Here is a 72,089-nt window from a genome sequence, read left to right as displayed (position 1 = left end):
AGATAGATGTGGGGGCAAAATCCTGGCTCTACTGAAATCCCAGACAGAGAAAGACTTCACTGGAGTCTGGGTTTGCCTGTGGAGATCTGCTGTGCTTGTAAGCCTGCAGGAACTTGTTTTGCTCATAGTCTCAGTATGGTGAATGTACGGTACTGCCATGTACTTCAATGCTATCTAGGTCTGTTTACGAGGAAAACTTCTGCTAGCTAGAAAGTAAAAACTTCTAGTTATATCATACACCACATCTCCAAAACCTTTGAAACCTTGGGGGAGTTCTTGGCTCCAGACAGAAAAGCTGAACAAGCACAGCTTCCCCTGTTCCTCTACGTGGTCCTGTGAATCATTTCTTAAGTATCTTGAAACAAAGCTTTTTTCTGCACGAGGACAGGCACCAACCCATTCAAGACCAAGTTTCATGATCCACACTTCTACTGTAATGGAAGTTTCACCTCCCACTCCTACCAGGTCCCAGGCAGAGGCTGTGCAGCAGAAGCAATAGCAGGAACTATTGGCTTGGGGAAGAGCGGTTGGAAAGCTGCCTGGCAGAAAAGGACCTGGGGGTGCTGGTTGACAGCCAGCTGAATATGAGCCAGCAGTGTGCCCAGGTGGCCAAGAAGGCCAATAGCATCCTGGCTTGTATCAGAAATAGTGTGGCCAGCAGGACCAGGGAAGAGATTGTCCCCCTCTACCTGGCACTGGTGAGGCCGCATCTTGAATACTGTGTTCAGTTTTGGGCCCCTCACTACAATAAAGATGTCGAGGTGCTGGAACGTGTCCAGAGAAGGTCAACAAAGCTGGTGAAGGGCCTGGAGCACGTGTCTTATGAGGAGCAGCTGAGGGAACTGGGGCTGTTTAGCCTGAAGAAAAGAAGGCTGAGGAGTGACCTTATCGCTCTCTACAATTACTTGAAAGGGGGTCTTAGCGAGGTGGGGGTCGGTCTCTTCTCCCAGGTAAGAAGTGATAGGACAAGAGGAAATGGCCTCAACTTGTGCCAGGGGAAGTTTAGATTGGATATTAGGAAAAATTTCTTCACCAAAAGGGTTGTCAAGCATTGGAACAATTTGCCCAGGGAAGTGCTTGAGTCACCATCCCTGGAGGTATTTAAAAGATGTGTAGCTGTGGTGCTTAGGGACATGGCATAGTGGTGCACTTGGCAGTACTAGGTTAATGGCTGGACTTGATGATCTTAAAGGTCTTTTCCAACCAAAACAATTCTATGATCCTAACTAGTGCCTGTCTGCAGGGATGTTCCTGGGCTCAGGACATTTTCTGACAGTGGGAGAGCAGAAGCAGCCACAAAGTAAGACAGTCTTTCTTCAGCAAGGAGCCCCACTCAGCTCCAGGCCTTGCCCATTTGGATCTCCAAGTTCGTGACCATTTTTTCTTCCTACTGGGAGAAGAGGAGTAAAGGCATTATTACTCATATCTGCCCCCAGTTTTAGGAACAGATCAGTAATTGTGATCAAAGCTACAAGCAAAAAGCTGGTGACAGATGAGCTGGGTAGGTTTTGTAACTGACAGAGAGAAATCCTGGGGTGTCCCCTCTAAGATTAGCTTTTATCCTTGCAGATTCTCCCACCTGGTGGAAAGCAGTGCAGGAGAGCACAACAGAGGAGCTGTATGTAACTACAGACAAACACATACAGATGTTGCAGCTGCCTGCCACTGTGTCCTCGAGCAGACACAACCTTTGCTAGAGTTTAGTTCACTACTTATTCCCTTCCTCTTTCTTATGCTGTGTCCCCATACTGTAAGGTGATGCATTGCCACATCACCACGTACTCATTAAAGCCTGTGACGACAGTCCCCAGAGCCAGTGAATTCCCACAGCTACTTTAATCACAGGTCAGAGAAGGGGTAGCAGGAAACCGGCAGCTGGAAATCACTGACGGAGAAGGGGGTGTGACAGCTAGGCAGCCTGATGAAAGAGGCAGAGCAGGAATACACATGCAGGGAAGGGAGGATCATGTCACGGGATGACAGCTTTTGACCACTGGACCACAGGGTTAGAATCTCTTGCTGTTATCACGATGTGATGCCTCAAATAAAAAGGAATGAGCCCACATCAGTCATTTGGCTAACGGGGAAGAAGAAAAATCCTCCTGAACAAAGAAGAAAGCTTTGCATGAAGCTTTGCAAAGGAGCAGCTGATGTATGAAGTGGGTTTCCCTTTAATTATCTGGCCAATAAAGAAAGTGATAACTCTCCAGGGGTTAAGACTGAAGTGTGGCAGTGGAGATAGTGAGATCTGAGCCCTCAAGTCTTCACCATAGCATGTGAGCTCCGTAGCTGGGAGAGGGAATGGAGAGAAAAGGGAGAGAGTGGGACAGGTCTGTGGCTCCAGCTTTGTCAGAGTCTGTGGTACAAAGTAGGCAGAAAGCTGATCAAAAATATTGTGCTGAGGCACAGTATAGCAGTGTTTCTTAGCAATCCAGTCTTTATGGAAAAAAAAAAAAAAGAAGACACAGCTCACTTCTTTTCCTTTATAATCAACTAAAAATTAGACTAAAATTTTGTATATGCCTTTATTTTTTCCTCTTTCTGTTTATATAAATTAAATAGCATTTTCTTTCTCCCTCTCCTTTTTGCTGTTGCTTGCAAGCAGGAATGTAGGTGTATGTTTTCTTTCAGTATGCATTTTTACAGTATTTTGTAGAAAACCTTTAATGTCTTACTATGCACCTGTGGCCTTTGGACAACAAGTTCATAAGCACTGACATGAAACCCCCAGCTTTATGTCTCTTGCTTCCCTTGCTATTTAGGAGCAGATAGGGAAGAGCACATCTAAATCTCCGGCCACTATAGCAGTCTCCAAGGGACATACGCCTGTGGCACAGGTAGCACAAACCCTAAACTCCTTTTAATAACATCCTCTTTGGATCCCTTTTAATCTTTCTGCAGGGTGAGGGTTAGCTGGGCAAAATGTTAGCTGATATGACCTTGCCCCGCACACTTTTCTCTGAGACAAATATTAACCTGATTCATCTGAAGATCTGGTCCATTATGATTAATAATTTGTCAAGACACTTATGGCACTGACCACATTTATACATAACTAAGTCATTTTCCTTGTAAGTAATTGCTGCAATTGCACCAAAAGTTACATCTATATAAATGGGACTGTGACAGGAAGATTGTGAAAGGCAAGAATCTCTGTAACTGGCTGTATAGTCAGATACTACATTCACCGTATCACAGTTGCTTTTGACACTCCCTGCTTGGAAAGACACACATATGATGAGAAAGGTCTCCATTCTCATCACAACTTAAACACATAAAAGTTCTGATACTTCAGAGAAAATCTCCCTACTCAAAACACCAGGCTCGCACAAGCCCGCTCACCCAAAGGGCTGCAGTGGCATCGACAGACCCTTTCAACACTGCACATAAATTTTGTTTCTGGAGACAGAATAATTACAGTAGAGTGTGAATGATGTATAATTAGCTGTTTTTCCAAATCAAAGCACATGTAGAGATGAGCTGCAGGTCACTCTGCCTGTTGAAGGATACGCACATGTGAGTTTCCTTGCATTATAGATCCCCCAGAATAGTCGTTTCAGATCATTTCAACAGTCTTGCATAGCAACTGCAGTTTCCACTGCCTTTGCTTTCTTCTCTGCCAACTCTTTTTCTCTTCCATGCATTTTACTGATGAGCGTTGCATGTGGCCCACTGGTTCACATGACAGCACGAGAGGTTTGTGTCCTACTCTGTGGCATCCCTGTCTTCCAGATGGTCTTCAAGGGATCACAGATTACACTCACCATCTGTGCCTGGCATGGGACAGGGAGCACAGGGGAGACAGAGAAAACACAGAGCAAAAGCTGCCTGCTGAGGGGAGCACAAGGTGGGAATTAATTGCATAAGTTTTACCCTTGAGGAGCTCGATCTGGCAAGTCTGTCATATTAGCTTCTATCCACTGTATAAACCAAGAAACCTTCCCATGGCTCTCCTAAAGCCCTGCTTCCCATTTGTACCTGCATGTTGCCTCAGCTGGAGTCACAATAACTCATTTATGTTCATCCTAACCACCCCTGTGCTGTTGCTGTAGTGATCTACAACCATGAGAGCCATGAGAGCAATGGATGGAGCAAATGGAGAACCATGAGAAACCGGAGGGCAGAGGCTTGCAGCAGGGCACCCAAGCCACGTGCATCAGCTGACAAGGAGAAGAAGGAACTGAAGAGGACTTGAGTGACCTTGACAGAAGCAGACTAAAATGGAAGGGGAAAATGAAACAAGGGAGAAAGGGTATCAGAGACACTGACTTTGTGGTTAGGCAGGGAGTAGGGATTTAGTAGAAAATCTGTTCTACTACAGACTTCCTAAGCAACTTTAGGCAAGTCATCCCATCAGCTTCAACATCAGTTTATCTTCTGTAAAAAGTTTCTGTGAGAGGAACTGTCACAAAATGTCATGAGGACCATAAATAGACCATGGCAACCACTTTGTAAGTGATAAAAAACAGGCTGAATGACATCCAGAAAAAAGAAGATTATCACCTGAACAGCCTCAACAAAGTCACAGTTCATGGGGCAAAGCAAACAGAAACAGTGGGAGAGAGTTGGGGCTGTTTCTGTCTGTCTCTGCGATGGGTCTATACACATTATAAGCAGTTACTATACTTTTAGGAAGCTCTTTTGGCTCATTTGTTGACATCAGCATCACAGGGCTGTATCCCCAATTTGCAAATGTGGTGTTATTTCATGTCGCTCAGAACCAGGGAAGGATAAGGGCTTTCTGCTGAAATAGTATTTTCCTTTCCCTGCTGTTATTCTCTCCCCACCAAGTGTTTTCCAGTGAATCATTGTTTTGCACCCTGAGTTGTAGTGGTGTGGCTGAAAGCATAGACTTAAGTTTAGGTAAAGTGGAGACCTCTTGGCTATGGGTGCTGCCAGATTGATTTGTGATTAGGCAAGTATAGCCCTAGAAACCTCTCGGTCACTGAGTGCTGCTATCACAGGAAGCCACGGCACAACATGTCTTTCATTTAAGTCAAATCCTCCTAAAGCATGCTGGCCTCCTTTCCTTGCCTCTCCCATTAGACACTGTTCCCAAACTAATTCCTCTGATGGCTAGAAGCTTTCTTCTAATTTCCAGGCTACATTCCTTTATGGTCAGTTTATACCCACTTGTTCTTGGGATACACTTGTCCTTCAACTTTAATAACTTCCTCTTCTTCCAATTTTTACACTCTGATACATTTATAGAGAGGAAACAGCCTCTCTCGTCCTTCACTTTATTGGCTGTAAAAGTCTCTCTTAGTCTCTCCACATAGGCCAGGAGTGTCCCTGCTCCTGGTATTGTCTGCTCGCTCTCCTCTTCGCCTATTTCCATTGGAATACATATTTCTAGTAAGCAGGTGACAAGAATCCCACTCCATTTTTCAGATGAGATCTCTCCTGAGCCCTGCATACTACTATCCACTCTTCCTTCTCTCTCTGGATACATTGTAGGGTATTATTTGCGTTTTCACAATTGCAACAGTGTTGGGACTCAGTCACTATGTGACAACACTGTAAGGTATTACTAAGTGCAAGCTTTTCTCCTTCTCTGGCATTTCCAGCTGTTTAGCCAGTGCTGCTGTTACAGATGCCGATATATTTCTGCATATTAAAGCTAATGCCTAGCAAGGCCAGTTACTGAATCCCATTCTTCAAACCTGATACCTTCCCTTTCCGTACAACCTACCTTTTCCTCCCCACCAGCCAGCTCTTTATCTGTCTTCTAACTTTTTCATAACTTCAATTTTAGCTATTAATTTCATATATGGCACTGTGTGAAGTACTTCATTGTAGTCTGGACAGGTAAGATCTCTGTCATTTCCTCTATCCAAAATAGTTGTCTTATCAAAGAGAAATACCTAGTTATTCTGGCATGCTCTGCCTTTGACAAACTAGTATTGCATTGTACCTCATTGTTCATTTGCCTCCGTGTTTTTTTATTATTCCCTCCTACAGATTGGCTCTAAAGCTGTATGCACTGTGGCGGTCAGAAGAATGGGTCTGCATTTCCCTAGATTACACCCTTTTCCTTTTCTTAGAGATAACAGAAGTACTGCATCTGTTATTCTGCAGTCAGACAGTGCCACCACCAACTTGATAGATTAATTAAAAATCCGCCCTGGAAGACTTGCCATTTCATATGCCAGCTATCTCAATATTCTGAGATATTCTGGTCCCTGCGACTGGAGCTGATCAAGATGCTTACGTTCTTGTTTCATCTCGAATGCAGTCATTTCCTTTTCTATACACACAGCACTTGCCCTGTGTTCTCCATTGTCAGAACTACTGAAAACATAAGTGTTACTCATTTAATTCATGCTGTCCTTGGGTCATACCTATGACCCCCTCATTACTTTCCCCAAGCATGCACAGGTCCTTTCTACATCATGTCACAAAGGAATGGTTTGTTGTTTCTTTTACTTGCCTTTGCAAGGTCTATCTCAGGTTGGTCTTTGATCATTCTTAATTAATCTTTACATTTTTAGCCCCCTTGCCCCCCAACACACAGCAACCATTGCTGTGACCTGCTGCTTACTTCTGGTGCAATCTGTGCTTTCTGGGCTCACATCACTCTAAATGTACCATCTACAGAATCAGTTTGGAGCCAATATAAAAGCGATGTCACAGGGGCTTGCATGGGTTTAACATCAGTCATGTTCTAAACTTTTAAAAATTAAACCTGTGCAACAAGTGTATGAAGATAAGCCCTAAATCCTTCACTGAGATTTAAATGAAAGCATTTCGTGCCCACGACCCAGTTGCTCTGGGTCAGGGAGAAAGCAGCATTTTCTCTCCTTGCCTGTTCTACACGTTCACTTATTTTGTAGATTGTCTCTTTTGTATTTTTAGAAGTGGATGTTGCTAAGGCAACCAAACTAGCTGAACATTTTGTTTCCCTAAGAACAATACATGTTTAAATATTCAGGCAATTTTCCATTGTTCGGCAGGAATGGTGAGATCAGTCAGATTATCCAGACCAGATGAGGGAAGTTTAGGTTGGCTTTCTATTACATTTAAAAGCCTTCAGTGTGCTGACAGCCATTCAACAGCTCTGTCCAAGGAGGAACAATATACAACAGACACATAGACTACCCTCCATAAATGGGAGAAAAGTTTAGTTTTATTCCCTTCTGTTACACTCCCCCCAATAAACAAAAGCACATATGTATTTCCAGGTAGCCAAGCTACGCTCGCCCCTGTGTTGAGGCTGACACAAGGCCTGCTCATGCTCTGAAAGCACAGCATCAGATAATGATAGTATCATACAGGTCAGAAGGGGCAAATAAAAGATCTACCCAATTTATCACATCCTTCCCTCTTGCCTAGTCTGTGGCTTTCAGGCATGTGTTTCAAGCATCTGGAAAAGATTTAGAATATTCCTGCAGAGCCAGCTGCTTGCTGGTACCCCCAAAACTGGGCTGGTGATGGGATCCTGTGAATGACTCTCACCTACCTGTACAAAGCTCACCAGCCTGGCTTCCCGGACAACTTTGCACTGGAGCAGATTACGAGGGGCTGGCACAGCCCATCCCACTGGCTGATCTGTGATGGCAGGAACTGCCACGTTTTGAGTGGCTTGGAGCAGAGTGTGGTGTCCATACCCTGCAAGAGAGCCAGAACCATGCACTGAGACTGAGATACCTTGAAGTCCGCTTCTGATTTTGACATGAACATCTTCTGGGATGATCACTAAGTGTGCTTAGCTTCACTTTCCCCGCTGGTATTGTGAGATGGCTAAAACTATAAAAAACTGAAGAAAATATGATTATGGCTTAAAAATATTTTTTCAAAAGAGTGCCAAATGCTATTCTAATGCTGAAAAGAGCAGGGAGGAAAAGAGGGGAGGGAAGAAATAAAGGAGATTAGAAGTGTGGAAGTGGTCAGCATGTGAGACTGCAAAATGCATACAGGCACAAAAAGCATGGCACAGTCAAGAAAGGGGCTGTACTCCCAGAGCCAATCTCTAAACCAGAAGCAGGGAGCAGCCTGATACTAAAGGATGGAAGGTGCAGAGGAGAGTCACGATGGGAAGATAAGTGAGGAATACAGGACTGAAGCTACTGTCAGTGACAGCAGAGATGCTGTGCAGTGGAGCAGGCACTCCTCCACCGAGTGACACACAGCACATGCCTGACTGACTAGTGTTACTATGGGATGGAGCTATTTATCCTTTCCAATACATTTAGCTCCAGAAATGTGCAACTCCCTCTTCCTTCCAAATATCTTTTCTGGAGACGTGAGCAATACACTGTTAACACTGGATTGCAAGTTATCAATCTGAAAAAAGAACTTTAGGAACCTAGTTGGTTTTCATCATTTGGTAGTTTCTGTATGTAAATGTGTGTTCTTCTCTGTCCTTCTCTCTTAAAAAGTGAAGCACATCACCTAGAGCATTCAAATACTTTAGCCTAACAGCTGATCAGTGCAAAGAGGGTTGTGCAGCTCAAAAAGCAATAGCAAGTCTCCTTGTTTATCTAGGCCAGATCTAAGCATACCGAACAGTAAGAAAAGTGTCCCAGGATTGCCAAAGATACTGAGTTGAATTGGCAGTGTTGGCAGGGAGAATTAGTTTTCAGGAAACTAGCTGGTTCCTAGGACGATAGACAGCTGGGCAAAGTCTGCATAACTAGAAAAGTCAATGAATCATGGGTTAGCCTGACACAGCCACGTGAGCCATAAAAAACCCATATGAGCCATAAAAGTCCTATCCCCAACACAGGCTAATCTGTTTGGCTCTTTTCCACTCCATCATTTTTCCTGAAAGACAAGAAGAACTGGCAGATTAGATGTGGCCCAAGGATGGGTACTCATCACATCATGGGTAATTAAACTGCTGCCAAAAATACTGTTTGGGATGATTTCCATCACGTGTCTCCTTTACAGTCCTCACTCTCCCTGCAGACTAGACTGCCCACCTGACCTGTCTTCTCAAGCTTGGGGCCTGGCCAAGCTGGAGAACTTGGAGGAAGGTCAAAGTCCAAACCAGGGCTCATGGGTGAGAATGCTCTTTAGTCAGAGACAGGGGTCTAGCAGATGCTTAGACCTAGGGAAATGGCAAGAAGAAATTGGGCAGAAAAGGGTTAGTCAGAGGTCTAGGAATGAGGCAGATCAGTCCATCCCAGGCTCCCAGTTAGAAGAGGTTGGGGAGAGTCCTGATTCATCACACTGCAATACATCTGACTACAAAAAAGGTGATAGTTTTGCCTGTGGTCTACTGAAACCTCTGTGCAACCAGGGCACGGAGCACCTTAGCTTCATGTTCCCATGAGGCAGCCAACTGTAGGGAGTGAAGGAGGGAAGAAAGAAATGGAAATTGAAGACTGGAGTTGATTGGGAGGGAGTACCACAGGGACAAGGGGAAGCAGGGAAATACAAAGTGTGCTTGCTCTGAGTGCAGCCTATTCTTGGAGCATCAGCAAACAAAGCCTTTGTTTCATCCTTACTGACTCTTTAAATGTCAGTGTCTCTGCTCCTGCCAGGTGGTACCTATAAATTATTCAGTCACACAGCTACATCATGTGCCCTAAAAGGGAAGACTGAGCTGAACAGGACCAAAACCCAGAAGGGATTATTTCAATTTAAGAAAGAGCACCTATTGTGTAAAGATTCAGCTACTTTCTCACCATAGACACCCTCAGGAGAAAGAAAGGGGAAGGTCCCCCAGCAGTACTGTTGGATCAGAGCCAACACAGTGGTGCAACTACAGTGTCTGCTGTGCCAGCCATCTGCAGTGAGTCACTCTGGGGCAAGAGCGGGGAGCCCAGGGATGTTGCAGCCCAGTTTATTGCACATTCCACAGAACCAGGCCTAAACCAGGCTTAGTTTCAAGACTAAGCATTGCCAGTGATATTACTCATACCACTTTGAGCAATTCACTTGCTCTCCATCCGTCTCAGTTTCTTCACCTGTGAAACAGAGCCTGATAGTGGCTTTGCAATGCATGACTGCTTTTCTGGCCTTGGCTTCTCCGCCTGCTCTACAGCTGCCGGCACAGCACTCTGCAGGTGGGTCTGCTTTCAAGTCTGCAGCCTTAAGGGAAGCAGCTTTTGCTATGGGAGACCACGACTGTAGGAATACGTGAACAGTGCTGTCAGTGCTACTATGATTATTACAGACAGCAGTAGTGGCTGATAAAACCTCTCAGAAAAGGTGATTACGGCCCAGAGAAGGCAGATGGTGCAGACATGCAAGACTTGCACGCCTACCACTTTCAAATCCTATTTGCATTCATATATGTGAACTCACTGCAAAGCGGTTTACCCCTACCCTTCAGTTAGCCAGGTAAAATCCCCTTTCTGAATATGACACAAAAATATCTGAATAGTCCTCTTGTGACCATTCCCCAGTGTACCTGCCCCATGATGAGGCTCTGTGGCCTCTGCACGCAGCTGTGAATGCTCCATCTCACCTGGGAGAACCACCTCTGTCATGCACAGCAGAAAGGACACTTCCCATAAAGGAGCAACCAGAAACTGCATTGAGAACAGACATTGCTCTGCACCGAGCAGTAAGCCTCCCCAGTGATTTTTATTACCAGATTTCTGAGGACAGCAGCTTTCTATTCAGTTGATACAAGAAACATAGCCATAGTCTTAGGGGCTTGTATGGATGAGATTCCTTCTTTCTCTTTTTTACACACCTGCTCTTCCAATTGCTGTTCTTAATAAGCATTTAGGGAACAGGAGGAAGGGGACTGGGAGAAGAGGGGATGAAACAGCCAAGCTGAAGGCAGATGCTCATGTTAGTCTCATGAAACAGCTAATTGGACCTTCTTTCTACACAGTAACTTGGATTTTGCAATGCAAAAGCAAGAAGTTAAAAATGAAGCTGTGACATTATTGTTCCCAATAGAGCAAGCTATCTATAAATCACATTTTAAAAAAAAGCTGCAAACTCAAACATGAATGAAAAGGTTTTCAAAAGTGAACAAAAGGGAGGTTTGGATTTTACTCCAAATTTCACTAGTTCCTTGCTACGCGGACATACTCCTGCTTTCAGTGCCGTGAGTAAGAGACGTTACATAACAATGCAAAATGCCAGAGATGTGGGGGCAAGAATCCTGTCGGGGCTCAGGTGTTAGACTGGGACTCTGAAAATATTGCCGTAATTTCCATCACAAACCCACTGAGTCACAGAAATGTTACGGATTATTCACACTATGGGAGGAGCCAAGGAACACAGGTCTGGAAGCAGACCTTTCGCACGAGCCAGCTTCTGCTTAAGGCAAGCAGGGAGCACTTTCTGGTCTATTTGCAAATAGTCTAAATGTCCTTTCAACTATTGCACACCATGAACAAATGTTTTTACACACTCATCTCCCTCTATCCTAGGTACCTATGTACAAGGATTCCTTTGGTATCACCCCAAAATATTCAATGAGTCTGGCTCTCCTAGAGCTTTTTTATACTACACTGATGCAAAAAATTGGCAGCAGATTTATCCTTACATTGGCCAACCAGACTGGAACTTCTTGACGGCAGGCCCAGAGCTGAGGACACAGAGAGATGAGAAAAGAAGATCTCTGTATGTGAGGGGATCTCCACACAGGCTTGAACAAGCAGTCCTTTGCTTTGATTTCAGAGTGATAATAATCATCTCTTCAAAATGACAGCTTAGGGCTCAGCTGCTGCAACACTGGTTTTGGAATCAAATTACTAGAAAGGTCAAAATCATTAACATGTGCTTTAGGAAGATGTAAAATACCAGGCAAAACCTGTGAGCTTCCACTGCTGAAAGATGCCCCCTGGACTAGCAGATGCTATTATTTGCTTCATTTCACTGTAGGCAGAAGGTGTCCTCTCACCAAGGGAACAGAGAAGGAGGTCATTCTCCTTGGAGGTGTCTCAAAAGTGTACACAGCAGGAGGAGCCTCTTGTGACTTTGTAGAATTTAAAAGGCACAAAACAGTGTTAGACAGAGTGAATGAATAGTTTATGTCACTCTTACCTGGCACAGCCCTAACCTGTACACCCTCTATAGGGCCCTTTTAGCATTCTGCATTGTTGAGGATGGTTGTCCCAGTGTTAAAAACCCAGAGTTGGTGCTACACCCAAAGGACAAGACCTATGAAGAGAATTTTGCTCATGCCTCGATTACATGGGTTAGGGCATAAGCATAATAATGATTACATTACAGTTCTTCAACAAGAGATGTTAATAATTAAGAGAAAAAAAGAGCAGACAAAGGCTTCCACAATGTTTGAGCTACAGCTTCATCTTTCTTGTTTACCAGACACATCTGTGAGGCCACCTGAAGACACCTAGCACCTCAGCAGTGCTTTAATCATCAAGGTAGCCAGCAGATCAGGGCAATGTATTTCCCTTTTAAGAGCATTCAAATGAAAGGTTAAAACATCTGTCAAGAAATAGCATAGAGTTCCTACAAGGAGCCATATTTTGGGTGCTTCGTGCACCATTTGCCTCTTTATGCTGGGCCTCACTAAGTAAAAGCCAACCCTACATTCTCCAAAATATAGCTAAGACAACAGTGAACACAAGACAGAGACAATTTCTGCCCTAAACTTTTAAAGTTTAACAAGACAAACAGCGTACTTACAGGCTTCTCTCCCACTGAGGCATTTAACCATTTCCTCCCATGTAGGTAAGCTGCCTCTACATTTCATACCCCAGTGGTGCTCTCATATTTGTCAATGTGTACTGCTAGATGGATAATAGGATCCACCTTGATATGACAGCACCAATGTCTCTAAAGTAATCTGGCCCATGAAAAATCATCTTTCTAATCCCTGAGAACGTCATATGTATTAGCTGCAGCCTTTCTGGTATGAATCCTCTAGAGTGGATTCAATTTCACACAAGTCCTGGCAAGACAGACCATCCTAGTCTTGGAATTTGTACCCCCTACAGCCTCTACTCTTCAGAGAGGCAAGCAACCATAGGATCCACCTTTAAACCTATGCATAATTTTTTTTTTCCCCAGAGCAGGGAGGTTCGATCTGGGAATTTGGAGGTCAAATGCTTTGGACTGTCTTGCCTTATATCTCCCTTTTGTATTTGTACACCTCTTTGTGCAGCACTGCATGTTCACACTCAGTGTTCACCTTCACCTGCAGCATTAAGTTAAGCTTTTCCACAGCATTTTTCCTTATCCATTTCCCCTTGACCCACAAAAACCTATCACCTGAGTTTAATGAGCCATTCAACTTGGCTCAGGCTCAGGTTGTTAGCCACGGTGTTCAAAACTGCTAGTCTTCCAGTGCTTTTCCATAGCTTCCCTTGGGCTGCATATTCTTGGTCAGCTACTTACTCACTACTTCTACATCAGAAATGGCCCCTCACTAAGACAGTACATACGAGGTTTAAATCTACCTGCAATGCAGTCTGACAGGCCAGCAATATTTCTAGTATTTCTATGGAGACAACCAGACCAGCTTCCAGCTACCCAGAAGAAAATGTATCCCCAGGGTACTGCAGGGCTGAGGACCTGGGAGGTGATAGCAGAAGTCCTACAGCCTCACCTGAGTGAGCACACCTTTTCAAAGGACATGCTCCAGTACAGCTTGGCACACTTGTATTTGCTTGGCCTAGCTTAATCTGACCCAAGGTCATGCAGCCGCAAAAATGTACCCTTCGTGTGGTGTACCCCTGTGAGCATTCACCTTTGCTGTATGCTTTGCATGCTCCTTGTTGCAGTTGCCACACGATTATTCTCACATTCATCGCAGACCTCTGTGGCATAGTCTGACTTTTTTTTTGGCTTTTATTGCTGCTTTGCATTGCATTGTGTTAGCTACAATACTGTCACTGCAATCAAGTATTTTGGTTCACAGCAGAATAAATGTTTGAAGATGTGAATAATTACCCTAATTTACCCTATTAACCCTGCACACAAAACTTAAAGGCTCTTGCAAGCACCCCCACTGGAGAAAAGATACGTCAGAAACAGAAAATATTAGGGAAGATGTTGCTCTGTGCTCAGGAAAGGCAATTCAGGAAGGTTGTCTAGAGGTCACATTTAGTTTGCCTTTAATGTTTTGGAAGAGGAGAGTGTTTTAAACTTTCAGAAGTGGGTAGCTGCCTCAGGACAGTGCCTCCTTGACTCCACTCTCCCCAGTGGAGACCCCTCACTCTTTAGACCTGGACAGTTGTTCGGGCCAGAGTGAAATAGCTGCGGTCATGACCTTGCTCTCACCTTTCCCTGTTACCACAGATTTCTTTGACAGCTAGTACTTTTGGGGGCCTGAGGGCAGTGGAAGGATTGTGTTCACCTGACAATGAGGTCAGGACTTGTCTCTGTGCAGGAATATAGCAGATGTAATGAAAACACGAGTCCTCTGCTCCTCTTTTCTCTCTGGGGACTCTGGCATCCAGCACCTCCATGCAGAATTTCCTCAAGGGATGGGAAGGGCTCAGAAATGAAAGAACTGGCTTCAGGCCAGCACTCGGTCCTTCGCTTGTTCAGGCAAACTCCTGAGATGCCCTATATGTGAAATGAATTGCAGACCTCTGCCTCCAAGGGAATTAGAGTTAATAGCTTAATGTTCTCACACGGGGGGGGGGAGAAAAAAAAAGCCATGCAGGCATTTTGAGCAGCCTTACTGCTGGGCTGTGTATTTCCTTAATGCAGTTCCAGGAGAGATGGTTGTTAGGGAGAGGGAGTAGGATCCCATTTTGTATGCAGATTTCAGTGCTGAATTGAAGGTCTTACAGTCTCATGATGCCAGGGCAACAGCAGCAGTATCTGACCATTCCTTTTGCAGTGATCATCAGATGACCTTGAGATTTACCCAACTGGGGCAGTACAGTTTCTATAAATATCCCATTTTCCAGGATCGTGTTTTCAGCTGTATTAGAGACAATCCTAGTGAAGAATCAATTCAGTTGGGCATACCCTCCCTTCCCTCTCACCCCATCCCTCCCCCCCCAGCTGTCCCCTACTCTGGGTTGCAAAAAAAAGTCTCGGAGATTTCTCTTTTAGCACTGACCTTCTGAGCTATCTAATGATGAAGATAGGAAGAGGCTGCAACCAGACAGTGAAAAAAGAAAAGCCTTTTGCTAGCAGGGAAATGTGTGAGTAATATACACACTGTTGGACAGTGGCCAAATCACTCTAGTAACGGCTGTTAGTTCCCCTTACCAAGAAAATGATCAAATGAGAAAGAGAAGCTGCAGTCGGGAGTCAGAAATGCTGAGTCGCAATCGGAGAGTGCCGCATCCGATGGAAATTTACCCAGGAGCCAGTGACCTTCACACGCTGGGGATGAGGACCGAGGGCTTGCAGGGATATCCTGCCCTCACTCACATGCTGCTGTACTACCTCCCTGTCACTACCCAGGCAGAGCACACCCCAAAAAAAGGAGGCCAGAAGATGAGCTCAGGAACTGTGCAAGCTTCAAGACAGAGTGGGCGGCCAGGACAGCCTCCACAGCACGAAACAGGGTACTGCTTACACGGCGTGCAAGGATGGCTGGCCCCACAGCACTGCCCAGTCTATGGTGATTACTTGCCTCAGGTGATTACTTGCTGCTCATCTGGCCCTTCCCCTGCTGCTTTGGATACATGGTCTTCAAATGAGACAGTTGGGTCCAGCTGACCCATGCCTGGGGCTACCCCACCAGGAGATGGCAGGTAGCAAAGGTGACTTCGTAGCTCCCTGCTTTCAGGGCTGATGGACTATGCCTTGTGTCCACCTAGAGCTTCCACAGAGGCTGCTTCAACACATGCCCTGTAGCCATTTTCACAATGTTTCAGGCACTTGCTGTAAGCAGAGCACAGGAATACTCCAGCTTCACCCTTGTCAGAGGGTCTGAGGTTTAGGATATCACCAGAACATCTCCCTTCCTCCTCACTCGCAAGTACTGGGACATAGTCGATGGCTTTGCCTGCAAGTTTGCAGCCTCTCCCTGAAAGACGATGGGGGGTGGGGGAGGATATGCAATAATGCCAGAGGACAAAGGATACAAGGCAGTAAATAGGAGTTGTAGCTGAAAATAGAGGACAACTAATTGCATCAAGCTGGAAGATGGAATAAAAAGGGAGAAAGAGGTAGATGGTGATGCAATGATGGGGATGCTGGCTAGATGGTGCTAGCACATACTCCTGTGCTTTTGTCAGGGACTAATACAACATTATTACTGCTTTTCTTTTAGACAGAGGTTTAATTTCCATTGCAAGAGCTGGAGAAACTACTGTCTGTTGACGGTACTGCTAATAGAGAACTGGTAGTCCCCAGTGAAGTTCTTGTCCCTTGCAAAGATGAAGGGCTTCTGGAATATAAGAAAGATAATGCTCTCTTTGCAGCACGGGGGAATGATAAGCAGCCGTCTGTCTCAATCCAGTACTCCTGTGTTGGATAAACATGACACAAAATATGGTATCTGCCTCACGTCATCCTTGAAATCACCCCTTCTCGTGCTGTGCTGCAGGAACTCATTCTTAATCCTCTGGACTATACTGGATTAGGCTCTCCTGGTTGTGCTAATAGAGCCAGCTCCAGTCACCAAGGCAACAGCAGGCTCCTCAGCCCCTGAAAGGAGCGTATCAACGTGGTGAGGTGAAGATCATGGCTCAAGCACACCCAGTTCCATGATCCACACACTTTCCTTTTGTACATTGTCCTTTTAGTTTGGCTGTATCCTGCTTGTGGCCCAGCATCCCCACTGCCCTTCAGAAGATCCAAGTCCAGATATGAGAGATCCTGTGCCTACTGTGATGAGAAACCAATGGGCTTCTGGGACATCTGCTGGTGGACTGGTGCTTGACACACCACGTCGTGTGAAGTTCAGGCCTGCAGAAGGACTCGACCCAAACTCCAGAGCTTGGATTAAATATCTGCTAGCCCTCTTAGTGAATATATGTGATGAACAATACAGATTGAGGATAAATTAGATCTCGAAAGTAGGTTCAGACCTAAAACGAACTCCCTACGTATCTATGGCTTACAGAGAGCCCAGCCACCACTAGAGGGAACAGAAGGCCACAGAGAATGACAAAATTATAAGATTGCTCTCTAAAATGAATGCAGTCAACCAGAAAATACTAGCAGACATTCTCCATTAAAACTGGAAAAACATACCTGAATTATAGACATCTCCTAATCTGGTAAGAGGAGGAAGTGGAGACTGGAAATGGAGAGCAAGTAGGAATTTTGTATCTTTGCCTGTCCTCCAAGCCCCATCATCAATTCTTCCTACAGGCAGAGGAATAAGAGGGGACACCTTACATCCAAGTTTCCCTGAAGCTGTTGATAAGAGGCCAGAGTCACTGGAGAAGTAGGCCAATGAACGCTAATCATTGTCGTGGCGGGGCACAACACTGCAGTGCCAATAGGTTCCCACCAAGGTCTGGCCTCCCAGGAAATTAGGCGAAGCTACAGTCTAGGACAGTGTATATTTGGGGGAGGAGAAAATACCATCTTTGTCATCTGTATCAAAAAGACCCTACAAGCATCCCAAACCCTCTCCTTGCACTGGGCATAACATGCTGCACACGGAAGCAGAACCAGCTGTGTTTGTTGTCCTGGGCTCACTCCTGCATGCTCTGTGAACATGTAGCTCTGCTCTAGGCTGCGCTGTCCAGCCAGTCTTGCCATGTGCAACAGTGGGAAAAGAAAGCACCAATGTGACCAGCTAGAAATTGGAAGTAAAATTTTGCCCAAGAGGTTAGAAATAACCTCAACTTCAGCAGTCAGGTGTCCAGCGCTGAGAGAAACAAGAGCAAACAATGAGACTAAACAGTACAAATCCCTGTGAGTCCTTGCCCATCCTCAGGGTTAGCAAGGAAAGAGCTTCACCAGTCCCTGCTGCTGACTGCTCCTTCAGAGCTAATCACATTGCCACAGGTACCCTTTGACCCATGCTGGGACAAGAGCAGGCTGTCTTGCTGGGTACCCTGATGCCAGGCACTTCACTCCTGCTGACTGATGGTGCAGAGCAGCCAGGAGCCTAAACGGATACAGGGCCAGAGCAGTCTTCACATAGTAATTCTCCATAAAGGTCAAGGTTGGCTGTGGGAAGAAATTGCACTCTTACTGGCTCTAGTGCCTGTCACTTCAGCATATCTTTAAGTCTCCAGGGCTGTCCCTTTCCTGGCTGATGGATTTTTGTGTCTTCATCCTCTGTTTCACTATGTCAGGACAACCACACTGACTTGAGCAGATTCACTCCTGATTCATACTGCTATAATCAAGAGACGAGGCAGGCCTCCATGTTATTCTTCCCAGGAATGAATGCTGAAGGTCTCTTTTGATCTGTGCAACAGCTACAGGGAAATTTGTAGAAGAAACTGTCCCATTACTGGCCTTTGTCCATAGGACTCATCTTGATCCTGTTGTTAACTGGTACTAATGTAATTCCTAAGAAATACACTTTTTTGGCTTTAGGCTGTCAGTTCTAGTTCCACCTCCTTCTTATGCACAAGTTTTCCCCTAATTCCTGTTGGTGCTACCCTGCCTGGCACAGAGTGAACCATTTCCCCTCACTCACACAAGCAAATCCCATGCAGCCCTGCACAGTGGGTGACACCCGCGGGTCATCCTGCAGTGAGAAACTCAGTTCAAAGGCCCCCAGCTGAACAAAGCTATAGCACAGCTCTGAAGCTAGGTAATGTATGTGGTTCTTTTCTGGCCACTCTCCTCTCCTGGAGGAAAAAGAAAACCTTGGGTTAAATATGGCTGTGGTCACCATGGCTGCATGGCAAAGAAGTCAATGGAATGGCATGGTGTCAATCCAGTCCAGTCCCCGTGATGGCACTTTTTAGACCTGAAGTTGCCTTTACCCTTTCCTCCCATGCTCAGGGCCAGTCCAGCTACCCCTGTTGCCTGCCAAGCATGGAAGCAGTTCTGCTTTCAGTTTCTTACCCACAGATTCACTCACACGTGTACACACATGAGTGTATTAACACCTGTGCTCATGGCCTGTCTTTCCTTCTCTCTCTTCATCTTCAAACGTCAGTCTCACAGAGGCACGGAGGCTGACTCACTCCAAGGTTACTTGGTTTGGCCTCCCTGTGACCTGCATGTCTGAGCAATCCTCCTAGGCCAACTTCATCTCAGAGCCTGGCTGTGGGCAGGAATGATGTGTCGGGGAGGAAAGCACAACTCCTTTGTCATTGACGGGGAGGCTTCTCGGTCTCCTTTGACCTAATGCTGCTAGTGAGATGAGCTGATGCCACAAAACACAGTAGTGGGAACAACTCAGAGGTCAGAGAAATGCCAGCCTGCAATTTCAGGTCTTCTATAAGGAGAGAATGACCATTTGCCTCTATTTAGATCCCAGTTCAGGCTTGAAATTTGAACCCTGAAAAACAAGCAGGGTAGCTGAATCCAAGATCTGGAATTGGGTTTCTCCCTAGTGTTTTCAGACTGGTGCTTCAGGATTTTTCCATGAGACCCCATGCTCCTCAAAGAAGAGCGTTATGGCCTTATCCCATATAGTTGTAGACTCTCTTATCAAGTGTGTGGTTATGATCCCCTTCTGACCTGGTCACCATGGGAAGACCGCCTCTAAAGCAAAATGTATTTTCACAGCAAACTAGGCTAAGAAGAAAGATCCTTCTGTATAGCAGCCTATTAGCAGCTTAGAAAAATCTGGCCCATTTAGACTTCAGCCATTTCTAGAAGGTCAAGTTTTGTAATACTTTGGCCCCAGAGATGTCACTGGGAGCTTTGTTTTCTGTGGGGCTGGGGTTTATTTTAAGGGCATTTCATCTCATCAGAAACCAAAAGCACTTCATACACTCTGTGCACATAGGCTTTACCTTCCCATTCAGGGAAATGCTATCTCTGTCGAATGACCATGGGCTGACAAGACATCCACATGCATATAAAATCACCTTGTCAAGGCCCTAATTTTTCTGAAAATTTTTGCCTCCAAGAGCTATGCAAATTAAGCCATTCACCTTCCCTTCCCTCTGGTGGAAAATAGGCTGAATCAAGAGAGGAATTACAAATGGGACTTGACAAAGTGTGTAATTGTTCAGAACAATTTGGGCCACAGCATGGGATAGGAACTGCGCACTTCACCACTCTTCCCTGTGTTCACATCTCAACATCCACTTGAGAAGTTTGCCGCTGCCCTACAAGCAAGAAATGGCTGAAGCACTTGAAGTATGCAAAGGCCAAATGAAGAATGAACTGTCTCACAAGCAGCTCTGCAGCTCTTAAGCTAACCCTCCTTCCCTGGAGCCAGTCTGATGCCAAGATGATATCACCATACCTTTGGCAGGAAGTCACAGCCAAAGAAAGGGAAGAAGTGAAATAGTGAAGCCACACATTATCTCAGCGTAGCCATACTTATGCAGGTAAGCCTTAGGGACATGGGGAGCCCAGGCGTTGTAGTATAGAGAGAAACTTCCCATATGCCCAAGGGCCTCACATCAAAATGGTCCACTTTAGTATATGCACTGCAGATAATCATGACAGTCCCTAATTTTGAAGGGATATATAAATATATATATAGGGAGGGGGATAGATAAATAGGGAGGAATGTATAAATATATATAGTATTATACAAAATAAATAACTTTTTGCACACCTGTTACCTCATGAGCTTATCTTTACCTACAATTGGATAAGAGTTGTGGTGGCTGGCTGTTTGAAAGGTCCAGTAAGAAGTGCTTCTGTTAGACAACTTTCTTCTCACCCTGATGTTACAAAAACAAGGCTGCTGTGGGTTGCATGGTGATAGTCAGTGGACCTCAACAAGCCATGAGATAGCTCAAGCATTGCTGACTGGTGATTAAGCATTAACAGACATCAGTCAAAAGTACAGCAAAAAGGGGATATCAGAGAGCAGCGAAACAAGATCCTGCTGCAAAGCTCCAGCGAGGCACAGAAAATGTCACATCTACATGGCAAGCCCCTTTCCCTTCCTACCCTCAGCAAATCCTGCCACCTCTGAAAAAGAGTTCTCTTTGCAAACAAACAACAGGGGCAAAGTTTGGACAAGGGGAAAAACAAATGGCCTTCTTGAGCGTGAAATGCAGAATGCAAAAGACAACATCAGCCTGAAGAGTCCAGCAATTCATTAACATAAGCTTACATGAGCCACATTTTCCATGTTTCTAAAACACAACCGAAGTAGCTAACATCTCTTACATGGCAGGAATCCAGAGAAAGAGGCAAGCCAAAGCAAGACTGGGCAGTCCTCCAGCAGAGTGGTTTAGCTTCAAAAGATGAAGTGCACTTAAAACTTTAAGGGGGAACAAAAGGCCAACTTTAGATGCTGTTTCACCAACTGTACATGGATTTCCAACCTGCTGAGAAGTTCCTCTCTCCAGATTAACACTCCACCATTAGACTCTCGTTTAATACATATGAATGACGCCATTAAGTAACTGGAACCAGTTTCACCATTCCATCAATTACCATAGCTGACATTGGTCATTTCCAGTATACTCTCTGCTCTGCATATAGGGCAAATTTCCCCCCAACACAGTAACACATCTACTTATTTAGCAGAAGATCAGGGCAGAAAGTAAAGAGGATTGCTTTCGCAAATAAAGAGCGCTTGGGAAATTCTGAGTGAGGCAGAATGTAACTAGCATCTAGTAAGAAGTGGCATAGACATGTATGGATGAGTAATCACGTGTTTAGAATAAGGCTGTGACAGCCTCTACTCTTGTGGAAAATAGCATAGCGGGGAGCTCATTTTTTGTCCCACCTGAAAAGTACCATTTCCACCAGTACCAGAGCATCTAACATGAGGCTGCTGATCCACTTGCTATTGGCTGAATCCCTTGAGAATCTCCCATCCATGTTGTTACTTCAGCCACTGATGCTTTTCTTGGGTAGAACTAATTAGAACACGCTGCAAAGTCAGATCGGCTGGTAGCCAGCTTATCAGCATGGTGCTACTCTTTCTTATGGCTGTTTTGCCTTGCCTAATTCATAATAACTGGTGATGTAAAACAAGCAAGAAGAAAAATAGATCTTTAAAATAAAGAATTTTCCTCTGAGCAAACTCAGACGAAAGACATGGTTTCAGAGATCCTGTGGTGCTTTTAGGAGACAGGGGTTGAAGTCATTTTAGGGAAGATATGTACAGCCAAGTAATCTCAGCCTTAGTGATCTGCTGTGTGCATGTTGCATTGAGCAGGCTAAATGGGAAAGGGGCTATAAGCCTGCTTATATCAACCCAGTGCATAGAGAAGAGCTACCCACAACACAAAAACACTGTCATGAAACATAACTCTGCTCTGCTGACAGCCGTAGTGAAGGGAGCAAGAATTGATTCAGTTTGGAGACTGAACTCCTACCTCTATCTAGGAGCAAATGTGAAGGAGTAGAAGCACTGGAAAAGAGTAGAGGAGTGGAAAGGAAAAAAAATTGTTCTTCTCTTATTGAAATTGGCAGACAGCTTCCCTGGTGTCCTTACATTGGCAAAGAGCCTCCCCTCCTCCTTAGCAGCTGCCCCTTGTTTCAATGTATTAAAAAAGAGAGAACAAATCTATCCAGAAAAGGCATTTACACAGTGCCTAAAATACAAAGAGTGCCCACATCAATAGAAATCAGAATTTTGAATTGGCTATTCTTACTTCACAGAATACATTGCCCAGAGCTTTTTGAAATAACCACGTGCAGAAGTTAAGTTATTTTGGGGGGAGGGTAAAAAAAAAAAAACAAACCAAAAAACCCACTCAAACCCTAAACACTTCCCTTTATCCAGCTGCATCATAGATAAATGATTGTCTTTTTGGGGTGCACTGCAGGGCAAACACTGAAGATTTCATCCAGGAAGCATTTGGGTTTTTTTTCAAGGTGGCAATAACAGAAAGAAAATTTGTATTAGGAATCTCTGTTGAAATACAGGCTGGGAAAAGATGGCCCTGATCCCCACATACTACAGCAGATAGTCATGCGACAGATACCGAGCCCAGAAAGGCCCAGGGAACGCTGTTCTCCAAGTCTACACACACTGCAGGCTCCGCAACATTCCAGAATGACCTATTTATAACGCCAAATACTGATGGCCTACAACACAAAGTTAAATGCCAGCACTACAATGGGCCACAGGAAAAAAGCAGGAGAGATGAGAATTACTGCCGGTGTCCAAGGTCCCTGAAATAGCTGGGAGTTTGCAATGGAAATTCCTAGCTGTTAGCATGTAAAAGAGAAGCATGACTGGCAGCGTGTGAGTGCTGTATGGTACATGCATACATGAAAGGAGTGGTTGGGGATCAGATCCAGATTCACAAACCTAGAAAACAAACCCCACTTTTAGGTCTAAGACCTGCTGAAAGAGAGGATAAGACAGTGGCAAAATGGTAGAAGGAAAAGAAGACAGGAGGGAGATTAGGCACAAAGGAAGGGAATGGCTAAAAACAGGGGAAGAAATGGTGGTAATCTGGTTTTTTTAGTTACCAGTTTTGCTGTAAACTCAGTGCACAACCTTGATGACAGCTAAACCTTATCATGCTTTTCCTCAGTTTCCCACATCTGTAAAATAGATATAACATTTCTGTACCTCATAGATATAAATGTTTCGAGATCCTTAAATGGAAAGTGCTAGAAAGCTATAAAATATTACAGTGTGAAAAAGCATCAGATAGGCATAAAGGAGAAAAGCCAACTCAGAAAATAATCACTGGTATCTGTGGAAAAATGTCATTTTGGGTGCCATAAAGAGCTAAGCCATTTATATTCTTCAAAGGAGGCATAGCTGAGTAAAGCAGTGCTCTATGCTTATTACCACTATGGTTCCCAGCAGAGCTTTCTACTGAAAGAACAGACAGTGTAAACAAATAAATGCTGATGTGATGGTGATAGTGACTGATGAAGGAAGATCAGGATCCCATTGTGTTCAGCACCGTGAACACCTAATGATCCTTACTCGAGAGTCTCATATCTAGACTGTAAGCAAGAGACAACAATGGATAGAGTAAGCTGGTAAGAGATGTACATACTGCAATGAAATTGCTTTTTCTAATTGGGTTTCATCTTGGTGAAATTATAAGTGATCCCATCACCCCAGCCTCATGTTTATGGGAATCTGGATCTGTCTGTTGTGTATGAAGGCAGCCAGCAATTCTCTGCTGCAGAGGGCAGAAACTGTATCAGTCAATTCATAGAGCAATAACTACATGCAAATTATTTTCTCTGCAGTGGATGACAGCGAAGAAGGAATTTTGGGCAACGCCCTCTCCAGGTTTTCTGCAGGGAATCTCTGCCTAAGTGAAGGGCACTTAGGAGGTACATTATTTCCTTATTCCTGCAGCTTGGGCATTATTTTGCCTGCAGCGCTGCAGGGATTTAAGCATGCAGCTTTGGACTTAGCCAGTCAGCTCACTGGAGTACTGAAGCAAAGCAACAAAACCAATGCAGCAAAAATGCTGATTGTACTATAGTCCAGGAGAAGTGCTATTCATATTCAACTCACGGCAAAGCCTGTTACAACATCATAAATCCTCCGTACCAGCAAGAGCGGGACAAGGGAGAGAACCCTGCTGTCTCTGCTTTTCTTGCACAGCCTATTCTCGGCGCTGTGCATCATGCTCTCCTTCATCACCCTCCATCACTTCTGCACTGTTCAGACAGACTCTGAGATCTGGGTTTGCAGGGTTATGAGTTAGCAAAGGCCTTTTCCACCATAACCCAAAGGCCACAAAAGCCAGGGAGTTTCTTGCTGTCAATCCACATGTTTGTGCTCTGAGCAAATTTGACATAAGAAATATGGAGCCCCCATGGTGCCAATATTAACAACAATTTTCAGAGTACAACAGCACTTTAAGTGGGAAAAAAGAGACACGGCTCTTGGAAGAAATAAAAGCAGCTGTAAATGCCAAGTTTATTTAATGTCAGGAAATCATGTATCTAGAGAGACAGGCTCATAGTAGTTGTTATAACTGCTGGGTAAGAAACATTTTTTCATTTTCTGCTGAACAGTTGGAAGCTTTTCCCCCCATCTTCTTCCACAACAGGACAAGACAGAGACTCTTCTGAGTTTTCCTATGAAAAGACAGAGAGCAAGAAGCAAGAAGCAAGAAGCAAATAGTTAATAGCTGGGGAATATGGGCATTTGCTTGTGGTTACAAGACATCAATTGTCAAATCCATAGGAAGAGACAATAACAACTGAGCTTACAGCATCAAGCCAGAAAGACCAAAAATGAGCAGAAGGCCAAACAGGAACATGAAGAGGCAAAGTAATTTGCTAAAGGATACAGAACACTCTAGTGGCAGAGCCAGCTTAAGCTGTGACTAAACCCAGTGTGTCAGGATTTATTAACCCAGGACTCCAGGATTTACTAAACCAGCATCTCCCAATGAACTGCTGGTATTCTGAAGCTTAGGTTTAAATACAGGAAAATATTGTTGGAAGGAAGATACAAAAAGGGTTTCAAGCAATTAGCACAGTTCTTTTATTGGGTGCAAGGTTGCCAGGGCATCTGGAGAGTTGCAGCACTACTGGGCTAGGGACAGTGATAGTTCCCCAGGCAATTGGTCTAACCCATTGCTGACATAAAAGAACATTGATGCACTCTTTTTAGCTGCTGAGTTTTGCATCCCTCATAAAAATAACCAGGTGAGAGCTGGCAAATGTGCCTGATATAGGCTGAGAAACAGACTTTGACTTTCACTGCATGTGTGGTATGCATCTGCATCCATGCTGCTAAATATTCTAAGGTCACAGAGGCGGGACATGCCTCCTAAAGTGAAAAATATACTGTATTCAATATAATACTTTGAAGGGGATAGTGATAAAGACAGCTACAGAGCAGAGGAGTGCACAAGTAGCAGAATAACAGCAGCTTTGATTCTGTTACCAGGTTCCTCTGGCCACAAACATATTACATTGCCATGCACTGTAACTTATACTTTCTGTTTGCGGGTGGAAAAATGAGAGGCTGTACATTCTCCATCCTTGGAGGTTTTCAAGACTGGATAAAGCTGTGAGCAACCTGGTCAGATCTTCAGCCAACCCTGATTTGAATAAGAGGTTGAGCCAGAAACCTCCAGAGGTGCCTTCCAACCTGAACTATGCTGTGCCCATTGCAGCATGAGGAAGGTGATGTGTTGCTGCCTATGGTTAGTAGAACAGTGACTTCTGACCCTTATTTCCTTCAGCTGGTGCTAAGTATTTGATGGCTACTGAAGACAAAACCTTCTATTTTCCATGCTTCACCAGAAAGCATCACTGGGTACAGCTGCAGAGGCAGCTTAACCTAGTAGTGCAAGATTTATCCACACCCATTTCTAGTTCGCTTAAATCATGAGCTCCAGAACCAATGGGTGCTGACACTTTGCATTGCACTGCGTGGACATAAAATTTAGCCAGGCATTGAAGAAACGAGCAGAAATTTCTCTAAATCATGTCATATTCCCTTGAAGGCAGTCACAAAATATGAGCACAAACTATTCCACTAGTGCCTGTCATGCCTGTTTTTCTAATGCCTCACCTTATGAACAACCCAAACATGTAACTTGTTTCCAGAGATTTTTTAGAGTTCTCCTGATTCTTCTTCATTCTTTCCATGTCTATCTTTACACTTAATGGCAACTATTTTCTCTTCATTTATCCATATAAAGCAAATAATAACACCGGGGTTATGCACTCTCAAGGCTACTCTTCCACAGACTCACAATGTTCTCTGATGATGAGCAGTGGCTGTAAATATGCTAAAGGTGAGAAAAGAAACGGGAAGTCTGCTGCCCTAACAAAGCTGTTGGAGCTCTCAATGCAGTAAAATAACCTAGAGCATAGCAAAAAGAAAAGGAAAGGATGCATTATTCTGTGGATGTAGTTGACAAACGATCAGAATTTGATGTGATTAGAAAAGCTAAACGCAGTAATAGCTACATAGGTATTTTCCTGCTTCTTGATGAACACAGTTACTGCTGGGATCTAGCACGGTGTCAGGCACACCAACAAAATAAAGAGTGCTCTTACAAAAATGGCCTGCCATGTGGATGGGCATAAGGCATGATAAGCTGCGTGGTGCAAATGCAAATTTGCATGTTTCAAAGCTGAGAGCAAGCTCAGGAACTTCATGGCTTGAGCATGTAAAGACCAGATACCGAAATCATGTTTCAGCGGCTTTCAGTTACGCTTCTTGTGGTGATGAGGAAGAGCTGATCTGCCTCAGCCCCACAGAGAAGCTGAACTAAGAAATAGGCAACTTGTAGCAATAGTGATAAGCTGCTTGCAACAAGTAGGGGGGTGGGGAAGCACATCGTGGATCAGAACTAATTGTGGCAGTGGGACTACTGCAAAAAAGGGTATGGCTTTATCCTAAAGGACTTAGGGGTACCAGCTTTTATGAACTTGGGAGTAAAAAAACCTGTACGTATACAGGAGAGTGCAGAATACTTCAAGCAAATATATTTTTGGTTTTATGCAAACTCTATCAGAACGGTATCTGAGCCAGGGCAGTGTCAAACCTGCCTGTCACACACACTGATATAGTTCATCACCCAGTTGAACTGCAGGATTATCACGATTTTTGCTACCTGCCTGTGGTCTATTTGTTTGAACAGATACAATGACTAGAGAGACTGGGTGTCAGATATTGTTGCGCTCTCCATATTTCAATTTTTTGTTTGAAACCCCAGATATTTCCCAGGGGAAAGCAACCTTCCTTTGAGCCATCACTGTGCTGTCACCTCTGCACAGCAGGTGAGCAGAAGCTGCTCCTAATTAGGTGAACAGAGTAGCAACAAGGATGACCTCCAGCTGCCCCCTGCTTACAAGATAATGAAGCAAGATTTGTAAATGCCATGTAATGAGGGCCTTGACAACAGCAGTTGACAGTCACACTTGGAGAAAGTCTATAATCCCTTTACAAAGGTGAGGAACTGGTAGCATGAGGATGCAGATCTGACCTAGCTTTCATCCACCTGACTGAGGTATCCACAGCAGCAAACATGGCAAGTCTTAGACAGCAGCATGAATCAACGGCCACATAAATGTCCAGCAAACCAGGTGGGTTTGTACTCTGTGGTGCTCACACAGGCGAAGTCCCAGGCAGAGGGGAAGGAGAAGAAAGACATGCGCAGAGCAGCAGGGTCTTTTCTGAGGCTGGGCAGACAGACCTCATTTGGCACAGCCACGGAAAGCCATGTTTATCATCCACTGACATGGACTCTGGGACTGTCAGCTTGAGCACTCTCATTAGCAGCTTCACTTCTGACAGCCAGCAAAGAGGGGTGGCATGTGAGGAGGAAGGAGGGTGAAGCAGCCCTGGTTGCTGGGAGGACACAAGGAGAACAAAGCAGGGTGAGACAAGGGAGCTGGATTACAGGAGGAGCATGGGATTGTTTCAGTGTGAATGCCAAGGAGCTACTTCTGGAGCAGGACAATGTCCTGCAGTGACAGGGTTAATTTTAAATTGGCAGAGAGCTTCTCAGACTTTTTCACTTCCACCATCAAATCTCTGGGGCTGGCAGTTGCTAATTACAATAATGTGAGGTGACAGTCACATGAGGAGTGGTGGATGGCTGAGTGGGGCTGAAAATGCAGAAGGTCAGATCTCAATGAATTATAGTGACAGGATGCAGAAGCCCCTTCCCCAAATTTTCTCTTCCTCTCTCCCCACTTCATCCCCCCCACCATCTGCAGCACCACAAAAGCAAAAAGGTAAAGAAAAGAGAAATCTTTCTCAGGACTAGAATGCAAATGGACAGAGGGCACCAGGAGCTGGGCCCAGAGCAGGGTTTCAGAGGCTATGCTGTCACTGCAGCTATCCAAATTCACAACCCATATGGCCAAAAGGGACCAACTAAGCATCTCTTTTCATTTCCCACATAACATCGGCTGCCAGATAGCACCCAGCTTTAGTGACTGTTAAAGCAAGATCATTCTGAACTCTTAAGATTTTATTCTGACACAAAGAAGTCTGCACAAAGAAAGTACAAAACTTGCATAAAACACCAGGAGCTCTGAGTGTTCCTACTCAGCATTCACTTTGCACTGGCCTGAATGATCATGCAGAGATAGAGTCCCTTGCATGTAAAACTGAGACACTCCTAAGTCACATTCTCACCCCTTTCCCCCCCTTATCTAGCTCAGAGAAAACTGGTTTTGGCTCATTCCCATTCCCATGACCACCAAGTGAATTACAGCTACTGTCATTCTCACATCAAAGATCAATTCAGCCCTGACCTCAGACTTACCCTGTGGGTCTCTGCAGAGTTATTATGAGTGATTAGTTCAGATTTTCCCCTCCAGCATTTCACAGCAATGTTACGATCTGTAGGTCACAGTCTATGCTAGAGAAAGCCCTGTGAGAACTTTCTAATGATACCAGACTTCTCTGAAGGAGAAACCGGCTCACTATCCACAATGGCTGGTTTCCATGACAAGGACCACAGCTGACTGACGTCTTAATGCTGTTCAGTCAGATGGCTACAGTCACGCCACTGGAAAAGGGTGGCCCATATTAAGCCCCAGGTCAGTAGTCCATGGATTTTGAAAATGCTACAGCTGGCTGCTGTGGCCTTTTCTAAAAGGTTTCCCACGGATTAAACGGAAAGAAAAGTTAACTGAGCCTTACTTGGAAACAAGCTTTGTGCGAGACTTTCAAAATAAACAAAATAGGACTTGCGTCTGTGTTTTATCTCTTCTCAGATTATGAAGCAAACCTCAAAAATACCTTGATTGCTTTTTCTAACTTCTTCTGCATTAGAATTTAACATTTTTCCTGCCCTTTTTATCACAACAGACTTTCTCAATTATTCAAGAATCAGCCGAAGCTACACATTTTGAGGCCAAACTTAAAACAAGTTGAGAGAGGGAGAAGGTAATTTTTCACAGATCTATTCAAAACTCCTTATGTCTTAGGTTTAGTACCATTTTCACTCAAATGTCCAAAGAGCCCACTGGAGAAGAAATCTCTTTCTGAAGGAGTCATACAAAGTTTTAGAACATTTCTGCCTCTGATGATCTGGTGATGACTGCTCTTCCAAGAAAGCTCTCCCGCCATATCAAGTAGGAGCCACCAACTTCTAGACAGCACAGAGATAGCCAAGCTTCAATTTAGCCTAAAGACTAAATATAAAACTACTACATTAAAAAAAGATGAGGAGATCCTCGATGAAAAGGGGAATTCAGTTAGTCAGCTCGTGTATAAAAAGGTCCCGGTAAAATGCTGCCTGCTAGATATGTGAGGAGGTTCAGCACTGACTCAGCCTGAAGCATCTGGGTCTCTCCTGAATCAATGCCACCTGAATTTCCTGTAGCCTCAAGGCTTTTTTCTTCTCTTTTGGCAGCTTCACCTTCAAACACTGCACCCTGCCTGTCTAGGCTTAATACGGGACTGTAGCTAGAGAGCTGTTACAGATTTTAAGCATACATGCTAAAAGAAATAGTGATAACAACAACAGCTGCAGCAGTAAGAAAAGACCTTTTTAGCAAAGAGTACTAAGGAAAAACACCTAGCTTTTAGCAGTGACATGTAATTGGAAAAATACTGGTGCATTGTCCTGACATTTGAAACTGTAATGGCAAACACTCATCAAATTGGCTTTCCCTCATTGTAATGATCCTGGAAGAGTCACTGTAATCGCAACAGCTCTGTAATTTGCAACAACTTTAGGGAATGAATTTATTAGCACAAATGGTAAGAGTTACTAGAACAGGGCAACTTTTACAGACTGATGCACAGAGCGGGGAGGAGCAGTTGTATTGCTGCTCTGACAAAAGCCTATATTAATATGATTAAACCATGCAGCAGGTGAAAGAGCAGGAATCATCTAACTTCTTCACTATTAGTGGACCTGAACAAAAAAATGCATCCCTTCTTCTGTTCATAAGCTGTGCATGACTTCTTACTATATGTACCTAATAGTCAAGTTACACAGTTCCTCATGCCCAGATTTAAGGAATGGCTGTATCAGAACTCATAAATATCCCCTAGTAAATCTATTTGAAATGATTTCTAGGGAGAGATCTGTGGAAGTCAGTAATGATAGCAATAGGCTCCTGGGTTATTAATGGCAGAATATTCTGTGTAGACATTCTAGGATGTCTGCACAAGCCCAGCAGTTGATAAGGATGTCTCCCCTTGCACAATTTAGCTCTTTTCCTCTCTCCAACTTTTCCCTGCTCAAAGCTTTGTGCGAGCTGGGAAAGGTTTGTCACAAAGGTTTGTGACTGCCACTTTTGTACGCAGTTTTTGGGGGTAATCTGATCTAGGAACGGTGATCAATCTATGAAACAGTTGTTCACTGATTAATTGAAAACTACGTTTTCAAAGTAACAGATTTCAGAGTTGCAGATGGAAAAGATTTATCACGGCATCTAGCTGGTTTCCCAGACCAGGAAAATTTGTTTCAGTTGTTTCTTTACTTACGTTTCAGTGCAGCTTCCTTACACTTTCCTCAGAGACTTTATGACTTAAGTTTTGCGTTTCCTGTTTGGTTTGCTTCCATTACTTAACCCATGATTTAATACTAGACATGCAGACAGGCAGCTATTACAAAAGTAATCCAAAGGCTTATGATAACCTTGGAAAAATAGCACTGCAGCTAGTGCTTTTTTTCTCCACAGCAGTATTCCAGGTGGTATCATATCAGAATTTTCTAGAGCTACTTCCAAAGAGAAAACAGCTCTGCAATATCCTCTAGTATCACAGGATCTTAAGTAGTAGCTTCCCTTTTACAAAGAAAGAGCTACACAAAGTAGAAGCTGAACCAGCATCTCTGTAGGGAAGTGGCAGGAAGAAAGGCGTTGGGAAAAGGTGTGCTTTCCCAGGGCTGGAGTCTGTTGCTGACAGTCTAGATGCTGGGGTTTAAAATCTGTTTCTAGCCCTGAGGTACTGGTGGACATTGGGCAGATGACTGGACCTACTGTGTAAAATAAGGGTTTTTCAACCTTTCCTATTTTTCAAGAAGGTGGTTGAACTTAATCAAAGTACTTTGAGAATGTCAAGTGAAAGGTGATAGAAAAAAATATCATTAACAGTAGGAAGCCTTGACAAATGAACTTCTGCCTTCACCATATACATTCCTCTGAAAGAAGGTAATAACTTTGAGCTAAAAAGTTGACAAGGATACATCTTTGTCCCTTGTGAAGCACAGCTTTCTATCAGTTTGATCCTTCTCCACATTACCAAGCCTTCCACATCCTCATTTCAAAAACATAACAAAGGCACCCCAAATCCTCACACTTTTAAAAAAACTGACAATGCACAGAGATTATAAAAAATAATTAAAAAAAGCCACGCTGCAAAGATGGCACAGAAAAGTAATCAGTAATTGAATTCAATTTACAGCTCCCAGATCATGCAGCCTCCCTGACTCATCCAAGCTACTCTGCTTTATCAGAACTGCCAGCATCACTCTGAGACAGTGTATAATAAAATATGGAAAATGTGTTCAAAATGTGCAACCTCACTGATGCAACAAGCTGACGTGAAAAAACACTTTCTTCTCACTCTGAAATGCCAGGATGCGGTTGCATTAGCTTGGAAGCAGATATATATTGCTGCTGCTACTGTCAATGTTTCTGCCATGCCTGTTTTGTGTACACAGTACTTCAGGGCTCAGGGGATACACAGTCAGTCTCCTTCACCAGCACAAAATGCAAAGCTTCACTTCTGGCTATAGTCCTGAGTCATATGGGATGGAATCACTCTTGTGCATCTAAAGGATGAAGTGCTGTGCGATAACACCCTTATATGCCCTTCTGCCCTCTTTACCCTCTGGGGTAAAAAACTGGTTGCCCATGAGTCAGACCTTTGCAGATGCAGGAACTTCAGCATCACAGCTACTCGAATAAAACCAGATGACACTACTTTCATGCAACCCAGTTTTGTAGAAACGGGTCTAGTTGTACCTTTCACTGGCCAAGTCTGAACCCTTGCTATTCTCATTGCAGCTCTAGTGTCTCTGTGTCTGCCAAATAATAAATAAAGTTCTTCTGTTCTTTCCCCTATTTTAGTATAGAGCTTGGGTGCTAAAATAAAACCCATTAAACTGGCTACTGTTATTCATTTGAATAGTACTACTGTATCTGTGATTTTAGTTCAAAGCACTGCAATCTCTCTGCATTTCATGGCTGTAACATTGCATGGTAAGAGAATACTGCAGCATTTCTCCTAATGGCTGCAAAGCACTAATAACACCTGCAGTGCTAAGCAATGCTGCCTCTAGTATCTACAGCAGGAGAGAAACACAGAATAATTCAGGTTGGAAAGGACATTCCTCTTAAGGCCTCTAGTCCAAACTGGGCCCAAAGCAGAGCTAACTTCGAAGTTAGACCAGGGAGGGAGGATATCGAGAATAAGCACTTTCATCCACCATCACTGGGCAAGACAGAAATTAAATACTTGTTTGTGTGGATTAAATGCAGCATTTCTAAGAAGAGATAGGGAATAAAATTACCAGCCAATATAGATTCCACAGCAAGGAACTGATAATGAAAGATTGGTCTTAGCACCTCATATTTACTACTTCACTGACACTTTCTGCTTTTCCAAAGATTGGATGTGCAAGCCATGCAGCTGATGTTTTTGAAGTCAAATTAAAGGGTAAGTAATTTCAGAGAGGGACTGATTTTTAAATGTGGTTGCATTTTCTCCTAGTGCAAATTCTAGCTGAAGCCAGCCAAAATCACCAATCTGCAGACGAGTTTGCAGCTCTTCTAGCCACTGGCTTTTGAACTGCTATGTTTGATTCACTGGCCAGAACAGAATAAGGCATAGTGGTTAACATGCCAGTGAGTCAACGGAAACACAGCTAAAATTGCAACTCTCAGCACTGGCAACACCAGTGGAATTATCTGGGTTGGAGCAATGGTGTGAAATGTTAGCGAAACAAGTCACATGTAGCCTCAGCTTTGCTCCATGAACCAATGAACCAAGCAGCTGTGAACTGCAGAGCTGAATGAGCATTATTCAGAAACAAAATTCATGTATGCACACTATTCTCTTTTTTTAACCCCTACAGAAATTTTCAAATCACAGTTCCTCCCACTCACAAATACTACCCTTCTCCAAGGTGACTAAAAACCATCATGTCCCTCCTATAAGAAATTCTGCTCTCTTCTGGTTTTATTCAGTATCAGAATGAAGCATGAAAGTTAGTATTAAAAGTTCCCAGAAAGCACTGGATCCAGAAACGCAGAACTGTAGATTTTCAGGCAGTCAGTGGTCAGGACATGTCTGCACTGCCACGACTGCTACAGGGAATTGTAGTTCCACATCCCTCGTGCTCACTATCTTCCCTGCACAGCTTTTTCCCCGAGCCAAACCACCTCTTGGTCACAGTGCAGCATGGAAGTGCCACCTTATCCATTAACTAGGAACAGGAAGGGTAGACTATATGTAGGAAGCGACAAGAAACACCTCAAAGCTTCACACGCATGTCAAAGATAGGCAAAGGAAGACTGTGCCCTATTCTCCATAGAGCCTTCCTCCCTCTTCTCATCCCCTCTTGCCCCTGATTTTGTGTGGGTTATGTGAGGACTTTCTTCCAAGGAATGGTACTTATAAAGGGTCATGTGAGGTGAGAATCATATATATGATAATGTGGTGCTTCCTGCTAAAATGTCTTCCAGAATGCCTCTCGGGCATATACAGCAGTGTGCAGTACTCCCAGATGTGACTACGTGTCTAAGGAAGTAAGAGGGAAAACACATACACTATTGAGTTAACTGAAAAACTCATGTGAGATTGTGCAGTTCCAGTCTGCACTCCGATGCCCGTTGGATAACTATGGTTTTTTTAATCTTAAATTTCCTCTCTTTAGACTTTGGCTACCTGCGTCCTCTACTGTTATCTAAGATCTAGAGGAGGGCAGCTCCAAGGAAAAGGCTGTTCTGTGCTGTCTCCACAGCCCTCTTCCCCAGGCATCTGGGGCTGCTACAGCTGGAGGTGAGGCACTGAGCTAGATCAGCAACTCTCAGCTGCCACGTTCATGTGGATCTGCACTGGCTGTGAGTATGGACAACTGAGATGTTGCTGCACTGTGCTCCTGGCAAAGAGCTCAACCCCCACTTACAGTTTTGTCAAACAAAGCTCTGCTACAAAAAAAGCCATTAGCTAAAGGCACAAAAGTACCCGGCTGGTGAGGCTGAAGGCAGCTTTTGAGATCTGGGGCTGGTCAGTAAAGGCACCCACCTCCTGGGATGCTTATGCTCCTGCAAAGCAATGACCAGGCATAATGGGTTTGGAGATCCCTAGAGAAGACCACGTCCACCGTTACCCATCACAGATCTTCTTTCTGATAGTATCAGCAAGAGAATAAAAGCTCATACACATATTTTTTTATGTGTATGGCCCAAATGGGGAAGAGAGGTAGTGAAAAGAGTGGAGGAGAAACTTGTGGCAAGAAAATCCCTAGATCCTTTGCGGTGATTTCACTGGAAAAGACAGGATCTGAATCTGGAGCTGTTCCAAGGGTCACATGTTTCACTAGTAACACAGCATTGGCAACATACACATATGTAGACTATGTTATCTTGACTTTGGACTGTCTTACCTATTAAAACATGCTCAAGTCCCACAGCTTTCTATGGGTCAAGTACACAGTTAAGTAAAGCACTCCGTTCCACCCTCTTGAATGGGGTGGGTTCCTGATAAAGAAATAACCTGAGGATGTGGCAGATAAACACATTTACAAGTAGCAAGTCAGGTTTTGAATTTGCAGCACAGCAGTTCCTCAGCAGCAGCTCCATGTTTCTAGCCCATGATAAATGCAAGATAGCTTAAAGGGCCTTGCTCAAAGATTTCAATAGGCTATGGTGACACGTGAAGCTTATCTCATCATAACTTGCTTATATGCTTTATCTTCACATTAAAACATCTGCCAAGTCCACAGTTTCACAGTACTTGCACACAGTCATAGAAAAATCAGTTCTGCATGGAAGAAGCTGATGCCCTTCTTCTCAAGGTGGGCAGTTTCCATGCCAAGCTAGAGTCTCAGTCATTTGGGCTCTACCTCCCCTCCAACCAAACCAAACCAACCCAACCCAAAATGTCTAAAGGATTTTTTACAACAGGAGCAGTGAATTCCCCCAATTGCCCAATTCCCTTCTTTCTAGGGACTGGCAGAATCATGTCACACATATTTAGGGGAAAAGAGGGTGGAGACACACACACACATGATCACATTTTGTTGCATGTTACTAATGATGGAAAATGGCAACTTCAAACAGAGATTTAATTTCAAATAACGTAGTTTTCAAACTTAACTGCTATCTTGAGGATAAAAGTGTGATGTCTGTGACAGTTGTACTACAATGTGTATCTTGCTCTATACAGTAGCTCTGCAGCAAGGGATCACAGATGGTTTGCGGTGGTGGGAAGACCCTGCTCTTACGGCCTGCAGACTTACTGTACTTGCAGAATTCCACCTTAAAAGTAATTGGACGTGTCTGTAACTCAGAGAAGGTTTGCTAAGCAATGACACATTGCACTTGGATCTGGAAGCATAACATCTGGAAGCCAAATGTTAGAGGCGATATAAAAGGGCCAGCCCAACAAACCAGCAGGGCATTTCTAAGCCAGGAACATCCTCAGGATGGACCTCGTCCTTCTCTGTGTGTTCCTGCCTCTGGTGCCTGTGGCATGGGGCCAGTACGGCGACTATTACTACGGTCCCTATAACTATGGAGATAATGATGAATGGGTCAACGTGTACCGGCAGGGTTTCAACTTCCAGTGCCCGCATGGGCAGGTGATTGTGGCCATCAGGAGTGTTTTCAACAAGAAGGAAGGCTCCGACAGACTGTGGAACTATGCCTGCATGCCGGCGGCCCAGAGCCTCGGTGAGCCGACAGAGTGCTGGTGGGAAGAGATCAACAGGGCGGGAACTGAATGGTAGGATACCCCCAACCATCCCCGGAGGGCGCAGCCCTGATACCCTCTGTGAAATGCAGGTGCCAATACTGCAGCTAGAGCAATGCAAATGCATATTAGTGCCATCATAACCAGCAGCTTCACTGCCCTGAATGAATGACTGTCTGAGACTCATTAATCGCGATGCATGTGTGTGAGGCGATCAGCATCACATTTGCTTTCTCTGTAGCAATTTCTTGCTGGAGGATCTCAGTGTGCTTTAGAAATGCTGTGTCATCTGGTCACTCACAAACTCAGCTGCAAAGTGGTTTGGTCTTGCTATTCTTTCACAGATGAGGAAAATGAGGCATGAACCTTCAGTGAGGAGAGGATAAATTCCCTCTTGAAAGGCCACACATTGAATCAGTGACTAAACTGGGGAACAAATTGTAAAACTCCTCACTCTATCCTCCTGCTCTTATCACTAGAAAAAAAAAATCCTTCTCTGTATTGCACTGGCTTTTCTCTTTGTGTTTTTGTTGCTAAGCTTTTTGGCTTAGGCACAGTCAAAGGCTGTTTTCTAGTCATGCTAGTATTACAGGAGCCAAAAACCCACACTAACAAGTGATGATGGTGGCATATATATGCATGATAATGATAGCAGAAGATCATGTTAATTCCCTGGTACAGTCAGTTTTGGTTAACTAAACGTTACATTTTCCATCAACCTTAGAGGCAAAGGTCATCACATTTTATGGCCACAATAATTTCTGGAAATAGGTATAGTGTTTCATGTTTAGGCAGCATGTACTCAGTATTTATCTTCCGAATTTTTCATGAAATCTGAAATGCAGTTCTGGAAAACTCTGAGTTTGAAATATTCTTTGGACAGAATGAAATGAATGCAAGAATATTTTCAAATACTTGAAATGGTTTTGTTCCAGAAGTTGCAAAGTGATTTTTGTAGATTTCATGTTATATGGGAACAGGTTAGCAATGAAATGTGAAGCTTCTGCTTTTTAAATGATTCAAAATCTTGTTCTGAATTATTCATACTCTTTCATTTACCACGTGATACATTCCTATGGCTGATGCAATTGCTAAGGAAAAAAGATTGACCCTATACTTAATTTTTGGAATTAGAACTGAAAAGAAAGCAGGAGGGCTGCAAAACAGGCAGAAAGAAGACACTGTGATAATCCTGGGTGACTTCTTCATTTTTCTTACATTGATGCAATTTCTACTTATTGCATAGTAATTTGGAATTAGGACTTTCTACTGTTCAAAATAAAATTATTATTCTCTTTCTAAAAATCCCTAGCAGCAATTGCTCAAGTTCACTTCTCACAAACAGGATACTGTGTAAGTCTATACAGAATGTTTTCTTCTGCTATCTAACCATGGGGCCACATTCATCACCATGCTCCGTATGCTCAGCATGACTACATCCACAGTGTATTATCTGAATCTCGTTTCCTTCACGTCTTAAAAAAGTCCTTCCACTTTGTCCTCTTTCTTGCCTACATTTTTCCCTATTGCCAACCCTACCTTTTCTCCAAATGTATTTCTTTTCCAACCCTTCTTTAATGTGTTTAACTCTGTTTCACTCTCATTCCTAGCTTTTAGAGTTATTTTAGTTAGTTCTTCCCTAGCTCACCGTTCTAGTCCAACACCCTTACATCTATCTGTCTTCTCTGCATAGATCACCTTCTCTCTTTCTTCTATTTTTGAGGGAGGGGAGAATACACCAGAGTGATTAGGGAACACATACCCCTTTGCAAAGGTGAACTCATGCTCCTAATTACTTGGGCTACTTTCATAAATCTTAGCTAGCTGTGCCTGGTTGTGTTCTGCAGTTTTCTGCACCCAGGGCTGAGCTGGTTGCAACTACAGTGCTTCATGGAGAGAGGCTTGCTGTAGGCCAGCACATCCCTCGCTGTGCCCCGACACTGCTGCCCAAGAACCTAGCAGGCTCATCCCAGACTGGAGTGAAAGTGTGGGCCAGCAGGCAGCCAGCCTGGAATGTCTGAGTGCAAACGCAAACCTCAAATTAATGTGACAGACGGATATAGCCTGTAGGGCCTTTGACAATCCCACACCACCTCTCTTGGCAGTTATACTTCTCATAGCTGCCTCTCTTTTCTCTCTCTCTTCCATGCCCAGCTCAGTGCTATTTGGAGCCATCCCCAATTCTAAAGAGATTCACTCAGTAATCAAATGGGGCCACAAATGTGAGTCACAATCTGTACCATTAGTTCCTGTTTGGCCACCTCTGTTTCCCTGCTGATCTCCTGACAACCAGTCTGTTGGTGAGCAATACATCACCCTCATGTCAGCTGACACAGCACCCATTCCATGGACACCTAGTCCATTCCCCATTGATGTAGGTTGGACTGTAACATTCCTTCTTCACCTCTGCCTCATAGGGTATTTTGTCTCACCTTGCACATCCAGGGAGATTCAATGGCTTGTACCACCAATAACTACAAAGCTGCCAACTTTTTCCCAGAATTTAAGCTACATTTCCTCTGCTGTAATTCAGGCTTTTTATTCCTTGCCCTAGCTTCACTGAGTAATGAGAACAAGCACACTGCATCCTTTGTAAAATCTCTTTAACTTATTAATAGGTAGCAGCTATGCCTTTCCCTCACCCACGCACCTTCACCCATGCTTTTTCTTTCAGGCTGAACACATCTCCATTCTAAGTTCTCCTTTGGAAGTTTTACATTCCAACACTCCTAAGCAAGCACTGATCATACATACAGCTCTCCTCTGAATTCCCTCCAGTTTCTCAGCCATGTCCCAGAAACTCTGGTCTGGCAGAAACACCAAAAAATGACCTCTGAGAAATGATGTTTATGGCGTTTGACAAATCACCATTCCTGACTGTTGTGCAGCTGCACAACAGAGACAAACCCAAGAGAGGTTTAATTAGAAAAGACAACAAACCAAGAAAAGCTTGAGAGCGAAAATGAAGTGGGAATATAAAGCAGAGAGAAGAAAGAGTCTTCAACTTATTATTTCCTTTGGCCATTAGCATGGGGGGAAATGGCAGAAATGGATGTGGGGAGTATAAGGATAAGAAAGTTGGGGGTTAGAGGGCAAGGACGGAACCCTTGGCAGAGCTGGTTTAGGTAAGTTTGCTTCCTACACTAAGACTAGGTATTATATGCACTTCCAGGATTAAACTTGTAAGACTTTGCATCTTGCAGATACGAAAAAATTATTCAACAGGAAGAGGGCAATGACACAGATCCACATCAGGCATCTAATCGCAATGCCTAGTTTATGACCTCTGCCCCCTTCCAGGGTCAATGGAGAGAAACAGGTAGTCTAAAAACTGTTCTCTGGGGCACCCCATCTCTCTCCAGAAGCAGACTCATGAATACCAATCACCTCTGACAGTTGCCTAGAATTACCTACTGGCATTTCAGAATACATCTAACTATAGGTGCTTAATTTAATAAATGCATCCCTGAAGTTAAGCATGTATGTGCCTACACTTCTGAAGACAGCATGTTCTTTTGTGTTTTGCTGAATGGACATGAGAAACCTGTGAACATGTTACAGGACTCATAGGGAAAATTTTGGCAATAGATTGGATCAGATGACCAGTGATGCCTTCTCAGCTTCATTAATCTGTGAATACATTTAAAGTTAAGTATGTGTACAAAGGCTTGATGAATCTGTCCCAACACCTTACTCCTGCAGAGGCTATCTGCTAACCAAGATGCTATTCAATACTAGGAGCAGAATCTGTTCCTGGATAATTTGGAAATACTCCTGTCTGGAGCAGGGAAAAGTCTCCAGGACATCCCCTGATTCTACGCAGTCCTTCTAATTATTTGTATGCTGTGACATCTCAAGGGATCCTGCCTTTTCAGAAAGAATAAAGCTTATGTTCTTAGTTCCATTTGTACTGGAGGAAGTTTGACCTTGGGTAAATATTTCGCCACCTAAGAAAAGGTGAGGTGATTGCAGGTGAGACTGTTCTTTACTGCTTCACTGAATACTACAGAGTTGTCTCTACAGACCAGTCTTTGAACAAGGTACTTAAGAAAAACTATTTTTCTTGCCTGAAAGGAGCCTACCAAAGGACAGGGATCACACAAATAAATGAACAAAAGCTTGCAAGTGAAAGACAAGCAACTCTTCCTTCCAGGAGAAAAAGTTTGGTTTATACCACATAATACAGATGGAGCCATGCCATATCCCCAATATACTCTCAGTTTCCCATAAGGCACAAAGCAGAAACATTTCCAGCGAAGTGGTATTTAATGCATGTTTATTGCCTCTTTTCCTTGTTTAGACTTCTGAGGAAGTGTTTGGGTGGGACTTGGAAAAAACAGATATCTAGATTCTCCCTCCCCACTCCCATTCTCACTCTCCTTCGCCTTCTCTTTAAGTCCACGAACACACACACACACAGGCACAGATCCTTCAAGTAGGCACACAACCCTATTTCCCACAAACTAGGTGCAAAGACAGACTCATGAGCAAAGGAAGTGTCTGCAGGAGCCTCCTGTTCAGACTCTGGCAGCACACCCTGGTACATCTGCGAGGAACTGTTTTTGTTCTCAATCTCTGACCAATCCCAAGTCTCAAATCTGAGACTGTATTACCCAAACCCAATAATCAAGCTGCCCTTTCAAAATGTTCCCATTTGTGCTATCTGTGCAAACAAGTTAATTTTCTTCAAAGCCCTAGGTTTATGTTAAAGGGACAATGCTGCAAGCTTTTAGCACAGCTGCAATGGACTGAGTCCAGAGGGAGCATCTGAGGAGAAGAGGGGTGTTTCTGCAGATAGGGAGGCTTCATCAGCGACTGTCAAGAAGAAATCAACAGGGTGAATAGGCCCTTGCTTTCCCTTTGGGCGGGGAGGGGAAAGAAAGTCATCACTGACCCCTATATGAAAGAAAAAAGATAGCTGAACATTATAGTAAGGTTGCCTTTGGCACGTGGAAGTCACAACAACACATCTCGCCACCCCACAACAGATAGTGAAGACTCCTAGTAGAAGTGGCCATTGGAGACTGGCATGGCCTAACCAAACACAGAAAAGTCATTCCCTTTGTCTGAGTGCCAGTGTTTCAAGTGTCCTGAGCCTGCCCTGAGCCATTAATGTCTCCCCACTCATCTGTAACAGACTGACCATTAAATTAGCTTTCATCATGCAACCAACCAAATTGCACAGAGGAAGGACACTCCACAAAAACAACTGAGAGCAGGACAGAGCCTCCCGTCCACAGCTGTACCAAAAGGAAATTAACTTTTGGATACTGAAAGTAACAGATTTTGGTGAAACAACACTCCGGGAAAACAGTCTATCTAATGTCTCGTTCAAAATGCCTCCCACACTCTAACCATGGTCTTACCGGCTGCGTGAGGTTAGGCCACCTCTCTCCATATGCACGCCAGGGAGGACTGCAGATGAAAGCACGCAGTATTATTTCTATTGGGTCAGTTTGCCCTGTCTGATAATATCTCCATAACATATAGATTCATTCTGCTGTGAGAGGCTCTAGAGAGATAGCTTTAAAGTAATTAGTGATGCAAGTTTTACAGGAGCCATCTGCTCTACAGCAAAACAGTGGGATTTTTTTTTTTAAGTACCTAGAATGACACTCTCAGGTTACCCTGTTGTAAGGAACAAATTGCCCTTAATGAAGCATGACACAGTGACTACTGAGCTGTGTGTCAGACTCTGCATGTTTCCAGAGAGCTTCAGGGAGTGCGACACGATCAGTGCAGCAGGGGCTCAATGCAGGCTCTAACTGCACCACTTACTGCATCTTGACTTGGACTTCCCTGACCGGATTTGTAGTGAACAGGCTTCCTCTTTGGGTTGTCATCCTCAGGACAACATACTGCTCAGGCTAATTCCTGCTGTATCTGAGGGGGACAGGGAGCCTTGGAGAGAGGTTTACAATGCAGCACCAGCATTAGGTGGGGCACAACACTCTGGGGCTTTGTCTAGCAAAGAGCAAAAAATAAGATGTAGGCATATAGCAAAAATAAGATATAGGCATAACTACGAAGTGTCACCACAACTGGTGCCATTGCTCAAAGCAATTATACTGTTGCAAGCAATATTTGTCTTCAGTCTGGCAGGCAACTGTTGAGTCAATGAGGTATACACTCGGTCGCTGAGGCTATATCAATGTTTGCAAATAATGTGGCACAATTTAAGTGGATCTGCAGGGTGAAACAGTTCATGCATGGACCCAAAATCCACACGTGCATTTTGAGTGGGTTTGTTTCAAACCAGCTCTAGTTTGGTCTCACAGATAAAAGTTCATTGGTGAACAAGGAAAGCAGTCCTGACCTGAACTAAACCAATAACATGGATGCACACTTTGGTTGCTTGGCATGACAGAACTCAGATGCACAACACTCCTTAACCAGTTCAGAAGAAGATTTGGGGAAGCAGAGGCTTTTTACAGCAATTGCAGCAGGCCAGGAAAAGCCGCAGCTCCCATAGCGCTGTTACTAGACGGAACTCCTCCCAAAATAAGGCTGCATAGTTTACTTACTTTCTACAGAACACTGCAGTCGTTTCCAACAGACATAAACGAGGGAAAGGAAGAGCAACTTCCCATTCAACAGCACCTGACCCTCACCACCACCAGTCTTCCCACTCCCTCACCTACCAGCCAGCTCACCTCCTCTTCTCCCAGTACCAGATCCAAAAGGCAACTCTTCATGCATCGCAACTTGAGCCAACTAGAAAAACAAAACAACCTACCATTGCCAAGTTTAATCCCACACAGTCCCAGCCAGTTTCTCACGCTCCTCTGCATTCACCTTCTAAGAGATATCTTCCTCTCTTCTTAGCAATGTCAGGATTTCATGAGTGAGGAGAACCCAGTAACATTAACTCTGAATACTGAATTATCTTCTAAAGCAAAAGTGCCACAGAGTGGGCCTAGGGTTTTTTTTTCACTTGGCCATAAATCAAAGGCCCTGAATTGCTAGTTTTTATTCACCATACTGGTTTGCAGGATTTGCTGTGACAGGAGTAGTGAATTCAACAGAGAAGGAAGAAAACCTTACATATTAAGTGTTGTTTTCAGATTAGTGCATAGACCATCTGACTAAAAAAGTGTGTAGGGACAGGTTGTTTGTTTCCCTTGAATCACTTTCGGCTCGTAGGAAAGAGGCCAACTGGGAAAAGACAAGAGCAAAAAAGATTATATATGAGGTCACAAATAAGCACTCCAATTTCTGAGAGCATCTCTTAACTTTTGGAGGAATATCTGGATTTGACTTAAAAATTAGATCAGGGAAAAAAATCCTGTGTTATCTCAAAGCTAAAGAAAAGTACTTCAACGTCACTACTACCTTTCGCTGAACCCAATATTGAGCTTGATTAACAGATTGCAGGACTTTGTGTGTATGAGACAGAAGTAGAGAGGGAGAATTGAACATGAGCTTAAAAGTATATTTCAAATTTTACTTTGAATGTTTTTAAAATAAAATGGCAATTATAAGACATGGCTTATGTCCAGTTATACTCTCTAAGAAACTAATTTTTAAGGCAACTCCAAATATTATATTTTTAAAACAATTTTTTCATGAGAAGGTAGAATCAGGATCAAAAATAACCAAACCTTCCTGAAGTTTGGTGCCCAAATATGTACACATGTAAACATAGGAGTGTTATGTTAGCTAGATTTTTCCAATCCACTATAGAGAGAAGAGTCCATCAGTGAAGTCTCTCTCAAAATGAACCTTTCCATCAAAATTGGACTGTATTAGTAGAGGTGTCAAGAAAATAAAAACTGTTGGAGGGCAAAGAGAGCAGGAAAGAGGGCAGGACTTCCCAGACTGACTGTCAGCAGGTGGGGAGAGAAAAGAAGGAAGAACCTGCCACAAAGACAAGTACGGGCAGGAATATTAGATGCTGATCTGCGAGGATGGGAAACTGCAGGTCAATGCTGACCCTCTGAGAGGAAGTGCAAAGGAGAAGGAGGAATGAAATGTTCCCATTATTGCACCTATGCAAAAGAGCTAGAAAATCTCCCAGGGACACAAGGACTTGAGCAGTGGAAAGGCAATGGGAAGGGGGAGAGGCAGAAGATGATGAAGAGATACAAGTTTGGTTCTACTTTACACAGATTAATACTCATCTTGCAACAGGTACAACCATTCCCTATATTTCTGTATATCAACCTTTTTTTTCATCAGGATAACACCAATCATCTGCAGCTATCCAATATGTTTGCACAGAGTCTTAGCCATATGTTCCCATGGCCTATCTGCCAAAAAACAGAGCAACTTCCTATCAAAGTCCTGCTGAAATCCTCTGAGTGAGAGCCAAACTGCCTTACTTGGTGTGATACCATAGCAACCCAGAGTCCCCAACATTGCTTAACTCTGAAGGTCCTCGAAAGAGTCTCACAAAGCACAGCAAGTATGTGTGGCCCCAGCAACGTGGGAGATGCAGGGATACAAACAAATGTAAATACTCTTGTCTGAACAACAGAACACAGTGGAAGGGACATATGGAAGAGACCCCTGGTTCAAAGGTAGAAGCTGAAAGTTAGGCAGAGGAATTCATCCCTGCACTGGTCAAAATTGATCAGTTTTTCAGCTTTTGCATACAAACACTTGAGCCTCACACTTTGGGAGCACTAACACCTGTATGCACCAAGTGAATGACTTTCCAAACACCAAACTCTGCTAGATGATGTGTTTTCCCTCCTGGGAACTCCAGGCTCATTAAAATAAACTATGAGGTCATTGAATGAAACTAGGGGAAATTTTTGGTGTTTGTTAATCACAAAGTTACCTCTGAAAGCGTCTTTGGGATATATCTATGTATTTGATTTCATGGTATCACAAGGAAAAGCTCTAGGCTGCCAGTTTTCCTTGATGAATGAAAAAGAAAGAAAAGGAAAGGAAAAGGAAGAAACTGAATTCCTGTGATTTTCTCCAACAGGGAAACAATGAGGCTAGGAGGGCGCTTGAGAGAATGGGCGTTCAATAGCTGAGTTAATGAGCTGTCTGTTTTCATGCTCTCCTTGTCTTTAGTCTCCAAGAAGGAAGCTATTCAAACTGATTATCACTTGAATTACTTTGGGTATCAGTGTCCAGATGCTTGTAGGGTGTGCAGAAAGAGAAGCATATATCTGCATGCTTAAAGACCATGTCTATTCTACTTGAAGGCAGTGATTTACATGCATGACAGAATTCCTGAGTACACAGAAAGCATGAAGCAGCCGATTTTTCTTTTGAAAATCCAGTCACAAAATTTATGTGAGTCTGATAATTTCCTAACATCTGAGTGTCAGTTTTCCTCGTGTGATTGTTTTCATCACAAGCCTATAATGTTTTGAATTAAGAGTGCCTTCTCCTGGAGACAGGTAATTGAGTAAGAAATAAAATAAAAGAAATTGCTGAACTTCTTTTATAAAAGAGTTTCTAAGGCTTCTTTTTTTTTAGAGAAGCAGTTGATGAAATTACTCCAGTGAACCCCAAATGCTCAAATACCAACAGTCAAAGATAAAAGTATTAATGGACTATTTTGAAGTCAGTCTCATGATTTGTAAACAGTTGAGAATGTCAACACCAGAACAATCTTCTTGCCTGATTAGCATACTGGAATGATTAAATACTTAAAAACAGTTTAAACAGTTTTAAATGCAACATAAATATTAAGACGTTATTAGTTAACTACTGCTGCTTTCTTATACAAAATGGTTACTCAATACACAGCAAGTGCATACAGTGCTTCTCGATATAAAGCCAAACCCTGAGCTTCCACCCTGAATCAAAATTTTAATTGCTATTTTCAGGAATGTTTGAACCTACCAAGGAATCTAATATCTTGTTTTCTTTATGTGTTCTCTTCTTTCTCCTCTTTCTTAGGTATCAAACCTGCTCAAACAATGGGCTGGTGGCTGGTTTCCAGAGTCAGTACTTCCCATCTGTGCTTGACCGTGAATGGCAATTTTACTGCTGCCGCTATAGCCGGAGATGCCCGTATTCATGCTGGTGAGTTCAAGCAGAAACCAAACCTGTTAGCCTCTTTTTCCCAGCAGTCCCCACAAATGTCTTTGGCCACTTTGCCCACCAAAAACTTTGGGAAAAAGTTAACTGTGTTTTATGGGGCTAAGCAAGTTATTTCCAGTCTGGTAACAGTATTCTTGAGGATCCATGGCTAAGGGAAGAGAATGAGGGCACAGTTAGGCTGAACAGCACAACACAGTAGCTAGCCCTAACTGAACAGGTCTGGGTACCAGCAGCAGCCTAGCTAAGCTGGAAACCATGACAGAAGTCTCCAAAGTGGAACAGCATTTCAAAGGTGGTGATATAGCTCCCACTACAAATCCAGCACAGGAGTAGGAGCATCTCTGCACTACACAATTGTGCCACAATGACTTACAGGAGTGAACTTACTGCCAGTTACCTCAGAAAAAATATCCTCTGGCTGACAACCTGGGATATTTGTAGTGCATACAACTTGCTCCCTCTCTCCAGGCTGTTTGAAGACCAAAGTCAAAATGAGCTACTGATCATAGGCCAAACCTAAAAAAAAAAAAAAGGTGGCCTCACCTCAACACAGTATCACAGCTGGTGCTGGCACCCTCACAAAGGCTACAGAAAAATAAGCTACACATCCTGAGCTTCCCTGTGCCCCCAGGTGTGGTTTCTCTAAACTGAGACAGCAGCACGGTAGCAGACTGTATAGAGAAAGCTCATATGGTTCCTGTCCATTCTGTGTAACAGAAGTCATGATTTTACGCTCCAGGGCTAATAATCCAGCTATTCTGACTGATACAAAGAATAACCTACCTGCACATAAAAAAAAAAAAAAAGAAGAAAATAGGGGGAAAAAAAATCTGTGCTTGAATCTTTGTTTCCAGTACTCAGCTTTGAAGTAAACTTCCCACTGAGATGAATACAAACTGTTTACATGCCCGTTGGCCTTACTTGTCTGGCTGGCTACTGGCCAAACACAACAGCAGTGCCTTGCTTTGCATCATTCAGCCTCCTTGCAGCCAGGAGGAAAAGAAATGGGGGTTTATTATTATTATTATTATTATTAAAGTTTTAAATGACAGGAACTCTGTAACAAAGTCTTTGAACGTTCTTCTGCCCGCTTTTCAGCCTACACTGCCCACGGATGTTCTCTACATGGGGGTTTATTTACATACCTGCCCAGGCTCTTCCCTCTGAGGGAAACTCACTCTAACTTTTAAGCAGTTCTTCCAATCTCTCTTACTCCTCTAATACTGCATGCGTTTTCAGAGAGACAACAGAAATCTTCTCTGACCTCTTTTGTTGTTGTTGACAGTTCCGCTTCCCTCAGACGTCGTCTTGACAACTGGGAACAGCTTTGTCTCTGCCTTGCAAATTGGCATTCAGAGTAATGCAATTCCTAATGTAAATGTTTGGGGTTACTGATGTCTTGCAGTTTCCATCCCAGCTGCACATGGACTCCTATATTGCCCTTCTATTTCCAACAGTGACAACACTCCATTTTTATGCTTGGAAAAGAATGCCTTATGCAGTTCAGCTGCTACTGTCTTTCCATGCAGAAAAGGCAGCATTTCAAAGGCAGGTGAAGCATTTCTCCCTCTAGTCAGCGTAGAAATCCCGTGTGCTCACATTCTTCTGGGAGGGGAGAGCTGTAAAACCTCTGGGAAGACCTGTCACCTAGCTTACGAAAAGCTTCTGGTGCATAGTTTGTGAGTATGTGTTCATTATAAAACCACTTCGTACCCTGTATTACCAGGCTTAGTCACTCCCTCTGGAACCCAGTTTGTTCTGTTCAAGCTACTGGCCTATCTTGACACTGCCATATCCAGTCTTGGCCTAGAGAATCTCTCATACAGTTTCTTCTACTTGAGAGCCTTGTTTGACCTTACTCTCTTGAAGTGCCTCCTTACAATATATTTCTTCCAATTTCTTTCAAGGTCTCATTCTGTCTTTGGAGTTATTAAGGAAGATACAAGCTCTTTCTACATACAGTTATCCAAATTAGGATGCTATGTTCTGGACGGACAGACAAATAGATAGGTAAAAACCTGGTGGTTTAACAGGCTCAGAGGGGAGTGGTTAAAGGGTGATACCCTGCCTGGGTGCCCATTATGAGCAGAGGACTGTACCTAATGGTCTACCGTGGGACCTGTCCTGCTTAACGTATTTATCAATGACCCTGAGGAGGCAACAGAGCACACTCTTGCCAAGTTTGCATATGACACCAAACCGGGGGGAACAGCTGATATGCTTGAGCGCAGGGCTGCTGTTCAGAGGGATATAAAGAAAACATTTTCCTCTATGAGGACAGTGAGATAGTAGAGCAGGTTGCCCAGTGAGGCTGTGCAGGCTCCATCCTTGGAGGTTTTCAAGACTTGACTGAATAAAGCCCTGAGCAGCCTGGTCTGACCTCGTGCTTGACCCTGCTTTGAGCAGGGGGCTGTACCAGAGACCTGTTGAGGTCCCTTTCTGCCAGAGTTATCCTGTGATCCCAAACAAGAGGACTCCTCTGCTGGAGACCCCACACCATGCAGCTAAACTCTCCTCTCCAAAACAGTGGTCTCCCGCTTATTGTCTGCTGGGAATGGTCTCTCTTCTGTTTTATTCCCTTTACCCTGTCTAGACAGTGTCTGGGAGAGTGCTAGTTGTTATGCGAACATACAAGCAATGTGAACTGCAATGTGGTAGTGTGAAACCCCATGCTTTGGACCCACTTTTACTGCTACAGATGTGACTTGTCTGAATTGTTAAATTTCAGTGTACAGCAACTAAACTTCCCATTCCCTAAGCCCAGGAGTTCTCACTCACAACTTCACTCCCATTGGCATTTCCAAGTTATTGTCACAAAACCTTGTTCACACATCACACTTCTGGTCTGTATCTTGCACTCTGTTTAAGATGCATTTGACAGAGAGAATGTGTTTTCCAAACAATCTGCAAAGCAGTTCTGGGCTACCATGGGTGGAACCTCAGAACGTATATGCATGTAAGACACAATAGAAATGTGTGTGTGTATACAGTATCATCATTTATTACAGTTTCTGCCCCAACCTATAATGGTATTTATTCTGTTCCAGAAACTAGCTGTCAATAAACTATCTGTGGAGAAATGGCTATTAACATGCTGCTGACTCCTGTTTCTTGGTTGAAGCAGCCTAATTTCATGCAAAGGCATTTATTAGTATATGACTATGTGGAAAAGTAATACCAGGAAAACATGCAATGACTGTGGTGCCTCATGGATCATGCGTGACACATAGGAAAATCCATATTTAAAGACAATACATAGCAGAATTTCTCAGCACGCTTCAATTCTAATGCGCAATGAATCCTTCATTGTGAAACCAAATATGGGGAGAAAGACATTTTTAAGAAAACTGACAATACTAAGAAGTAACAAAACTGTTTTAAATTAGATCTCACCTTGGGTATTTGATCCCTTCCTCTTCCAGTTGTCTCCATACAGGGCTCTCTGGCAAATATAAAAGCAGTAAGACAGCTGATCCTTATGCATAGATTCTCTTGGCTCTTCTTCTTCAGGACTACATTCCTCCTGAAGTGAGCTGGTCTTCCCTACAATGAATAAAGACAGATTTTCCCCATATATACAAGCCATGCAAATGGTTTGTTAGAATTTGACCCAGTTTTTACAGCTGGAACATTCCGATTTTTTTCGAGTCCTGCTAATACTTACTGGAATACTAATTTATGACACCATCATGCTGACTGAAACCCACACTTAAACACTTCGCTTAACTTAAGAACATGGTTAAAGCCAAACGCGTGCTTAAGGACTTTGCTTGGTAGGATCTATACCCTTACTCTTAGAGCCTAGCAGTTCTGTTTCACAGCTCATCTTCTCACCATTAGTTCCCAGTTTACCTGTACAGTAAGCCCATATTGAAAATAAATATACTAATTTTTTTCCAGTCTCATAGTTTTGCACTTCCTATTTTTATTTTTTTTTACAAGTACCTTGTTTTCTTCTTCACTATGCCAAGTCTTGTCATGGATTCTGCACATTTCTACCATACTGAAAATAATTAACATTGCTCACAGGAGGCAGAAAAGCTCCCATTATTTTACCTGGCTAGGGAATGCTACCACTGTGTGCTGATTTGAACCATAAAGGAAGCAAATCCATCACAGATGCAGAGACAATGTTATTAAGCGGTCCCATTAGAGCCCAGATTTTTCTCTTTGCCAGGAAATTGAAAGCTTGACTCCTTACTCTCAAAAGCAAACACATGTCACAGAGCAGCCCCAAGTCTGCACAGACTGTTTATGACTGTTTCCCCTCTCCAAACAACAAGCAGTCCAAGTGCCAGAAGGTCTGTCTGGAGCTGTGGCTGCTCTCTGTCACAGTGACATTGTCCAGGCAACAATTACATTTTCCAAGAGTTATGGGTCTTAAAGAACTTATTTGTTTTCTGACTCAACCTGCCACCAAAGCCATATTGAAACTTATGAGATCCTATGCAGGTTTCTCAGAGATTACTAACAGCAGAGATACAAATCCAGGAGGTGAACTCAGAATAGATGTGGGGGAAACATGTGCTTCTGGGAACCCAATTCCCCTTCCCTCTTTTTTTTTTTTTTTTAATAAAAAAAGGTATTTAACTGAGTTTTTTTTTTATATCTAGCAAATACAACCTTACAGTTCAATCTCCAGGACCATCTTCCAGAGACATCTTAGGAGAAACACATTTGCTTAACATTGGAAAGCTGGCTAATGTTATTTCAGACATGACTTTCTTGAGGAACAGGCATAAGGTGCCCTGAGCAATCTGCTGCTGCTTGTATCTGTATTGCACTAGCTCATGTAGGCCTCCAAGAAGAACTGTGGTCCCACACTGTCGGCCTTGTGGCTCCTCAGCCCTCTGAGAGTTTGTGGTTTTCACTACAACATAGTGGAAACAGAAAGGCGGTGATGTATCTAGGTGAATCTATGACCTCAGAGCCTGGAGCTTGAACTCAATCCCAAAACACACGTGACATGGCCACATGAGAAAACTGTTCATCTCTAGAGCAGCTCCATGGCACCTCTAGTTCCCTGACAGCCCAGCAATCTGGGATCTATGCTGGGATCATTGGCAGGAATTTCTGTAGACAGTTTACTAAGACCTTCTTTGGCTTTTCAGCATAGTATGCTTTTTAAAAGGGGATGACCGCTGTCTTCCAGCTGGAGGAAGAACTGAAATTGATTAGAGAGTCATATAATTCCCATGTTCACTGAATGTAACATGCAGGCTCATGGCTCTTGAACAAAAATTTTCCTTTAGGAGAGCCATATTCTTGAAGCACTTATAAATAACATCTGAATCAGTAAGGCCATTCAGGGGACACTCCTTGTCCTCAAAGGTCAGAAAGTTAATGTCAAAGCTTATGTTTTCCTCCTGAAATGGAACAGCTCCTTCTTTTGGCTGTGGCATTGCTAGAGGAAGAGTTCAGCAGCAAAGAGGAAAATGAAGGTTAAAGAGGAGCCATTCATCTCGTTAACACTGTAGTTGCACAAGAAGTGAAAAGTGTAAGGTACTCCGAAACAACGTACTTACTAGCAGGGAATAAGCATATTCAACAGTTGGAGCAGGAAACCATGAGCTCTACCACTGACCGTCTTTGATAATTTAAAAGACTCATTTCTTTTGTCTGCTTGATATCTGAAAGCAAGGCATATCCACAGTTCCCATTTACTTCTCTAAGGGGCAGACTGTACAATACTAGTAAGGCCATGGGTGTGACTCAATCTTCTTATTGGTACAAAATAGACTTAGGATAACTATTTCTGAAGTCAATCATTAAGAGTGCTAGGGATCACCGTAGATTAGTACAAAACATTCTTCACAGTGCTAAATGAGTAACTCTGTGTTTTCTATTAATCTCTATCATAGTGATTCTTCACTGTGGAAAATAAACAACATTACTAGTTTCAGACTAAAATAATAACAACAGTAATCCTGTTAAAGATTTAATGCCTTTTTTCAATATGTTTCCTACCCTGAGCAAGGTTTATAGGATTATAGTAAAATACATTAGAAAAACATGGGGATGGGTGGGGCAATGCAAACCAGTCAGAAGATAAACCATCTTACATCAACCCTATACCAGCTAAAAAGCCCCTTATGAAAATACCTTTTTCTGTTAGGCTTTCCTGCTCTTCCCCACACATGCCAAACCACTTATATCCTTTCTCACAAGCTTTTCTTTTCCAGTCTTTAACATAAAATTACCTGCTTTCTCCTCTCTTGACAATGCCACTAGTGCTCCAAGTCTCTTGTGCCCAAACATCATACACCTGATACCAACCTGAAGTGGATTTGCAAAGCCAGACCAGAATTCCTCTGTTTTCTGTATTAATTCTTGCAAATAGATCATATGGATTGAAAAGACTACCACTTGCTAAAGGTCTCACATTACTGTTTTCTCCCCTGTGAGTCCTTCCCCAAACTTAACACCTATGTGCATATCTGGGTTTAGTAAACAATACCAGTACATGCAACCTGCTCTGCCTCCTTGGGGTTCGTTTGGCACCAAATTACTCAATGCCTCGTCCCACGATCAGTATAACACAGGTCTTCTCACAGCTGCTTTGCAAGCCTCTCTTCAAGGGCCTTCCCTCACATACCCTCTCAGGCACCACAGCGCTGTCCTTAGAGGCTTTAGAGCGCCTCAAATGGCAGCAGCAACTTTGTGTCAGCACTTGGCAATTCCCAAGCTTCTCACTGCTCCCCTAGCCCAGTTTTCTTATCAAAGAGGTCAATGCCAGAAGTGCTTACAGGGCCCTCATGCAGGTTACTGTGGATGCCTCTTCCCAAATGGGTCTTGCCCTTGGGCTTGGACTCCTTGGGAGTCCAGACTCCTGTGGGCAGGCAAACCCTCACAAACTAGGGCAAAAAGTGTCTCTCACTTGTTTCATCACTCCTCTCGGGTATAAACCATACAATGCCACGTGGCTTACAAATGCTACCACGTTTGTAAATAAATAACCTGTCTGTAGGACCCTGGTAGGTGGTTCACAGTTGATATGCATTAGAGAGTAAAACACTTAATATTTTCAATTAAGCACTTGATAATAAAGTTACACACCAAGCTACAACAAATGCTGAGGGAACCACTGTCCTGTGCCAGGCATACCACTTTGAGAAGACCCTTAATGGCAGAGTTAAATTACCTTTCTCCCTTCCATGACGAGAAAACCACGTACTGAATGTCCCTAAGCATTAAACACTAGAGCATCACTCAGTGCAGACACATTTTGTGCGACTCACCCCCAGGATTCCAAAAATGGGGATAATAGAGAAGGGCTGGGTCACACCATGGAGCCCTGCTATATAGACAACCAATTGCATTTCCTTCTAAAGGATACAGTGCAATCCTTACGACCTTGAGATGCATGGGCTTAAGGGAACAGTTTCATAAATAAGTACAGCAAACATCAAAGAGAACTGAATTAGACAGACAGACCACACAGACCCAAGTGAACTTGAACACTTCTGTCACAGCACTATTTATAATTTTTCTCTCCAGAACAAAAGGAGTCAGTAGGCATCTGTCTATGTAACAAGACAAAATTCAGAGCAGCTCAAGTCCCCAAATCATTTACTTTTGGTAATTGCATATATTTGCTTTTCGAACATTTCTTAGCAGAGGAGCCCTAAAAGGCTGAATGGCAATGTGGAGAAGTTAGCAGAGAGGGAGGGGGAGATGACATCAGGCAGAAAGAAAAGAGAGGGAAGCTAAATGAAGGCTCCCTACTGCATCTATTCACTTCAGAATAACACAGCCTGCTTCTGCAAAAGGTCTGTAAGACTCTTCACAGTAATTCAGGAGCTTGACATCAGATTTACTTTCCAACTGAAAGGCTCATGAAACAAGTTTGAAGAAATGACTCTCAGTTTTGTCTCTGAGTAGAGCTGAAAGCAGCTTTTTAACCTTGTCTCTTGCACAGTCTCATCTGCCTAGCACATAGTGCTGGTCAAGATTACAGAACATTTTCCTTGCTGAATGCCAAACAGATGTTATGAAACACATTTGGTGGAACATATATAAACACACATCTTAGTGTTTTCTCATCATAATAGCCCAAAAAAGCCCCAAAACCTGGAGCTGATGGGGGAATGCAAAATGAAATCCTGGTGCATAGCTGGTCTTCACGCCACATTTTAAAAACCTGCTATGACCCAGGAATCTTCGAAGACATGCTGACAGACACTCAGGCTCCAAATTAGTAAACTAAATATGGGGACTCTCCTCTGGCAGAGGGAGCAGCCACACCATTAAACTTTCTTACCCTCCAAAACAGAGTGTCTACCTTCTCCCTGTTGGGAATGGTACCTACCATGTGCTAACTTGCGAACTGCGTCTGAGCTATCTGCTGAGACTGTGCTAGTTGGTCTGGACTAAAACTGTCCCAGGGATTGTTCTAATAATTTACATGTCAAGGCAATCAAGTTATAGTGCCCAGAAACATTCTCTGGTGGTGTTTAATTTACTAGCATAGATGTAGCCCCAGTTTCTTTTGGCCTCTGGCTATGGATCCAGAAATACTCCTAAGTTTCCAGATTCAGATCCATGGCTTCACTGATAGGAGACTCATGCATGCAAAAAAGTTCTCCTCAAGGGCTTGATTTCTGTGTAAAGAAAATGGATAAAATACAGACCAGGTAGGAGAGGTCAGGCTTTGTGAAGTATACTCTAGCTCTCACTACAGCTCTGGGCATGGAGTGCAGGGCCTTGAAAGTAGCTTTTTGTGAACTGGGGGGCTTTCAGCAAGTTGGCTATACCGAGGGACCAGCTTATGCTCAGGTTAAGGTTCTTGTATGGGGCCATAAAGGTGTATTACAGATTCAAGTCATGGGTTGTCTAAGCAAAAAAGTATTCAAATCAAAACTGTAAACTGTCTGACACTGACAGATAAATATATATTTGGGAGCACAAGGAGAGATGTCCTGAAAGCAAAAATGATAACATCAGCCTTCAATCAAAATAACAAATAACTTAGGTTTGCCATGGTTTGACAGAAACACATTCAGGTGATGATCTTTAGTTTAAGAAAAACCACCAGCTAACTGGTAAGAAGCCATGAAAAACAGCTTTTTGTAATATTTACATTTATTTTCTTTGTCTGGCTCAGAGCCAGTTCCCTTAAAGTCCATAGTGGTCTCATTTTGGACTTTTCATGGGTGCTGGACTGAAAACTGTAGCTCTAATTTTCCCACTTGCAGAGCATACTGATGACTCTATTTTCCATCCTAACAATTGCCGGTGTATGTGATTTATTCTATTTCTCCTAGTCCGCAGCATCTGTCTGCATGACCTGTGAAATACTGCTGTTCATTTCTTATCACTGCGAGGGCTCTGCAAATCCATGGGTTCTTCGTCAGAGCTGTGACAACAGATGCTGTGACCAGGCCTGATCTTCTGTTTCCCAAACACCCTTGGGGATGGGTGTTCTTGTACTACAACTCATAATCTGTTTGGTGATTGCCATGGCCAAAGGACAGGAGGCATGAGAATGAGAGATGTTCAAAGAAGTTGACTGTTGAGACTTAGGGATCTTATAAGGTCATGCTTGAGTTTCACACTTAGTTCCCTTTTTCATTTGTCAAGCAATAATGATTTGTTAAGAATGATGTTCCAACTGAATTATGTTTTTCTTTCATTTTCAAAAGCTGAAAATGACCTGGAATTAAGTCACATCTGCTTTACAAAGAAGATGTAAACAGCATAAGAATAGGGTAAATAAAGTGATCAAAAATACATTTAAAATATACAGAAAGTGATAGCAATTTCAGAGGATTTTTTTGTTACAGCAAGTGGCTCTAAGAGAAAGCAGCCTAATATTCCAGAGTCCCTCAGTTTTCAGGTAAACCTTCAGTTTCTGAGTACTCCAACAGTTACTTGTTTGGGGTCCAAATACCCCCAAAGCATCTCATTTTAAAAACTTAAAACCATCTGAATAATTTTATTCCTAGTGAGTAAAATATTTAAGCTTGTGCTCAACCCCCACCAATTTAACAAAATGTAAACATGCACATGAGTGCTTGACTGGGATGTGCTAGGATCACCTTCAAGGATCATTCAAGTACTGCTGCTGGGCTGAATTAAGTCAGAAAAATGGTTGTCAGGATTTGGATAAAGACATCTTAACCCTGTTAGTCTCAATAGGAGTTGAGCCTTTCATTTCCATGGGGACAGCATCTCCCTTACAGGGAACCTGATTCTTCCTTGTGCTGCTTCAGAGTGAAGCTGACACAACTCCACTGGCAGCTCTCACATAAAATGGTGTAATACAAGGAAAGACTGAGTGCCAGATTTCCATTCCTGACCTCTAACATAATGTTGACATAAAGTACTGGTGAAGGTCCCAGCCCCTTCCTGCATCTGTTTATTATCTGTAAAACCAAGTACAGTATTACTTGCCTATTTCCCAGGGAAGCAGTAAAGGTAATTTGATTAATAAGTGCAGAAGCACTTCGAGCTTTTTAGATAAAATACACTGCACAAATATTGTCCAGGCCCATATTTTTACATTATATACTAGTCAGAAAGTGGCAACAACAAAGAGGAATGGATTAATTGCTACATTCATTTAATATACTTCATAAATGGATAAATGCTTCTAGTTATTTGACTTGGCAACATTTACAGCACTCTACAGCAGCAAACTAAACAGACTCACAAGAGGCCAGAGCAAATCCCTGCAATAAAGACTTAAGTAGTAGACAAGCTTTACATTCTTGTTCAGGCTGCTTTTATCCCAGAGTTGCAGATGTAGATACATATAATACTCCAACTTGCTCTTAACAGTTCTAAACTTACTGAAATTTATTCAAATAGCTACATGGATTAGTTGTGTAGAAGAGAAAGGCAGTCTCATAGGTGAGACTGCACCTTGTGGTGCTGTTAAGAAACAAGAACTTTTAAAGAAGCAGGAAAAAACTACTATTTGAGTTGCATTCAGTCAACTGGACTTTTCTATAAGATGGTAAATAATATTATCTTCTTTTTCCTTAACATAAAGGTTAACAACAGAATATCCAGGACACTATGGAGAAGATATGGACATGATGATGTACACTTATGACTATTACATCCGTGGGGCAACCACAACTTTCTCCGCTGTGAACAGGTTTGCTTTTCATCTGTTTCATTAGAAATTAAAAAAAAAAAAAGTCTTCCTTTTCTAAACAGTGCGTGGCTACACATCGCCTGCTGTGGTACTCAGCATCAGACTAGTACTTCTGAGGACCAAAGTTCACAGTGCACGTGGCTAATTGTCCAGGGTGGTGTATCAGGAACAGGGCATCTTCATGCACAAGGGGATCATTTGCTATGTCCATCTTAGTAGTGAAAAACATAGTGATGGTAGGCTTGGCTAAATCTGCACTCTGTAAAGTGTAACAGATCTTCAGTATTGTTTCTTGCCTACCTCTAGTTCGAGCATCTTTCATTTAACTCAGTAAAAACTCAGCCTGAACACCCTGATTTTTCAGGGGATGAAGAACTTATTTTTGCCCACTTTTCTTTGCAGAGAAGCAAGGAATCTGCCTGCATGCAAAGATAAGACCATACAAGTTGCAATGTGAATGCTGTAAACTGCCCAATCCATTGCAACACAATTCTAACAGATCTGAGGCCACACTGGGAATTAAGGCAATGCAGTGCACACCGATCCCTTTCCAGAAAATGAGTTAACTACTTTTTCTTGATGAGTCCTGGTCATTACGTGACATTTGGTAATCCTCTTGAGTGAGGCCCTATGGCTAGTGAAGTTGTAGTCATGCAAATGGATTCATAATTGCTCTGCTCAGTTAAAAAGAAGCATCTCTCCCTCCTTACTATGCAGAACTGCAAAGTTTTACAATTTGGACTTAACATAAACCCCACAGTGCTGTCTGCCTGGGACTACAGAGATCCTAACAGAGCAGGTTTAAGGAGACTGTGAGCAGTCACTGAAACCTGATTGTGGGAGAGAGATCTTGATTCTTTCCTCTCAAGCTGACCTCTAATACATTAACTGTGAGCTATTTCTTTGCTGATGTTTTTTATCAGACACCTCAGTCCAGTATATTAAAGCATTTGTTATCAAACACAGCACAGACAGCAAGGCAAGGTGCACTGCACTGGCCCACCGCTGCCCAGACTGGCTACAGGAGAAGAGGGGAGAGAAGAGAGAAGTGGGAATTTAAACGCACCAACATTTCAAGCTGTCTCTAACAACACTCAAAGGAGCCAAGGTGCTTTTGCCACTGTGATGCTCTTAGTTTGCCTGAGTACACTAGGGATCCCTCAGCCAAAAGATTGCCTAAAATAAGGAGGCTTTTCCAGAAATTATAAGACATTGTCAGACTGCTGCAGGTCCATAACCTTAATTTTCTGGCTAAAATTCATTAGCCTGTTTATTACCAAATGGAAGCCATGCCTGCAAATTTTTCCTATAAGTGGAAGAGTAACTTCCACGCTAATTGACTCAAAGGTATCTATTTATCCCTTTAGACAAAGAATTTACAACGTTGCAAGGGAATCTCTGTTGTAGGTTTTTTTTCTCTTAAATATTCCCCAGTGCTATTCTTAATCCTTGTTCCTCATGGCTGTGGCAGAGAGTAGGGGAGATAATGCAGACAGTGTGCTCCCCTGCAGCTGGATTCAAGCCTCTATCAGATGTGGACCAGGGTAAAGTCAGGAATCACAGAGGTGAGCCTGGAAAACAGAGCAGTTGAGGTAACCAATGCCTCTGAGCAGATTTCGGTCTGTGACTGATGAAGGCTTAACACAGCCTTCAGAACAGAGTGGCAGTGGGGCGACTGGCCAGGAGCAGAAGCAGCATCACGGGGATGTACATCAGGAGCACAGGTCCTCACAGGTTATGGGACCACAGTACCTGGAAAGAGAAGAAGCCAACAACAACACATTTGCCCTACCACTACTGTGACGGCAGAGATGAACCTGCAACAGCAGCCGGCGAAAACTATAGAGAAAACATTTTGTAAATTGCAATCTAGGAAACTTTTCTGTGCCAATGAACTTTCTGGCCTCCAGCTTCCAGAATGACTAAAACCAACTTGTGTTGCCTGGTGTATGAAGTGAAAAAAATTCCTGCTACACCAGTTCATAATTCAGATTCACACCATAACTCTCCCGGAGTGGTATACTCACAACAGCCGGCAAAGTTTGCCATTCTAAATCGTTCTTTGCAGCTGGCTAACGCAGAATAGGAGCAGAAAAAGCTATTCCAAGTCTCGGCCTGCCAGAAGCATGCACACATGCAGCTTGTCTGTGTAAACATGCTGTAGATTTTGAGACTACTTTTCATTTTCAAGCACATTAAACTTGTGTCCATACTATTTAGCCCATGACAGGCAATGTTCTCGAGCTAATGAGAGGCACAAAAAAAGCCTCTGAAGGTATTTTAGTTTAAGCTTTCCTAATCACTTCAAACAGTTAGGTACTTTTAGACTTTCTGAATAAACTTGCAGAAATTATATCCTCCCTTCCTACTCCTTAAGACATTGCATCACTGAGGTCACTGCTGATACACAGATACTTGAGAGAGCACGTGATGCCTCCAGCAAGAGCTATAGAAAGTTTAGAAAGGTGGTATCCCCACCTCCTCTTCTGTAATCACTCTCTGTGAGTTTCCATGCCTGTGTATCAGGAATGAATGAAGGAGTTGCTGTTCATCATCAGAGGTTTTAAGTGCTCATGTGTGGAAAACAGATTTTAGAAGTGGTTAATATTTACATTTTTCAGTCCCATTTTAAATGGGTCAAAAAGAGAAAACAATTTTCTATAAAGCAAGACAAAAGCAGCTGGAAAGAATTAGCAGAGGCTTGAAGTATCTCTGGAAGCACACTTGGGAGTGTGGTGGTAACGCTGACGCAGACAGGATGACCTGTGGACTTAAGTAAGGGAACATTTGCAGAGAAAGGCAGTATCTTTTGTTAGACAGACTGATACAGTCCAGTTTCAGAGAAGAGCATGGGGTATGTGAAGCTGGTTGTAAACAACTGAAACTGCCCACCTAGACATGCACATTGTAAACCCTTGGCAAAATAGCTTCCAAAATTTAAAAAAAAAAAAAAAAAATAGAAGCTTCAAAGTAGCTTCAGCCTGAGCTCTGAAACATGCTAAGTGATGATGGCATGGCTCCCTTATGGAGCCTTGTTACAGGGCTGTGGTCTGGCTGGGTTGGTCTCTGGAGTCCAGAGAGCACCACTGGGGAACTCACAGCCCAACCTGCAGCAAGTAGCTTGGACAGGGAGGTGGGGATTACCAGATGTGCTTGGTAGGTGCCACAGCTTGCCCTTCGCTGCGAAGTATAAAAATAGCACATGCAGACTATTATAAGCTCATTTCTTTTACACAACTGTCCTCTGCTCCATATATTTGGGTGATCTGAATAGCCAGTAATTTCTTAACTGCTCAGATATCATCACTGAAAGATAGATCAACAGCCAGATACCCCAGCAATAAGTACATTTGAAATGTCTGGACAAGCTGGATACCTACTGAACTCAGCTGAGCTAAATTATAGGGTATTTTAGGTCCCTAATAAGTTTCATATGACCAAAGAAAGAGGATTTTGTCAAACTCAATATAAATAGGAATTCATAGAATTTTTTAACTGAATTGGAAACAGATTATTCGGCAATATTTGGAGATAAAAGATATGTTCCCTATAGCATCAAAAATTCAAATCTGACAGAACATGACAGCTGGAGAGTAAAAGTGACAATTCAATATTGACTCCCCAAGCCAAGGAAATGCATGAAGTTAGCAATTTGGGGGGGACTTATAAACTGGTGTTAAGGATCTGCAAAGGCAATAATATATATACTAGAGTATTCCACATAGGGCAATTCCTGCTGGGATCTGCACTCCCACTGAAAAACTTGTAAGGGATCTACCAACTGAAACAGGCTGATAACTATTGAATGAAACACACTGCACCAGTGGTACAAAGTAATTGCCCACCTCCTAAACAGCTGCACGTATATGCTTAACTTCAAATGCAAGTAATGCAAAAAAAGATAAATTAAGACACTAAATGCACACTAATCGGCCATCAACCATGTGTACATATGCTAAAGTGTCTGCAAGTTCAAGTTTAAATTACAGCTTCAGAAATAATTCCATTCTAATATTTTAAAGCATGTTATTAATTCAGGTAACTAAAATACATTTATTTTAAAGAACTTGACTTTTAACTTTACAATATCCCATTTTAGAAAAATGGCTTGACCTCAGCTTTTGAGCTAAAAGTCTCTCTGACAACAGGTGCTAGTTGGGCAGACGTTAATTTTGACCCATATAATCCTGTTAATCCACATACAAGTCATCTTTTTCTTTGTCTCTCTGGGTAGCTTAGGGACCAAAAGAGTAATAACTGTCTTTGAAAAGCATGCACATAGTCCAAATGAGGACTTCCTAAAATAAACCTAAAAATGAATCTTGCATTTCATTAACCTTTGGCAACAGTTTTATGAGGAAATTACAGTTAAAAACCATTTAGGAAAGGCCTAAAGAAAACCAAAAATAAACACTACATAAGTAAATGCAGACTTGCTGATGAGTATGAGACAGACCCAGTTCCAAATGACACTCAGCACAAACTGGTGAAGTAGCATAGTAAATTTCCAATAAAAAAACTCAGTTAATGAAAGCTGAAATGAGATGCTTTATACCTACACAGACCTTAAGAGTTAAATTAATCTTATTCCAAGATAGAGTCACCCAGTCAATGAAACCATATAAGAGCAGTTAATAGCAAAATCTGGGCTCAGGTGTTCTCAGCACATCCCTGAGAAACAGCAAGTTCTGCACCAGTTTCCTCCCTGTTTGGAGCTGGCCACCAGAAAACCAGGACTGTGCAGCGGTCTTGTAAAGCAAGCTCCTATTGAACCACTCCAGCAGCATTACCTGTCCTGTGCCTCAGGTTTAGGAGATAACTATTAGCAGAATCCAAACTGTCAGAAACCTCTTGGAGTACTACCCATTACCAATTTAAATGACAGCTGCCATCTGCAAGGACTGTACTCTAGATCTAAACTCCTGTTAGCCAGTACGAAGCAGCCTAAACTGAACATTTGCTCCACAGCAGGACAGTATTTGATCCTCTGAACTCATGCTTTTTTGTCAGGGGAAAATTTAACACACAATAAGCTAAGGCGGAAATCTGCAGCCTGTTGCAGCTATTGGACACTAAATCACTGGCTTCCACTGTTGAATCCTGCTGCTCCAGTCACACTTCTTACTAACAATTGTTAGCAGGTATCCTATCACTCTCCTCAGAGAGAATACAGACATCCAATTACTCACAAACCAGGAAGAGCATAAACTCTCCTCACACTCATAAACATTGCTCTGCCTCACACGTGACTTGTGGAAATCAAGGATGAGAAGTGAATTTAATTTCTCTCACTATTGATTCCTTCACATCTTTAATAAAGGACACTAGCTAGAAGACCTAGTAGTGGAAAGAAAAAAACAAGAGTGAATTTTGCTGTGTGGATAACTCCCCACTTAGAAATGGCTTGAAAATCACCCACTTATTTTACTTTGTACACATTCCTGAGCAATACATGACAATAACTTTTGACAGAACCATCCTTTTCATCTCAGTCACTGATTTAAAGTCGGTTTAGGATTGATCACCATCAAGAGGCATCATCTTCTGAAGGATACTCAGAGACCTAATTATTCAGAGAGCTGATTTTTTTACCTTGTAAGGAAGTATGAAGGAATTATAACTATCAGACATATTTAATATCATTCCAGCCCATAAAAACACAAAGCACTCAGAAGACAGTGAGCTAATGGCAGACAGAAGTTTTTGTTGCCACGATACCTGGTGTAACGTTATTCTTACTCGTATAGTCTTATCTTCTGCAGTTCTGGCTCACTAATATCTCTCTCTTGTCTCCCTTTCATGCAGGGATCGTCAGTGGAAATTCATTGTCTGCAGGATGACAGAGTATGACTGCCCATTTCAAAATGTTTAAAAATATTGAGTGTACCCCACTTGGAAAGCTTGGGGACAGACAGGGTGGGATGAAGGTCAGCGATTACAGGAGAAAGGCAATTAGGCTCACAAAAAAAAGTACCAAGACTCATCAGCTGTCTGCTGAAGATACAATTATTTCCCTCTGGAGCTAATAAATAAATTGCCAGCCCACATGCTTGCAACAGTAATTTTGGAGGATTCCTTCAAGCTGCACTGGCAGTTGTATCCCCCAAATAAAATTGCTTCTGACATACACGTTTATGATACACAAGTCTATGGCATATGCACAGTTACCTTTTTTATATATACATATAGCCATTCTGAACACATACAACTTCCTTTCACATAGAAACTTTGTATGAATTGCTTCCCAGCACAGTCACTCCAAATGAGGTGGAAACATACTATAAGCTTTTCAAGATCCACTAGACTTTCCTGTCTTCTACTTTGTACTTGGAACCAACCCAGCGATCCCTACCAGCTTCTCAGCATTTAGTAGCTGGAAGTGTGCTGAAAGCAGCATCAGGAGGTCTCTGGTGTACTGCATCTGGCGTTACCTGTTACAGCCCTCAGCGTAACTCTACTGCAACCTGGGGAATTCCAGGTATTTACAACACTGGAAGACGTCAATACCTGATTGAGAGCAGATCCATCAAAAACAGAAGCCTAACCCAGATTTAGTGAGAGTCTCTTTTATATTGTCTTAAATTCTCTAGTGGCATAACTAGCCAGGAGCTCTACTCCGGGCAAACCCAGGAGTAGGTCAGGCCACTCGCATTCTCAGTAAATATGTCTACAGCACTTGTCGGGAGTCTACTTTTAAGGTGGATTGGGTTTCCACTACGGGTGCCTGTAAAACATCCATCTGCCCTCAGTAATATATTCTTGGCTTAGAACAGACAAATAAAGCTAATGACTTAGGTGATCTCAGTTCCTCCAACCTGCAGATCTCATTCCCTGTAAAGGATAAGCTGACCATGTTTCAAGACTGCACAGCACTTGCACAGCTGTAATGCAACAAGAAAGACTATTGATCTCTTCCAGGAAGACATGAGGTAGGATTTTTGCGCTTGAACAAACCAGAATTTAGGGCTTAGTTTCTTAGCTGATGAAGTCAATGGCAAACCTAGCAGTGGCTCTGGCAGTGCTGGCTCAAGGGCCACGTTGACCCCATGTACCAATTTAAGGTTATAAAGCTTCACAGGAAACGGTGTCAGTCAGTCAGTTTCCATGGTCCAAGCATTTTTAACATATTTACTAGCATACCCTCAAGCGTGAGCATTGAAACTACACTTGTCCAATAAAAGAATAATAGGTTTTGCATTACTGTAGCCTTGTTCTTTCTTGATTTTACTCACACCAGCTTATTAACTTGCACACAAAGAAAGCCTCTGTCATTCTCAGACACCATGATGGTGATTAGGGAGTTTCTGTGAGAGCCAGTTGCTGTGACATGTAAGTAACAGTGGCAAAGAGAAATCAAGAGGCCTAGGGAAGCTGGAGAAGCTTGTTAGCTGACACTGGTAGATAGGCAAAGGAAGCCAAGAGAGTTCCAAACAGGAAAGCCCCAGAAGAGAAGGCACTATAATTAGGGGAACACCTGCTCTAGATGGACACCTATCTCCCACACAATTTTGTCTTGACTACTTAGGCTGCTCTCAATTCTGTGCGCACACCATGGACTCATGGAGGCCTCTGAGGGGACAGTGCAAGATCAGCTTAAGCTGATATAGATCCACAGCACCACAGAAAGAAGCAGTTACGCTCTATTGTCCACTGGAGCTCAGTGTCATACTGTCCCATATGCCACCTTTCTCCCTCATCCCTGTCCCAATCACTTCCACCCATGCTCTATTCCCAGCTCCACCCTAGCAGTGTATCTGTGTAGGATACATTTCACAGGACTCCTCTTCAGAAAGTTAAGTAATTCTCAGATGAGGAAAGGCGTGGGTGTGAAACAGAATGTATCTTGGGGGAAGGCAGAAATGGGATGTGGACCAAAAAAAAAACCAAAAAGCAGAACTGAGGCAGAGAAAGAGTGGTTCCTGTGAAGTCCTAGGGCAGCTGGTTAGGAAAGCTAGGAACTGAACTTAGTTTTTATCTAAGTTTTTATCTAAGTTGCAGCATTCACTTCTAATGTTTAGGTAATCTTTTCGTGTGGGAAGACATTGCTCCAAAGCTGATAAGGTTCCAGCCCAAACTCCTCAGCACAGAGCAAGGTGATGACAAGCCTGCCTTGCAAAAGTTTGCTGGCTTCAAAACCTGATCAAGCCTGCTTTGACTTTCCTAAAGCCACTCTGGAAAAGAGCGTTTCAACCTGCTTAGGATACTTTACCAAACCTGAACCACCTTTCACTCGTGCTAACCCAAACCAGATGCCATTGTAGGGTAATGAACAGAGTTGTGCCTGTTCAGACAAAGTGCAACAGAGTGCAGATGCCCTGGTATGGGGAGCCCACAGCACTTCTTCATTCTCATGTGTTTCGTGGCACAGAAGCACCCCACCTACATTTATGCTATATGGAATAAAAGTCACCTCTGATCTGAGAGCCAACACAGAGCCTATGCATTACTCAAGTCCCATTTAGGCCTAACATTTTAAATAAAACATTATTTTTTAATAAATCAAACATCAGGAAATAAAGTCTTATTTATTTAATAAATAACAACAGTATGGATGGAATTCAAACACCTGAGAGAAAAGCACTCTTTCATAAATGCTGAACATTGCCCCAGTCATGCTACAAGGGCTGCAGATGGCATACTGTCAGCACTGACAGTGATTTTTTGAGATAAACTAGGCCAGGGTAATCTTTGCATTCACAAAGGGAAATGCAGCAAACTTCCAAAAACAAGGAGAACCTTTTGAGCTTTTCTAATTCTAAATAAAAAAGGTGAAGAAAAGAAAGTGGGGTGGGCTGGCTGGGGAAGAGAAATACCAACACTGACTCCTTTGTGGGTCTCCTTATTTAACCTGAAACTCGGTGAAGTCTGGTGCTAAGCCAAACCCACATCCTCCATTTGATCCACTTCTCTTAAAGAGAGGTTTGAGTAAGAGAACTGCATAAGTAATTGGGGAAAACACAGACGATTCTATGAACCCCAAACAGTCAAAGAGGAGGACCTGACTGCTCTTCCTCCCAAATCTCAAGATTAACTTAAAAACCATGGGACTTCTGTAGGAAAAAAGAGAGCTCTATTTCTTTCATATATTCTGATTTCTCAGTTTGCAGAGTATGTAAGCACTTCCAACATTTTTCAACATTTTTCACTTTCAGTATTTTTCAAGTGCTTCAAACAGTATTTTTCAATTACTTCTCAACAACACTGAGCCTAGAAATGTGGTTTTTAGCTGAAAGCTGAGATTCTTGTTTAATCACTTGACAATGAGAGCTGGGATTAGTTTTACAGGACATCAAATACTATGAGACTAATGATAAATGCATCAGACAGAGCAACACAGCACTGATAAAAAAAAAGAAATAGCAAGCCCATAGCCATGTTGAAATAAGGCATACTTCCTGTAAAATCAAGAGAGACCTTTCAACCTTTTCCAGTCCAGTGTTCGGGATTTTGTAATATGAGATAAACCTGGCAGAGAGTCATGGCATCACCTAAGCAGAGAGATGCCAACATAGCTGAAGGGAAACCAGTCTGTGGATGAAGCAGAAGACCTGGCAGAAGACCAGTTGGCTCTTAGGAAAACTTACTTAGACTTGACCCTTGACTCACAGCCATTGAATCCTTTTCTGGTTTTAAACTTTATTTCCAGCCCATGTTTATCGCACCAGCAACATGTTACTGTACTGGCCTGCATCTTTAAAGCCACAGTACTGTTTGCAAGCAGAGAGTATGAACATCCCTGGTAGGGGCACTTTGTGCCAGAGTTGTTGCTATGAACTGTAGGCAGGAGTTCTGCTAATAACACATTATCAAACATAAAACATTGCTTGTGCCTAGATTTACTTTTCAAGACACAGTGGTTACACAGAAGACTGCTACCCTGTTCCTCACTGTTTCAGGGTACTGATATGTGTGTAGCTGATGCTCTGCATAGTAATCTGGACCTATGCATCAAGAAGTTTAGAAAAGGCAGCAGGGCTGCCCACATGCTGAAAATGAAAGACATGCACAAGTGCCTGTGGGTCAGAGCCAGCAGGCTTGGCTCTGCCTTTCTGAGCTCCATGCCTGAACAGCATTGATTTCAGTCTTATCCACTGAAAGCAGTGGGCCTGCTGTGAACTTTGGCCAAAATCAATGGAGTTCAGTCTTAAGCAAGAGTCAGGCATCTAAATACTTTTCAGGATCTTAGCTTAGCTGGTGCATCTCTACAAGGAAGACTGGAAAAACTGGACCTTGAGTTAGAGGGAATCAATTGAAGAGTGTGCCAAGATACACGGGAACGGACGAGGCACTGCATATTCTGTTCGTACTTTCTCAGACATAAAAATCTAACTCAGTTAATCTCATGAAGACCAGGACACATTCTGCCTCAGGTTATCTTCAAATTATTTAAAAATAATAAAGAGAAGTTTTGCTATAGGAATAAATCCTCAATTTCCTAACTGTATATCAGCTTCACAACAGCCATTATCTCACTGACTTCAATGAGAGCTTTTCCCTTGTGCTCTGTTATACCCCATATTTACAAGTCTGAGTTTAGCATTAAAGCCACATCGATGGGATAAATCCCACTATGTAAAAAAAAAAAGGCACAGCTCTATTTTTGCAGGATGTGAGCTTTAGTTTACATGCAGGATCAAATTCTCCAGGCCTTGCCTGACCCAGACAAGTCACCACACTGCAGAACCTGGTCCCAAAAAGATCAGCCCAAGTTGTGGAGCACACAGAAGACAACAGAGTGCACAAGAGATGGTTCTATCTGAGAGAAAGCTGAATGACAAGAACTGAAGTGAAAACATTGAAAGAGAGACATGAAGCCACCTGAAGGATATGCCATTATGTAATTTCTTAAAATAAATGCATGCTCCTCTATCTTAGGAGATGAGATGACTAGGATAATTTAATACCAGCAAAATTTCAAGAATTTGGAGAAAGCTCCCCAAATAACTATGCAAAGAAAAAAGCCAGCACAGTATATCAAATACCTTCCTTGAAAAGCAGAGGACTTGCCAAGTGAAGCAGAACCAATTGATAATGTTGATATAATTCTTTTAATCTGTGTTGGCAGCTCTTAACCTTTGACCAAAGAAAACAGAGAGATGAGAACAGAAGGAATAAGCTAACAATGAAGTGTGAGTAGAAGGAGGAGGTGTAATCACAGATGAAGAAAAAGGCAAAAAGAAACCAAAAGCAAGTAAATTCTCAACAAACAAAAGAAAATGGGCCTTTGGCACAACATCTGGCCCCAGAACTGAACTTCTAGCTTCCCATGGTTGTGTGAGGCTGCATACAAGGTTTTGCTTCAGCTAACATAAACACATTGCTCAAGCTACTTAAAAGTTCAAAGTTACTTAAGAGACTTGCTTGGGTTCAGACCCTTATTAAAGTGAACAAGCTTTTACTTGGAAATCAATATATTCATCAGCAAAAACACTGCCATAATTACACAAGTCATCCAAAATTAAGCAGTTTTGTCTTCCACTGAAATCTAACAGATGCCACAGCTATGTCCAGGGGTGGACACCACTGTCTCCATTCAGCCTCTGTGCTCTGCCCAAACAGTGCTGCATGCCATGAGCCACTCCACAACATAATTAGTTTGACCTGGCTCCTGTCAAGCCCCTTGAGATGCCTGTTTCACCCTCTTTCCCCTCACACCATAGTAACAATTGTAATGGCTAAACAACAAAAATCATTAACATCCACAGTGAAATCATTGACACCATATGGAATTTCAGATATTTAAACACAATCCAGTGGGACCTCCACGTGTTGTTGAAAAACAACCTTAACACATTAGGAACCACTATTCTAGTGCCTTTGAACAAACCTTTCTCCAATACCAAGAGTCCTTCTCTAAATTGACATTTGGATTGACTCTACTTTTATCGTATCTTCCTTATACTAGCAGCCATCTACACCCAGTGATCAGCTTAATAGGTTGGCAGAGATTTCTCAGACTTAGCTGAATCTATTCAGGGATGGAGAGTAGAATAGAATACAGTAGAGTAGACTAGACTAGACTATTTCAGTTGGAAGGGACATGAAACGATCATCTAGTTCAACTGCCTGACCACTTCAGGGCTGACCAAAAGTTAAAGCGTGTTGTTAAGGGCATTGTCCAAATGCCTCAAACACTGACAGGCTTGTGGCATCGACCACCTCTCTAGGAAGCCTGTTTCAGTGTCTGACCACCCTCTTAGTAAAGAAATGTTTCCTCATGTCCAGTCTAAACCTCCCCTGGCGCAGCTTTGAACCATTCCCACGTGTCCTATCACTGGATACCAGGGAGAAGAGCTCAGCACCTCCCTCTTCGCTTTCCCTCCTCAGGAAGCTGTAGAGAGCAACGAGGTTGCCCCTCAGCCTCCTTTTCTCCAAACTAGACAAGCCCAAAGTCCTTAGCTGCTCCTCATCGGACATTCTTTCCAGCCCTTTCACCAGCTTTGTTGCCCTCCCCTGGACACATTCGAGTACCTTCGCATCCTTCTTAAATTGTGAGGCCCAGACCTGCATACAGTATTCAAGGAGAAACCGCACCAACGCTGAATACAGAGGGATAATCACCTCTTTTGACTGGCTGGTTATGCTCTAATGCACCCCAGGATGCAGTTTGCCCTCTTGGCTGCCAGGGCACCCTGCTGACTCACATTGAGCCTGCTGTCAACCAGTACTGCCACTACATCCACATCCACCACCTTCCCTTCATCCACTATGCAGGTGACCTTATTATAGAAGGATATCAAATTAGTTAAACAATCTATGTGTGCACTTGTTGTCCATTTCCTGTGCCTGTTGATCTCATTACTTGAGTTAGATTTAAACAACTCTGGTTCTGCAGTCAGATGCATTCACTTGTACCACAACACTCAAATTCTATATACATACTCAGTAAAGCTAATAACATATTTCCATAATGTGCTGTATGAATACCTGCAAAGATAATGAGCTGTTGTTACATCTTTATGAGCTGAAAGTTTACAGCAGCAATGAATTAACTTTTTTGATCAAGCAAAAAGAAAGAAAGAGCAAGTGACTAATATATGTTATTCCCCTGCCTGCTCTATTAAAAAAATTGACTCAGCCTTCAGTCTCTTGCTTGAAGGACCATGCCAAATAAGCAAAGAGGGTAATGATGCAGTGTGTGATGAGCAGAACTAAAGAAAATCAAGATATAAATGCTTTCAGAGCCAAACACACTGAGTAAAAAGGATAGGCCATCGAAGACATGCCTCCATTTCCATACTGGTTCTGAATTTTTCTTTGTCTCCATTTGTCACCAAGGGTCTCAGATGTAACAGAAAGCAGGCTGCAGTGTGGTGCTAACACACTGGAACATCTTGAAATGAACTTGCTAGAGCAGTCTAATTCCAGTTGGCCAGAGCTTGGTATTAAGTATTTTATCATGCTTCTCCTGTTGAGTTAATTAAAAACTATGAAAAATGGCTAGTGCTTCAGACATAGCTGTCATCAGACAACAGACTATTTTCTACTATTGTGTCTTCCTTTCTGCTGAGACCTGCTTCTTCCTGATACAAAGACTAATGCTGTTTAACACTCTTCTGAGGAGGAAGGCAAATTAGCCCACCATGGCCCATTCTGCCATGATTAGATATATTTCTGTATCCCAGTTGTTTGCTTAGCATTTGCTTGGGTGTTGCTAGGTGCTACTCCATGCAGTGTACAATGCAGACAAATCCCCAGTGTTCTTCACTCCTCACCTGTAATGAGATACTGTACTTTCCTGATTTCTGCATGGACAATGAAAAAAACTTTGTCAGAAATTGAGATTGATAGGGGATGAGAAAGGATAAGGTGACATCTGCCTCATTATAAGCATCAGCTTGGTAGAATGGACATAGTCCCCCATACCCTACACCAAGCTCAGCCATGGATTTGAATGCCAGAGCCAGGCACGTGCCTAAAATAGCGTAAGCTCTGACAGGGAGAAGCAGAGAAGAAATATATACCCTAAAACCATGTGCAGTCAACTTGACAGTAGGAAAAGAGCTAATGTTTTCTTTAAATGTTACACTGATGAAGTGTGAAAACTCCAATTAAAAACAAATTAAGAAGGAATATTCATCATGAGGCTTTGCTAGTGAAGCAGTCAATTGTCTGAAATCTTAAAAACTGAAGAATGCTTGTGTGGGTACAGGATAATAAACCTGAAGATAATTCCAGCAAAAATAATTATAACTGCATGTTTCTTAGGGGGTTTTCAGGTTGAAAGTGCTGTGCAGAAACACCTGTATTGTCTTCCAGGCTTCACCTGGGCAAAGGCCCTTAACTGATTCCTGGTAA

At 43.0% G+C, this 72,089-nt stretch overlaps 1 protein-coding gene across 1 annotated transcript; it reads left to right on the top strand.

Moving 5' to 3' along the window:
- Positions 1 to 36,419: 36,419 nt before the first annotated feature.
- Positions 36,420 to 63,663, top strand: DPT (dermatopontin). Its single transcript, XM_010567383.1, has 4 exons — positions 36,420 to 36,718; positions 46,547 to 46,672; positions 57,684 to 57,791; positions 63,597 to 63,663. The coding sequence occupies exons 1-4, from the start codon at positions 36,420 to 36,422 to the stop codon at positions 63,661 to 63,663; spliced, it is 600 nt and encodes a 199-aa protein (XP_010565685.1).
- The last annotated feature ends 8,426 nt before the right edge of the window (positions 63,664 to 72,089 follow it).

Source organism: Haliaeetus leucocephalus, unplaced genomic scaffold (genome assembly GCF_000737465.1).
Source record: "Haliaeetus leucocephalus isolate CR32 unplaced genomic scaffold, Haliaeetus_leucocephalus-4.0 Scaffold228, whole genome shotgun sequence".
NCBI classification, from domain to species: domain Eukaryota; kingdom Metazoa; phylum Chordata; class Aves; order Accipitriformes; family Accipitridae; genus Haliaeetus; species Haliaeetus leucocephalus.
Note: the sequence above shows the minus strand (reverse complement) of the source record. Positions and strands in the feature narration are given on the sequence as shown.

Coding starts and splice junctions, on each gene's coding strand:
- DPT (XM_010567383.1), top strand. CDS start 36,420: ATGGACCTCGTCCTTCTCTGTGTGTTCCTGCCTCTGGTGCCTGTGGCA. Junction 46,673..57,683: donor AGATGCCCGTATTCATGCTG/GTGAGTTCAAGC, acceptor CTTAACATAAAG/GTTAACAACAGAATATCCAG. Junction 57,792..63,596: donor ACTTTCTCCGCTGTGAACAG/GTTTGCTTTTCA, acceptor CCTTTCATGCAG/GGATCGTCAGTGGAAATTCA.